This window comes from Rhamphochromis sp. 'chilingali', assembly GCF_963969265.1.
Source record: "Rhamphochromis sp. 'chilingali' genome assembly, chromosome: 13".
NCBI lineage: Eukaryota > Metazoa > Chordata > Actinopteri > Cichliformes > Cichlidae > Rhamphochromis > Rhamphochromis sp. 'chilingali'.
This window is the reverse complement of record NC_137940.1, coordinates 35,448,498-35,520,586: the sequence shown is the minus strand read 5'-3', so window position 1 is coordinate 35,520,586 and position 72,089 is coordinate 35,448,498. Positions and strand designations below refer to the sequence as shown.

General features: G+C 41.5%; 1 protein-coding gene across 7 annotated transcripts; it reads right to left on the bottom strand.

Annotated features, from left to right (window-relative positions):
* Positions 1-11,979: 11,979 nt before the first annotated feature.
* Positions 11,980-67,655, bottom strand: pcdh19 (protocadherin 19). Of its 7 annotated transcripts, none has more exons than XM_080900619.1 (5): positions 64,338-67,655; positions 61,458-61,806; positions 39,852-39,910; positions 37,906-38,078; positions 11,980-14,699 (listed from the first exon to the last, which is right to left on the bottom strand). In XM_080900619.1, the coding sequence occupies exons 1-5, from the start codon at positions 66,482-66,484 to the stop codon at positions 14,140-14,142; spliced, it is 3,288 nt and encodes a 1,095-aa protein (XP_080756745.1). In that variant the 5' UTR covers positions 66,485-67,655; the 3' UTR covers positions 11,980-14,139. The 7 variants fall into 7 exon arrangements, with proteins under 7 accessions (XP_080756745.1, XP_080756744.1, XP_080756749.1 ...); XM_080900618.1 differs by having other exon boundaries at positions 37,906-38,091; positions 39,853-39,910; XM_080900623.1 differs by having other exon boundaries at positions 61,674-61,806.
* Between the last annotated feature and the right edge of the window lie 4,434 nt (positions 67,656-72,089).

Sequence of the window (72,089 nt, the reverse complement as noted above, 5' to 3'; positions counted from 1 at the left end):
AGCAAAATAAGAGTTGTACAGTTTCTCTAAAAGTAATTTTGGAAAAACAGGATGTTTACACGTTAGCAGTGGCTGGACAGCGCTATTCAACATATGAATATTAGCTACCTGTGTACACGCAATATAAGCATTTCAGCAGTCAAGAAAATTCAAAAGGAATATCTGTTAGTATTACAGTGTACCTGGTTCTGTTTTTTTCCTACATATTTTATATTTAACCCCAATTAGCTTTCCAGCAGACTCCCAGGAGTTAGCTTCTTTAACGTTTTAATGCTCTCCTTTAAACAAAGAGAAGCAAATTGCCACTTTGGGATCCAAATCACAAAGAGTAATTGATATAAGTTTTCAAACTTATCTCAGTATTTGCAGCACAAGTGAATGCATACAATATGATTAAATTTAAACCAATTATAAAGTAATTTATGTGGTTCGTTTAATGGTAAAAGCTATATCCATTTGCTAATGCTAACTACCAAGTCTATCATTACTTAGCAATAAAAGCTGCTGGTCAACACAGCACTCTAAATCTTGAGACTGGCTAAAAGAAGTTTAATTTATTGCTCTCGGTGGTAATTGTCATGTTTTTATGTCAGATAATTAATTAATTTTTTAATGGAAACACTCCCTGTCAGTATGTGCATGGAGATAGGAAGTGGGTCTTGCAGATGCCAGTTTGTCAAGTGAGGTAAGGCTGATTTAATGCTCCTTCCATATGCTTAATCATGTAAAACACACAAACACGGTGGTGATTTGTTGGCTGCCAGTCTTCCCCACATTTAGGGTGAGCCAGTGGATAGATCTAGCCAACTGGATGTTCCAACTCTGCGTTCCCTTTAAAGCTATTAATCCAGGCCAGTCTTCATGCCTTTGCTTTGCAGTTGTTGATGGTAATAATAATGATAATATTCCAGTTTTTCAATTATTTTTTAGTTAATTTGGCAGTGTCCAAACATTTTAGTGTGTGTAATTACATAGATTAAATCAAATCAAATCAAATCAATATACACCATGTAATGTCCATGAATTGCAGTTTTGAATTTACAATTCTGGATCCCTAACAAGTGTAAATGTGTATGCGTTATGCACTCAAACTCCATTCTTGTTCACTTATGTAAAGTGCTGTGAAGAGCTGGGTTCAAGAGCCACATATATTCAAGGTATATTTAGAGACAGAGTATGGCCATGTGGGTGAACCTCTGTTTGTTGTATGTGTCCTAGCTGTCTCTCAGCGATGTATTTATGTCAAAATATATTTTAAAAAGAAACCCAAGCATAATGCACTGCTACTAACTACATTGTGAGCTTAATTAACATAATTCATGTGTGTGTGTGTGTGTGTGTGTGTGTGTGTGTATGTGTGTGTGTGTGTGTGTGTGTGTGTGTGTGTGTGTGTGTGTGTGTGTGTGTGTGTGTGTGTGTTTAGACTGGAGAAGGAGTATTTAAGCCATTTATTCCAAGATTTGAAAAGGTTAAATTTTCTGGGATGTGGGTCTAACAAATATCAAACACAGGAAATGTCAAAGTTGGTACCCCTGATCAAATGAAATGTCAGAGACAATACCTCAGCTCAAGCCTTTCCTCACTTGGCCCATCATTCTCACATCATTATATTTTTAGTCAGGTATAAGAGGACTTTCTAAATAGGCTTTCTTTCAATGATCACACCTATTAGCACCATATTGTTTGTACTCCTGAATAAAACGGGCTGGGGTCCTTTAGCCCACAGCTAAGTTAAGGTCATAAAGTAAAATTCTCTTGTACTTTTCTCCGTCCTTTGGCTGCCAGCTCGGCTTTCTCCCGTTTCCTCTGCCTGGCACAGAGCCTTGATTCATCCCAGTGTGGACATTCTCCCATGCAGCAACTCTGACTATCAAAACAACAGTCATTAGGCAAATTTGCTTTGGTGCAGGATTACGTTAATTATCATGGAATTATCACTTCATTAAAGCAGGCAGAGATAAATTATCTCTGATGAAACGAATGCAAAATGAGGAAATAATGATCAGGCCCACCAAAAAAAGAGAAAAAAATTAAGAGACTACTTGTCGAAAGAAATCAAGTCGTTGTGTTGCAGAGCGTTGATCCCTAAGAGGAATTGCAGCACAGCACAACATCACAGAGAAAGTGGGGTTTCACAGAGAGGAGCAAGGACCACCCACCCCTTTACCCACTGCAGACACATTTCTCTGTTCAGACCTCAACAGAGCCTGCACTTTTCCTTGCAAATTGCAAGTATCATTAATCATGCCAAATACCAGTTTTAATGAATGCCTGCATAAACCCAGTAACATTCTTTGTTTCCGAGGAAAGTCTTTACTTTATTTTGCTGGAACAGGACCAAGATGTGATTTTACATTTATATATTTTATGTGATTTTATAAAATATAATGACTTTGGTTTTTCTTACATAGCATTTTCAACCCTGGTCAACCACTTTCATATCATTTATTTGCTCACAAAGCAAATTTTAATGTTAGATTAAAAAATGTCTGTAATCTTCATTCTTTTTTTTAATACATTTTTTTTACCGATAGGTATTTTTTAAACCAGTCCCGAGTATTTTTCTTAAGAACCCTGTTTTTCCATTTTGCAAGACCAGAGTGGTAAACAAAAAGATAAATAAGATCTAAAGCATTGAATTGTCTTGTGTTAAATTGCGTTTGTAATATAGCCAATTACCTGCTTGTTTGAATTAAATTATTATTTCCACCATGCTCTTTGTAAATAGGAAAAAGCTGATTTTTTGTTATCCCAGTATTGATGTAAATCACTGCAGCACAAAGACACTGGTCTCTGATTTATAATCATGACAACAATCATATTTCTATGGCAGCGTTATGCAACAGCAGGAGCCCTGTCATTCCATTGCTTACCAATATCCACTGTGTAAGAAATAAAGTGTCCTATTAAAGCTGGTTGAGAGGAATAATGTGTGAGAATAATAAAAGAAAGCATTGCCTTAAATTATGTTTGACCTTTTATCTCTTGTTTAATTTATTTGTTCAGCCAGTCATTGTTATGCAGGTAAAACAATAGTGATTGCCATTTGTGATGCAGCAGATTTCATTATTCATTTGTTTCTGTGAGAGCATTTTGATTGATTGCTGCTCTACAAGGTGGTTTACTTGTTGTCAGGAGACAGAAAGAGCAAGACTTTCTTATAATCCTGCCACAGTTACTGTCTCTAAATGCACTGAAAAACATTCAATAGGCCATTTCCTTCAAAATGTCTGTGTTAGTGAATGTAGACCCTTGTATAAGAACAATGGCCTAACCTTTGGTTGTGTTTCAATAAACATTAGCTATATCCTAATTCCCACTTCCACTGCTCTCTTATATACTTTGCTGATCAAAAGTCTTGATGAACTGCACCACTTAAGCTGTGATATAGACTTCCCTTAATCCCTTAAGGAGTTCTTAGACTAGAAGTTCTTATAATGGTGGCACATTGTTCCATGAAAATGCTAGTTTGCGTTGGAAATTGGGGTCCAGGTTTATTAGAATCCATCCTGTTGAGTCTGAGAACAAGTTCCCAAGTGAGTTAGAGAGAGAGGCTAAAGGATCCAGATATTAAGGAGTGGAATTTCTAATACTCACACTTTGTCAAACTGAATCCCTGGAAGCCTTTACTGCCCTCACACTCCTGCAGTGTTATCACCCAGGCCTTCTATTGTTGAAGCATTTTGGGGGTAAAAACTCACACAGGCTACTTATTCTTCATGGGGTCACATTAAACAAAGACACATACTCCCTGGGGTTTTCTGTGACTTCTAAAAGCATTGCATTGAGCTGCATTGGTGAGATGAGGTTGAATAGCATTTTCCAAAATGGAAAGTGTGTAATGAACACTGAACTGTGAAAACTGAAGCTCATACACTTAAATGATGCTGCCATTAAGCATGGTGTTTGACAACAAATATATAACAAGTATAATACTGGACATGAACGAGTCTTACAAGAATATTAAACCCAAAGAGGGATCACAGGTGTTGATAAAGCTCCAGTTATTGTATGCGCTACCAGAGAATTGTACCAATACAATACAATCACAGCATGAGATATACACTCTGCTGTGCTGACTATCTTGGTGTCGAGTAGCAAATTACATAAACCACCCACAAGAAATCTGTGAAGATGTATTTGTGATGATACAGCCACAATGGCCAGATCAGAGCACACTTTTTCAAGTTTAATATTTCATTCCAGCCTATATTCTTCTTCTTCTTTAATGTTGAGGACAATTCTGCATCAGACAAATGTACAATAGGCAAAAAAAAAAAAGGTCCAGTTTCTTCCAGCAGCTGCCTGGAAGCTGCACGTGTCTGTCGTTGAAGCTGCGAGCTATCCATTTACTTTTGTTGAGAGATTTAAGTAAAACAGAGAACAATAAGTAGCATGCACTCTACACACCGTTCCAATTTCAGCTCTCGGAGTAATCTCTCATTCTTCTCTTCAAAATGGTGAGATCCATTCAGCCATTTTTTGACTACCTAATGGCATTTATTTGCAGAAGCCCTGTGCAAATGTTATGCATATATGTTGTATGCATAACATTTGCATAGTAATAGTAATTCATGTGCATGTTTTTTATTTGTTAATAATTTCCTTTAATCTTTTAGTTGTTGTGAGAAAGACCATTATCGGCATTATCAGCCAGAAGTCCAACATTCTATATTTGCAATAAAAAGAATGAGTCACTCGTGTATCAGACTTGATATATTTTCATCCTTTAGTGGAACTCAGAAAGAAAAAAAAAGTCACAATGTGTGTTAAAGCAGAATTATTCAGGTGGTATATAATGCAAAACAGTGGTTCTTAAATTTCAGCTACCAGGCATTTATCTTTAGTGCTGTTTAATATGTCGCTTTATTTATTTATTAGCCAGAAACTTGGCATTTCTCATCATGGTGTACTGCGTGTCCTTAAAAATGTGAGGAAACTGGACAAGTGGAGGAGAAAAGAGTAAGTAGCTGCTTTTAAATAAGCTATCAACAGCAGCAAATTACAAATAAACTGGACTGAAAATATGTGGCACGAGGTCTGACAGAGTGATGTATCCAGATTTTTGGTTCAAATCGTCATCAATATGTACAGAGAAGGTCAGGAGAGTAGTCCAACAGTGAGTGCTTACACCCATCTGTAAAGCACAATAGCGACATGGTTTGAGACTGCATTTCAGCCAATGGTACTGAGGTTTGAAAAGGTTTTTGTTACATTGGGGCGATCGTGGCTCAAGAGTTGGGAGTTCGCCTTGTAATCGGAAGGTTGCTGGTTCGAGCCCCGGCTTGGACAGTCTTGGTCGTTGTGTCCTTGGGCAAGACACTTCACCCGTTGCCTACTGGTGGTGGTCAGAGGGCCCGGTGGCGCCAGTGTCCGGCAGCCTCGCCTCTGTCAGTGCGCCCCAGGGTGGCTGTGGCTACAATGTAGCTTGCCATCACCTGTGTGTGTGGATGACTGGATATGTAAAGCGCTTTGGGGTCCTTAGGGACTAGAAAAGCGCTATACAAATACAGGCCATTTACCATTGTTAATAAGTACAGATTGATTCTGAGAAATTTCATTTCTATCCGTCCATTCAAAAATTGTTATAATTCTCAAAAGCATATAATTGGTACAAAAGGAATAGTAGCTCACAAAAGAGATAAACAAGGTTATAGTAGAGGAAACAACAGCAACAAACAATAAAGGTTCTGCATTATAAAATATAATATTTGTCTTTATCCTTGAAAGATTTTATTCCCCATTAAGCAGCTCCAGTGTTTTGTTATGAAAGAAATAAGAGTGCATTCCATGCAGTGTCCATTCATTTAGAGTGATTTTCATTTTACCGCCGAGGAGGCCTTGAAATATATGTTATGTTAATTTCTAGACCTTCCAAAATTAAACTTCTTTGACCAAAGTTATTCAACTTGGGGCACTGATGTATTTTGATAATGGCCAATTTTAAGAGCTTTATTTAATCCCCAAAGATGCACGGGTCTAGTACACAACATGTGCATATACAACATGTTTATCTCCTGGCTGATAAAAAGAAATCTCTCTAATGAGTAAATCACAATTAAAAACTCACAGTGTCAAAGACAGAAATGAACGAACAGCTCCGCTTCGAAAAAGCGGAGCTGTTCGTTCTTGCCTTGTGCTCAAGAAATAACTGTCAGCTAAATGGTCAAGAAATTCCCACTGGGCTGGTTTTCAGAAAATAATTCTTTCCTTGTACCGACACAAAAGAAAAGGCAGAAGGACAAACACAGAGAAATGACACTGAATGAATGTTCAAGATCTTTTCAGCTCTCTTTCTCATCACCTGACACTTTAGTTTGCATTTTGTAACCAACCGAAAGGTGTCAGAAGAGCTCCAACTCAAAGTGTTGGGTATACTGCAAAACCTAATGTGCGTTCTCATAGTCATTCCCCTTTAGCTTGGTGACTGATAAAGAATACAGAGTTTTTCAGGCATGCCCGACGCAAAGATTTATGTGCACACAATGGATGCACTGTTTCCCCCAGTGATAAAACCATGCATTGTTTGTCTAATATGCTGTGTTGCGCATTTGCTCAGGGAAAAAAAAGTATAAAATCAATATGCCATCAGCTATTTAGTAAATTATCAATAAAACAATTCGAACAGCATTGCAATATGAGTCACAACAAGATAAAAAGAAAGTGCTGAAAACACTCATTTTATATTTTGTGTAGTTTGTTGTCAAAAGATCACAAGAAACACAAACACAGCACGTAAAATAACAAAGACCTTTTCACTCCTGCAGAGGTTTTTGAAGATATTGCATATATTTGAAAACTATTCTCTTGTCTGCAAGCAAGCAGACAAGAGAATAGTTTTAACCAGGGGAGCTGACATTTGAAGTGACATGCTCCTTTGGTTTTAGCTTTTCACAGCACATTTTGGTCTCACGCTGGACTGCAATCCATCTTTCTGAATTACAGCACCGGAACAATTGATCCAGTCTTTTTAGTTCCCAGTATATTCCTGTAAAAAGCATCATTCCACAGAGACAGAAAACAGATTGAGATGGACTAAAGAAATGGATTCTCAGTTCTTCTTTTAAAATGCGTACGGTGTTTATACCGCTTATGAGCCAATATTCAAAAAACCTGACATTTTCTGTCACTCCAAGAGGACAGAGAGGTCAGAGAATGTACCTGTGCCAGGGTAAAATAAATCATTGCCAAGCAGAGAGTTTAGGTCAAACAATCACCCCTCTGATAATGCATGTCCATGGAGAGGCTGGCGAGATTCATTGCTGTGCTCCCTCTGACAATAATAGAGGCTTTCAAAGGCCACAGTCTTTAATTTCTAGTCCCTGCTATCAGGGATTTTACCCTCTAGAGAGGGGGAGGTCAACTGCCCCAGTTCCACAGCCCTAGAGCCGACATCCTGGGCATTAAGGGCTGAGAGAGGTGACTAAGGTCAGGCTGTGATTGCTGCTGGAGATGGCATGCTGTCGGGTCCAGGGGCTCATTGGACCCTTTTTTTTGGGACAAAGAAGCTTTATAGAGCAGCTCCTTGGTCAGTCTTATCAGGCCATCACTAATGGTTATGATATGATCTGTCTAGCATCACTTCCAATTAAAGCTTGCTGGGGGAATGTGGCAGACACTGCTTCCCATGTCAGTGAGGGCTCAGTAGCGCTCTCTGACTGTAGACTATTGTTTGAGCCGCTCATTTCAGTGGTGATCAGAGTTTTGTTGTGACTACCACAAAAGGAAATGGCCACTGGCCAACCCTGTTAGATGTGGTTGTGGTGGGGAGATGGAGAGGGAGGGAGTCTTCTTATTGATACCATGACCAGCCGGCTTCTCATTAATGGATACTTTATTGATCCCCATGGGGAAATTACTTGTTTTTCTCTGCATTTGACCCATTCACTCAGTGAAGCAGTGGGCAGCCCACTAAGCAGGCGCCCGGGGAGCAGTGTGTAGGGACGGTACCTTGCTCAGGGGTACCTCAGGGTAGCCGTTAAGTGGATTCGAACCGCCGACCTTCCGATCACTTTACCTACTGAGCTATCCCTGCCCATTACGACAAAGGCTAACCTCTCCTATACAATATGAAGCTATAGCAAGAGGTTGTTCTTTTTGTGCAGATAGCAGTACCTTCTGACTAGAAAAATACGTCTCTGAGACTACTTATAATTTCTAAAAACTTTCTGGCCTCACACTATAGCCTCTGAGCTGATATCCCATTCTTGGAGCTTGCCACTTTCAAATGACTGTGACTGCAGCAATCCTTAACGGTGGCAAAGGCTGAACTTTAGATCCACAGTGCAGTGCAAGCCAGAATCCATCAAGGACCTCTTATCTACATCCAGGCCTAGGTTGGAAGTTGTGCAGACTTGGTGTGATGACACATATGAGGCTAGATGAACTCGGCTCTGTGCTGATATGAATTTGCTCAGGTGTGGACCTGGGAAACAAACCATCATCTGTTTGGCAAATGGCCTAGAGAGGATATAAAAATACCCAATTGAGAAAATGCCTAAATACTAATAAAAAAAGTGGCACTTTCCTTATTATCCATTAATAGTTTTACATAAATTAAGGTGAAAAAGCTTTTTTTCTATCTTGTGACTAAAAAGTCTTAACCAGCTCACCTGCTTTTCAGTGGTAGAAACATTAGAGAAAAGATGTTAACCTTGTGATGTGAATTTTAGTTACATGCCTGATTTAGAAATCTCTTGGCACACTGCAGTGGACAAAAATGAGTGGATTTTCTAATATGCAGACACAATATTTGTGGATGAAGTTACTGAACTAACAAACAAATGGCACCAGTGTTTACATTTTAAGGCATTAAACATCACATTTGATTAATGTTTTCTTTCTATATATATTTTTTTCATCAATTTTCTGGTGTTTAAAGATTGCAACAGGTTTCAATATGAGATTTAGCACGTTACCTCAAAAATGTTGTCGGCTGTCACCTACTTCAATGGTGAACCTCCACCAGAGGTTAGTGAATGGAATAGATGGTCGTAATGAGGCAAGAGCAGCTGCGAGCCCTTTTGATAAAATGCGGTCACTAGAGCGTGAGCTATCAGTGAGCCTGAATGGGGGTTGGTCAGGGGTGTGTCTCACTCAAAAGAACCGGCGACAAACTATTTTGTATTGAAGGAATGTGAGGCTGCAGGCACTCCTTCTGCTCTTTTTCAACGGATGCCTGTGTTCAAAATAAATCATTTTAATTGATCTCAGATTCCCCCTCTCACCATTTTGCTAAATGATAATTGAAACATTAATAGGATGTTAATAGGATGTGTGTCCTAGTAACCTTTTATATAAATCTTACCCTAATGGAGAATATTCTCCATGACCACCATGAATCAAGAGTAATTAAATATGCATGGAAAAACACTAGTTTGGGAATTTCCTGCATTGCAAATAAGGTTTGACTGAGTGGGATAATGGATTGATGCAGGAGACAAACGTGCTACATGTATTTGTTAGAAAATAAAAAAGGATTACTGCAGTATTGTGGCACCGAGTCTGTTTTTCAGGTTAATGCTAATGAGACTGGGTTCTCTAATATGGATTTTAAAATGCATACTTTGCCCTTCAGTTGGAGGCAGGACTGTACCTTTGGTTCAGGCAAGTTTGTTATGGGGACCCAAGGGTCTAAACACTGCTGAAAGGGCATGAGTAATTCATATGAGTGAGGCAGGGCTAGAATAGTGGTTTTGCCCATGAGGAGAGACTTTAGCTGGAAGAAACAAGATCCTCCTTATAGACTAATGGATGTGTTAGCAAGTGTGCTTTCAGACCAGCTTTCATGTTGGCTCCACCAGGGGGTATAGAGGGAATGGCAAATTAATTATAGAAATGAAGCCAACCTCTTTTCTTATCATAGAGGGCAGCTGTGTGGCATGTGTGTTTCCTCTTGCTTGTTTGCTTCGTTCAGTCGCTACAGTGGCAAAAAGTGTCCTGCTCTGTATCTAATCTCTGCTTCCCTTTATCAATCCATACCGCCTTACTCGTGAGAAAGACCTGCTGTCTGCGAGGGAGGTGAAGAGTGGAGCCTTTATTGAGTGAAAATTTCATATAAAGTGTTTCAGACTTGCTGAGAAAGAATCCAGCTTTGTCTTGCTTTTCAACTTATTTCATAGCTTTTACAACCTTCCACTCAAAGTCGACTAATAAATCAATGTTTCAAGTGGGATCTAGTGTTTCAGTGACATCATACTGTTGGCTGTGAAAGCACATTACCCACCAGTGGAATGTGAGTCTCGATGACAGCCTTCGTGCTCCTGATCAGTGTCTACGTTGTAGTTTTTTTGAGAGACATTTACAGTGTTAAATCTCCTAAAAGTGGCATGTTTGACCCACTGTTGCGGATGAAGGCGCTCTGTCTGAAAGAGACACTAGCACACACACACACACACACACACACACACACTAGCCTCACTTTCTGAAAGATTCCCAAAGGTCTGCTTTGGAAATAATGGGAAAGAACAACAGTGAATGCATGGAATATTAATGAAGGCTTTAAGCCAGCCTCAGCAAAAACTCTTAATATCAAACAGATATCACATATCAAGCAGAAAGGACATGTGCTGATGTGTTATCGTGCTGTTTTCAAGAACAGCGTGCTGAAATTCACTTTGTAATACAAAATGTTAATGTATTGTGGAAAGACTGAATTGTCTCATAATAAAGAGCCTGTTGCATTCTCCACTCACCTCCTACACCGGCTTACAACATCAGCGTCAAGGATGAACTGAAATTACAACAATTCCTGGCTGAGAAAAATCTTCACATGTCTCCGTTTTTTGTTTCAGTCTGAATGTGAGAAAAGTGTTGCGCCACCACTCATTTGTTTGTATTTTGATTCCAAGGACACAGACTTCCTTTGAAATTTTTAAGTCATCTTGGGCAATAGTTTTCCAGGCTTTCCAAAAGAATTTTGTTTTTCTGTGGACACTGACCAGTTTGACATATGAATCATTCAAGCATAAAAAAGAAACCTAAATAGAAAAGACGACCAGTGGTATGTCCACACATTTCAGACTAACTAGCAAAGAACCTATTTTAAATAGATTCTTTAGGTCATTTGTTTCTATCAAAAACTACTGCAAAAACAGAATTTCTTCTCATTTCTTCAGCTGAATCTATGAAAAATGCCAAAAATATCACAGTTTTACAAAAAGCTATTAGCTGAAAACTTGGCACATGTTGGCATGTCCAGTGTGTCCTTAAACCAACTGGGGAAACAGGGCAAGTGGATGACAAAAGAAGAAGTAGCAGGGCTAAAAAGTATCTACAGCAGTATCTGAGAGAGTGACACAGGCCCTGAGAAATGCATCTGGCTCTTCAGTCGAGAAGGGCCAGATGGTCTCGGAAATGGTCTCAGTGGAAGCGCGGCTGTCAAGAAGCCGTTCTTAAGAAAGGGAAACAGGAGAACAGGGCGCGGTACACGTACAGTGGAAGCTCTGTCATGGTATTGGGGATCTTGTCAAAATTGATGGAATTCTGAACATAAAGAAGTACTGTCAAATTTGGATCCACCATGCAATACCACCTGGAAAGTTTCTGATTGACAGTGGCTTCATTTTTCAGCATGACAATGATACTGAACACACTGCTGCCAGTGCAGTGAATGTATACCTGGATAGAAAAACACACAATGGAACACTATCAGTCACGGCCTGGCCTCAGAGCCTAGACCTCAACATTATTGAAGCGGTATGGTGTAATCTTGACACAGAAGGAAACAAAAGAAAAAACTATTCCCAAAGACGACCTAAAGAAGTAATGAGAAAGCTCAGCAAAATAAAAAAGGGGAAGTGGCTCAATCCTTTTGCACAGTACTATACTTATTTAGGCAGCACTGTGATGGATAAAGTTCAGCTGAGAACTTCTTTCAGTACACAAAGACACAATGGTTGTTAAGAAGCAGTGGATTCAAATTTCAGTTCAACCCGAAATTTCACCGGTGTCGAGTAAAAACAAGAAAACAAAGCAGAGAACATTTAATAGTTTAATTATAAGCTGCTGTATACATTCAGTGATTATTCCGATTTTCATGTTGCCAGAAGCCATGGGTGAGACCAGCAAAACATTCAGCTACAGAGATCTAGTTTGTTGTATGCAATTTGTCCATTTTCATTCATATTTTTCCACATTGTACATAGTTTACTGCAAAGCAACATAAAACCACATTGCTGATGTGCAACACGGTTCTTCCAAGACCTTAGTTCCCTCTCGCATGATTCCACCCAGTCTGTTGTGTGGTGCTCATAGTAAGGGAGAGCCCTGCTTATGCCACTGTGGTCTCAACCTTAGCTTTGAGATCAGGAGAACACAGATGTTACAGGGTGACAGCAGTGCTGAGTAAAGCTAATCTGCACATCACAATGCCCTCATCTGAAGTTGGAAAAGTCTTTTTTTCCCCACGTGATTGGGCCATATAGGAAAGCCAACCTATTACACAGATAAAATAGGTGGAACCTCGTTGCAGCCTGGAGAACACTGGAAGCTGTTCTTCCTCCTTTGATACTGAGATGAAGCAACATCCTGCAATCATTAAGGTTGTGTTTGCATCTTTTTTGGTTTCTTTTGCTATCTCACTCTAAGCTCATTGAACTGACACACTAATGTTGGTGCTGAAATCGCTTTTTTTTTTTGTCGTTGTTGTTTTATGTAATTTTTTTTGTCTTTTTACATTTTCTGGTAGCCCACACAGAAACTGGATGGCACAAGAACTGACCAATAAGAAACTCTTTACAACAAGGTAGACTGCAAGTCAACAGTTGCCAGGGATCACACAGTAAACAAAAAAAAAATCCAAGTTTTGAACATAAACAACAAAAAAAAAAACCCCAAAACAAATCCGGTTCAATATAAAAGCAAAAGACAAATGAACGAAAAGCAAGTTAATTTCAAGTATAACTTACTGATAAAATAACTACACAGCATTAAATATTCTCATTATACATTTTAAATTATTTATAAAATATATTTTGGCATATATGTTTTTTTTTTATTTTTGTGTTTGTGTAACAAACGCTACTGTAGCTTCAGTTGAACACCAATGTTTATTCATTTTTTTTCTCTTGAAACAAAACATTAAAGGGATTGTCACATAACAACAGGTTATTAAAAATGATAATAGTAAACCCTATACAGAGTTTCACATAGCAAGACATGAGTGACGATCCCTTCTATCCTAGCCCCATAGTCAAAAGTCAAAAAAAGTACAAGACCAAAGCACAAAGTTCTAAGTTGTGCTCCACTGGCTACAATCAAGGTTGGGCACAGGAGATTTCAAAAGCAGAAAGTCTTTTTTTTGTTTCATACAACGCAATTTGATCACAAGTATCTGTCTGTCCCCACCTCCTGCAGTCAGAGCGGCTTGGCAGACAACGAGAGTTCAATCAGCTCCATCCGTGATAAAATATAAATACTGTAAGGACCTCACAGTCTGATGACACGAGGATGTCCTCAGGGACATGCAGAGAAAGTTTCTCTTATTTGTCAGGGACAGGAAGACATGAGACCGGGAGGCCTCACCTTCCTTCTCCTGAATGCACTGCAAACTTCTGAAGGAGTAAATTGATGATATTTTTGGATGAATCCTGTGTGTATTTGTTTTTGTTTATTACAGTGACAGAACTCTATACAAAGGAACAAAGAGCGATTTTGGCAGCTAAAACAGACTGCAAAACCAAAGAAGGCAAATATCAGTTCGTGATACAAAAGTAGTTCAAAAGGCATAACTGTACGTATGAACTGGCACCTCAGGTGTCCAAACATGTAAAGTCCTGCTTTGGGTCGAGGGCTGGAGAGCTCCACTGGCCGTGTCCATGCAGTCGGCAGTAACCTGCCTGTCCACTCATCGCAGGCTGATAGAAAGAAATCTGAACAAAAAGCAAACAAGGAAAAAGTACTGCGACTACAACGAAGCCACATCCACTACCTGGGCCTGAGCACACAACTAGCTGCAGCATACGTCAGTTTATCTTCAGCCCAGGCTGGTTTTTCAATTTTGTATACTGCAAATGGGTGTGTCTCTCTACTGCCACAGCCAGATTTTCTTCTGTGTATACACAGCTATTGCGGGGTATATATATGTGAGTTTACACTGGATGTGTGTATACATGTTGGTGTGTGTCACAGAGAAGCTTGCTAAAGCACAATGTCCTTCAGGCGCTTGCTGCTGGGGGATTCCTTGTCTCGGCCGTCGTGGAGAAGCGTGTTGATCTCCCTTACAGCCGGCTCACTGTCCTTCCCCTCCGGCTGCCGCAGCAGGCTGTGGTTGGCGATTCGCTCTGCGTCACGGCATTTAAGCGTGTTGTAGGCAGATGACGGCTTGCACATTGGGCTCTTCAGGTGCACAGGGGAAGTGATGGGACTGGCCGCCTCCCGCCCATTGCCAGCTTCACGAACAGCCCCTCCATTGGCCTTGGGGCTACACACCTGAGACTCCTGAGTCCGCTTTCCCTTTATGTCTCCTCGTTCCACATCTTCAGACCCATCCTTGCCAAAGGTGGCAAAAGTCCTCTTTGTTGTGCCATCCTCATAGTGTGGCACGTCCACCGTGGTGGCCTCGATAGACAAAGCGATGACGTTGCGAGCGTGCTCGGGTGACTTGGCGCGTGCTGGGACTGTAACGCGAGGCATCCAGCAGCGGTCAGAGTGGCCTAGGATCCGACACTCATCCTGGCAGTGAAAGCCCTCACTGGGATCTGTGGGGAAATAAAGAGACAACCTAATTGTTATATTTGTTCTTAAAGTTAATTGATTTTCGTCTTTATTCTGATAATCCCCTCACGATTTAAGTATGTCAGAATTGACTTGAAAAACACATGAAAACTCAGTTAAGCATTACTAAATGATTTTTTTGCAATCTACATGAGCGCAATATTGCACTCCCTTTAACACTACTCCATGATAACTAGGGCTGGATGTTAGGGGCACGTCTAATATGCCAATTAAATTATGAATTGTTAAATCAAAAGTCCATTTGCAGCTGTTGTATAATTGAGTTTTCTGTAGCAACATTAGATGAAAGGCAGGTTTAAACATTGCAATCAGATATCTCACAAAGACACCAGACGAGTTGCGGTGCCGCTGCACGGTTCATATCTCTCTCCCTCTTTGTTTCTGTCATCTGGCGCCGGGTTATAAATATGTAATGATGTTTAACGCTGAAGTGAAAAAAAGATTTGTCTGAGTCTGTATAACTGCGTCTTCTGCATTTTGTTGTGTTGAGGGAAAAACATTTAAGAACATTTCTGCATCATTATAACAACAAAAGGAGCCGAAGTCTCTCAAACTCAAATGCTTTAATTCTTGTTTGTTCTTTAACAGTCCAAAGAGCAGTACTCAGAAATCTCATGTACACATAATTTTGTTTGTCCTCTGTCAATTTCATTTAGAAAATGTTCACGGTGTCACATTTCTAGCTTTAGCAGCAGAACGTTGATATTTTTTGGAAAATTTCAAACAAAACTCATTTTTCCTAAACCTCGATATGAAACCGAACCCCCCACCTGCTTCTTAGGAAGAAACCTGCCACACACATGCACAGTGACATATTTCTTTTCTCCCCTACTGCTTGTTTTACTCTAAGCAAGAGCCATCCTACTTTTCAGAGGCCCAAGGTGACAAGAAGGGATCGTGAGAGGGATTGCGATCGACCCAAATGCATACACTTACATCTGGCAATCGCAGCTTGACAGATCACCTAATTAAAATCACTAATGATCTGTTTTTCTCTCTTCTTTTCTGTACTCATGAGAGGCACCTCTGCTAAGGCCCCGGGGATCGATATCTAAAGACTGGAGACAGGCTTTTCAGGAGCAGATATGCCAGAGTTGTCTCTCATAAAGTATAATCTGATGAGACTGACAGATATGGCCGGTTACCATGTCATGGAATAACTGAATGAGTATGTTAGGGATATCACGAGCTGTCTTAAAATTGTGAAGGAATCATCGCCTATGGGCACCGAAATCGCAAGCCATGAGTTACCAATGTCCATATGACAGAAGAGGATTTCTCTCATCATGTCTGTCTAATTGTGCACAGGCTGACATGCACTGACATGACATTCTCTCTCAAATGAATGTGGATGAAGAAATCCCGTTGTCTTTGAAGCATCTGAACTATACTTCACAGTAACAATTTAAGTACACACAATTTAATAATATGTAAAATGCATTTTTGAATTATTATCACCCAATACTATCCAAATTATACGTAACAGGCATAACGAGGCTGCTTTATTTAATTACCATACATTTAAGCTCATTTGATGAGGCCAAGAAGCAATAATGTGTGAAAACTGAATATTTCCCACTAGTTATAGTCCTGCATCTATGGAAATGACAATGAATGCTGATTGGTCCACGAAACTGCAATGGCAGCAATCAGGGAGACAAAAGGCATTGAGTTGGGGGTTTTGTTTAAACATTTCCAATCAGGATGTAATAATGCAATCACAACAGAAAGTAATTTTTTCCAGGTACCAAGAACATAATAGAGGATGATGAATAGAAAAATAAATAAACATAAAAAAGCACAATTTCAAAGCCTTTTTAACCCCGCGTAACTGCTTTACCTGTAACAGCACTTTAAAACGCATTTTTTTAAATATAAACTCGAAGAGGCAATGTAAAGATAATTGTTCACATGAGCATTTAGTGCTCTTATTGAAAACTTTTGTTTTACATTCATTCAAAAGTTGAGCTCTATATTTAGCAATCTGAAATCTCACCAAAATTCTTGTTTGGCATGTTTGACAAAGTAGATCTTTTGCTGCACTGATTAAAAATTTACAAGCATCTCGGTAATGAATTCAATTTCCTCTAAACACTTTGGCTTATTTCTATAGCCTAAAGCACTTTCTAAGGCGTGAAAAGCCTTGAGGCACAAAGAAACATACACAAGTTGTATGCTCTCTACTGCGCCGTGCGTGCAAATGCAGTGAATGCCATTTCTCTCCTTTCCTTTAGGGGTCTATGAGCGAACAACTGGGTTGTAAATGACATTGTTATGAAAGCCAAGTGCTATTAACACTCACACATCCTGCCTTTCCTTGCAGCTTCATAAAACGCAGATGTTGCTCTAAAAGGCCCCAAAAACTGGAGGAGACAAAATTTAAATGAAAAAAGTGACAGGCCATCGACCTTTAACAAAACGTAATCTCCTCCCATTAAAAGATAAGAGAAAAACAAGCTTGTGTAAGGCAGGAGATGAATTAAAGGCTTTTACAGCACTGCTTAGATTTAGAAGTCAACAAGTACAGAATAGAAGACAGTAAAGGCCCTCCTGCTGTGCATGTGTATTCAAAGTTATCAGGAAAATAAGCTTGCCAATCAGCTCCAGGAACAGATTTAGAGTACGGAACAGAGAAGGATGTCATTGGGAGCATTTCCGATCCACAAAGTTAATTACGAAGGGAGCTCCACCAGGAGGTACAGGCTGGGCTGCAGATTTTGTGTGTGTGTGTGTCTGATTTGTTCATTTAAAATATTGTGCAATATAATGGTAATAAAGTACAACTCTAATCATGTATCAAGATCACAACACTACTATTATATCAAACATGCTGCACTCTAATGTTGACTCCAAGGTAGTAGAAAGGACTTTATATATAGGATTGAAAATATGAAATTAAAAAAATAAAACATGTGCAAAAGCTAAAGTCTCCTGATAGGACTCCATGTTTTTTCTGTTTGTAGTTATAGCACCAATTTGCATCAACACAGGGTGAAAAACCCATGCTTCCTTCCATCTCATCTTGCATCTGTTACCTGCCGGCAGCCGATTCTGTCCTGTCTATTTGACTCAATCAGATGAAGGTGTCTGAACTTCAGCTTACAGCAGACAGATCTTCAGTTTCAGCGAGGGAATCCCACATCCTGACAAGCTCGTTGCTCAGTTTACCCTTGTGCACTGCGTATAATGATCCCTTCATGTTATGCAGCTGCAGGTGCTATTTGTTTGTTGCTAATGTAGCAAGAAAAGAAGAAAGACTAAAGACTAAAAAGACTAAAATCCACTGACACAAAAGGGAAGGGATGCGTTCACTGAGCGAGACGCCTCCCCGTATAATTCCCTGAGCTTTCGCCAGCTATTCTGCGTCCTGTTTGCCTGACTCGGAAAACGCAAACGCTTATCCCTCCAAAAGTAGCGCACACAGCCTGAAGGTAGAAAATGATGATGTAATCCTGTAAAATCAGCGTAAGCAGCGGCAAAACAGAGAATACCAGTTTGGCGGGGCAGAGACAGGGTTGAGTAGATATGAACCAGATTCAGGTGACAAAATCATAATTCTGTATGTCTTAGTTTGACTACCACAAGACAACTGGGAACTGCAGTATGACACGATGCAGTCAGTTTGGTTTTACAGGATGATAAACCCTAAAAAGAATTATGAACAGCAGTGCAGGAACAGCAGTACGGTATGATAAATCATCTTACTAAGAGTGCCACTTGTGGCTTAAACTACTTTTGTTTGTACTTCCTCTATATGTGACATTTTTGATGCAGAAGAAACAATGCATTTCAACTGATGGTCTTATGAAAACAGATGCTACTCAACAGACATCCAGACAGCATCACAGCTTCCTGTGATGGAACTGTTATGAAAGGAAATAATGTAGACTAATTTAAACCTCGCTATGCTTTACTTATGGCCTCCACAGACTTTACCAGTTCCCTTTGATTTCTTTTGCTTGTTTTTCTGTTGTTACCTTATTGTCTTTGATATTAATCCCCATTAAATATTCAGTAACAACGCTACCAAATAGTCTGAAAAGATCAAACAGCACACAACAACACTGCCATTATGCTACGTGCCCCTTTTCATTGGTTGGGAGTACAGGTGTAAAATCCAAAAATCGACTCATAAGTTATAAACACGATCGAAGGCCTAAGGAGTCAAAATTTCTTGTCGTGTGTGTGTGTTTTCATTTAAAGCTTTTCATTTGCAGCTAAAATGTCCACTTTTCTGGTCTCATCTTGGTATGCCACAGTATCTTTAACAATGAGAGGGCTGTTTTCTAATTGCTACTCCATATTAATTTTCCATCCTGGCAGTCACATGGCAAAGCATGATTAAATCTAAATTGTTACTACAGAGTCTTGATGGAGCCTGTAATGCAAAAGCTGATGAAAGCGTCACAAGGGAGAGAAAAAATACTGCACGAACAGAAAAGACGGTGCCTGTCTGTGGTTGGTTAGAGTTCAAAATATGCTCAAGAACTAACAGGTTTGGTCCTCTCCGATCCTAACACAACAAATAGAGCTTAACATCTAGTCTGTCCTAACTACAGCAAAGGACAGTTCTACGGCCAGCTGAGGCTGAGGCTTGGCCAAGCAGCCTCCTACACTACTCACAAGGGAGAGTCCAAGCACTGCTGTCATCCCAGCCAGCCAATTCAGTCTGTGGGCCATAAATCAGCCTTGAGGCTTGGCTCCTGCGGGAGCAGCAAGATGGAGTGTGATGGTCTTGTTTTTACAAACAGTAGAGGGGCACCCTTACTGCGCCACGTAAGCCATCATTCTCTGCACAGCATCGAGTCCTCTCCTTCTCCCTACAGCATCTGGTTCAGTCACATCAAGCTATCCCCCCCACCCCCCGAAACGTCTAATTCATCCCTCACAGCTCCCTGCACAAGGCCATCCTTTATGCGTCCCCTCCTTTTGTCTTGCTCTTTCATCTAATCAGTTCTACTGTCTCATATACGTTGATGTAATTAAATGAATCCTTCACCCAAAAACCTTCTCTAATTTCTGCCTATCTGTTCAGAATTCCTTCAGTTCTGCCGGTCAAATATTAATTGTCAAGAAAATTAGACACACAAATATTAATTGTCAAGAAAATTAGACACACTGTGTGGCCTTGTTAGTACTGTCTTATGACTGTTAAAGCCGGGGGTTCATAGGGCCGTCGTTCTATTTCTGAGCATTAGTAGCAGTCAATTTATCAAGAACACATTCACTGCCTAATACATCCCGCGCTGCACTGAGTGTCTGACAGCTTGTCACTACTACCAGGCCTACTTATGTCTTTCCGAAAACCTGATGTAAGATGGCAAGTTAACTTCATTTTGAGCCAGTCTTACGCTTTCTGTTCTTTGGAAATGCTTGTCAATAATTGTTCTAAATGCTAGCAACAGTACGTGCCAAATTCTGCAAATTTTTACTTCCACCGTATGCTCGCTTCCCTTGCTGCTGGCCCATCCAGCAACGCTAGAGCTTTCTATAATGGGTCTGGGTATAAAGAATGAATTTCCAAAGTGGTGTTGACAAACAATGCACTTGCCTCTAAATTGGTACAAACGGCATCTGTTTAACAGCTGTGTAACAGCAGCGGGATGAAAAAAGTGATCGCTATGCTGTTTTATAAATCACTATGTCATCGCAGAGCAGTGTTTTGTTCAAAAGCAGGACCACTAGCCAATGGACTGCTTGATGTAGTGGAAACGATGTGAACTGGTTGTCATTATGACATACGTGGGTGGGCTGGTTTCCATGCCCTGGCAACACATGCTGTCTTGCTGAGAGAATTGTCTCACCTTATTGTGGCCTACTCCTACCATAGCTGGCTCCTAGAGGTTGCAGTGTCTCAGGAACAGTTTTAAAGGCTCTAAAAGTATTACCCTCGGCTCGGGTCATGACATAAAGAACATTTGAAGGGGCATGATTTACAGTGTTCAGGTCTTGTTTGAACAGACATCAGGGTGTATACCTCACCCCTGACGTCGTTGCCCACCTCTCAATTTTAAATACACTTAGTCATTGAGGGCTAGCAGGAGGGACTATGCGCTTACCTGCTGCTCCTTGGCAGGTAGCTCCATGCCCTCCTGGGTTTTAATTGCACCTTAGAACACATATGCATCAACACTACAATGAGCGGGTGGAGGGAGGTTTGGAGTCTTCTCCCACCCCCATTCTCTGCGGCCTGCTGGAGCGGGAGGGCTAGTAGGAGGAGTTGGCCGTCCGACTGCGGTCTGGGGTGTGGGGCCTCCCTGCTGCTGCGGAGTCGGGGTGGTCTGCCTCTCCCCACCGCAGGGAAAAGGGTAACACCACCTGGGTCTGGGTGCAATTCCCCCCTCCAGGGGCAAGGGTACCTAGACCCGGTTTGTAGAGTACGCTTGGGGAGTGTGATTGTGTGTACAGCGTCTCTTTATGTCTGTCTCCACGTTGGTTGAGTGTGGAGTGAGTGCATATGAGAGCATGAGGGTGGGAATGGATGTTTGTGTCTGTGTGTGCCTGTATGTCTGTGTCTATATGTCAGGCTGGGTATCAGACGCCACCTCTCTGGGGACACCTCAGGCCCTCCAAGGTTTGGAGGCCTATCTCCACCCACCACCACTTCCCCTGCCGGTGGCGGACTCCCTCAGGTGTCGGTGTGTTGGTGGTTCTTTGTGTCTGGGGGTGGGCGTCCGGGTGCACACCGGCTCACTCCTTGGCGGCCGCTTGTCGGGGCCTGGGGCCTGGGGCTCGCTCGGGCCCCTTTGGAGGTGGGGTGCCCCCGGCCTCTCGGCCTAGGGCTCGGTCACTCAGGCGCAGCTGGGGGCCGGCGGAGCTCACGGGCGCGTCACTGCAACTCCCCCTGACTTCTGCTCCGCGGCTGCTGGGCGAGCCCTCATCTGGGACTCTCCTCAGCTCTTACTGGGACAGTGGCGCGGCTGCCCCTCTGTTGGTCTTCCATGGTCTCTTGTGTTCTGGGGGCCTCTGGATGTCTGGAGTTTTGATCTCCTCCATACCCGCTTCACACCCTGGAGGACGGGGCTGTGGCCCCCCCCACACTCCCTAGCAGATCATTACATGGAGAAACCTTTGGAATGCAAGCATGCTGATCCACACAGGTATGCACACATGGGTATTCACAGACGCGGACTAAAGCTTTCTTGGCTGCTGCCTCAAAGCACACTGTGCGCTGTCTATCTTGCGTGCTGCACAATATCGTTTATTACTTAGTAAATACTGATATCTATGACTAGCTAGTTTATTGTGATGGTGCTTTGTTTTCTCTATTATTATGTTGCTCTTTGTTGTTTGCTGTCTCCTCTGTTTGTTTTTTTTTGTTTGTTTTTTTTTTTCTCCATACAGGTGACCCAGGAGTTCTTTTTTTTTTCTCTCTCTTCCCCCCCCTTCTCACCGTCTCTTCTCCCCTTTGGTTTTCTTTCTTTCTCTCCCCCTCGCTCTCTCATTCATTCCCCCTGTCCTATTTATTAAAAAAAAAAAAAAAAAAAAAAAAATCACAAAGGATGAACTGAAGCTCTGCCATCACGTAATGTCGCATACTGCTGTTTCTGATGTCATTTAAGAAAAAAAAAAAAAAAAAAAAAAGAACAGACATCAGAATTTATGCCCTGGTTTTCATATAGTACATCAGCCAGTGACCATTTAACTCTCTCCACAGGCACTCTGGACTAGATTTAACCCAGACAGAAGCGCATAAAGAGCTAAGCCCAGTTGTACACAGCTGTACTGTGTTAAAGAGGCAGTAAAAAGGTTCTTAACACAGGCTCCATCACCAGAACAATACACTTACATGTTCACAGAATTCCATAAAAATAAGGCCAGGATCGTGTCTGGCAGAAAAGTACCCCACGCTTCAGCCACAGTGCCAATTCATACAACATGTGATGACACTAAGTGGACACTAAAATTCATATCATTATGATATCCATATCCCACAATTATTCTGTTCAGGTTTTGCTGTTGTAATCAAACCACCATCCTTAGGGCTAATTGGCATTATTGTTAAAGAACTATATAAAAAAATAAATAAATACAGCACTTGGACTTTAAAATTCCAGTTGCATTTCAGATACTGAAAAGTTACTGAAAGCAGATTGGATTTTAATTATATATTTCCCTAATTCTGTACAGTGAATAGACGATAAAAAAATCTGTACTGTACACGTGGTTCTTCTTCTGCGAGATAATGATGCCAACCGCAACACTGTCATAGGAAAAAAGAAATCAGCTTAATAACTTTACTGAACTAAATTGGATAATTTTGTGGACATATAACTTTCCTGAGGAAAAAAAACAGAAAAACTAATCAGGGATATAATTTGGTGATGAATTTCATCAGATAAATTTCATCTCTGGATTGGAAGTGTTTTAAATGGATGATTATTTTAAAATATATAATATGCAATTAAAGTCGAAATTAATCTTAAACTTGGGCTCATCTCATTCACATAATTTGATGTATTTCCAATTGAAAAAGCATTTGGTGGCAGGGGGGAGCTCATGCATGAAGGAATCTTTCAAAGGTGCCAGCAACAAAACTGCAGTTTTCCTAATTGGAAAAGCACTGTAAAGCATTTAAAAAGCTTTGCTTTATTATTACCATATTTTTCTATTATCAAGACAAATTGTAAGAATTGTTAGTGTGTACTATTCTCAGTTCTCTTGGATCCCGACTTTCAAAAAGCAGGTAGCATGTTTCAGAATTACAATATTTGCGTTTGGTTTTTTTAACCTACAAACAAGAAGCAACACAATCCCAATGAGTGATTTAAAGATCTCTTTGTAAAGCGACTGCATCGGCAAGTGTATGCATTTAAATAGAGTGTTTTACCATGACGTGATGCACTTTGCAAAAATCGCACGGTGAATTTTGGCCTTGTAAAGTCTGAGCAGCTAAATTGCCCTTCTTTTTTTTTTTTTTTTTTTTCCTTCTAAATGACATCAGAAACAGCAGTATGCGACATTACGTGATGGCAGAGCTTCAGTTCATCCTTTGTCATTTTTTTTTTTTTTTTTTTTTAATAAATAGGACAGGGGGAATGAATGAGAGAAAGAGGGGGAGAGAAAGAAAGAAAACCAAAGGGGAGAAGAGACGGTGAGAAGGGGGGGGAAGAGAGAGAGAAAAAAAAAAGAACTCCTGGGTCACCTGTATGGAGAAAAAAAAAAAAACAAACAACAAAAAAAACAAACAGAGGAGACAGCAAACAACAAAGAGCAACATAATAATAGAGAAAACAAAGCACCATCACAATAAACTAGCTAGTCATAGATATCAATATTTACTAAATAATAAACGATATTGTGCAGCACGCAAGATAGACAGCGCACAGTGTGCTTTGAGGCAGCAGCCAAGAAAGCTTTAGTCCGCGTCTGTGAATACCCATGTGTGCATACCTGTGTGGATCAGCATGCTTGCATTCCAAAGGTTTCTCCATGTAATGATCTGCTAGGGAGTGTGGGGGGGCCACAGCCCCGTCCTCCAGGGTGTGAAGCGGGTATGGAGGAGATCAAAACTCCAGACATCCAGAGGCCCCCAGAACACAAGAGACCATGGAAGACCAACAGAGGGGCAGCCGCGCCACTGTTCCAGTAAGAGCTGAGGAGAGTCCCAGATGAGGGCTCGCCCAGCAGCCGCGGAGCAGAAGTCAGGGGGAGTTGCAGTGACGCGCCCGTGAGCTCCGCCGGCCCCCAGCTGTGCCTGAGTGACCGAGCCCCAGGCCGAGAGGCCGGGGGCACCCCACCTCCAAAGGGGCCCGAGCGAGCCCCAGGCCCCAGGCCCCGACAAGCGGCCGCCAAGGAGTGAGCCGGTGTGTACCCGGACGCCCACCCCCAGACACAAAGAACCACCAACACACCGACACCTGAGGGAGTCCGCCACCGGCAGGGGAAGTGGTGGTGGGTGGAGATAGGCCTCCAAACCTTGGAGGGCCTGAGGTGTCCCCAGAGAGGTGGCGTCTGATACCCAACCTGACATGTAGACACAGACATACAGGCACACACAGACACAAACATCCATTCCCACCCTCATGCTCTCATATGCACTCACTCCACACTCAACCAACGTGGAGACAGACATAAAGAGACGCTGTACACACGATCACACTCCCCAAGCGTACTCTACAAACCGGGTCTAGGTACCCTTGCCCCTGGAGGGGGGAATTGCACCCAGACCCAGGTGGTGTTACCCTTTTCCCTGCGGTGGGGAGAGGCAGACCACCCCGACTCCGCAGCAGCAGGGAGGCCCCACACTCCAGACCGCAGTCGGACGGCCAACTCCTCCTACTAGCCCTCCCGCTCCAGCAGGCCGCAGAGAATGGGGGTGGGAGAAGACTCCAAACCTCCCTCCACCCGCTCATTGTAGTGTTGATGCATATGTGTTCTAAGGTGCAATTAAAACCCAGGAGGTCATGGAGCTACCTGGATTGGAAGTGTTTTAAATGGATGATTATTTTAAAATATATAATATGCAATTAAAGTCGAAATTAATCTTAAACTTGGGCTCATCTCATTCACATAATTTGATGTATTTCCAATTGAAAAAGCATTTGGTGGCAGGGGGGAGCTCATGCATGAAGGAATCTTTCAAAGGTGCCAGCAACAAAACTGCAGTTTTCCTAATTGGAAAAGCACTGTAAAGCATTTAAAAAGCTTTGCTTTATTATTACCATATTTTTCTATTATCAAGACAAATTGTAAGAATTGTTAGTGTGTACTATTCTCAGTTCTCTTGGATCCCGACTTTCAAAAAGCAGGTAGCATGTTTCAGAATTACAATATTTGCGTTTGGTTTTTTTTAACCTACAAACAAGAAGCAACACAATCCCAATGAGTGATTTAAAGATCTCTTTGTAAAGCGACTGCATCGGCAAGTGTATGCATTTAAATAGAGTGTTTTACCATGACGTGATGCACTTTGCAAAAATCGCACGGTGAATTTTGGCCTTGTAAAGTCTGAGCAGCTAAATTGCCCTTCTAATGACGAGCTTCAAATTAACCTGTACTCAGGCGCTGAATGCCCCCAACAACAATATAATACGCCCCTCAAACTCAGCACAGCAGGCTGCCGGCGTCCCTGTTGCAAACTGCCCACTCCACAATGCCAGCCAACCAGACCGCCTGCCTGCCTGCCTCTGTCTGCTTGGCTCGTTTCCCCTACAATGCATCTGCAGAGGACATCTTTAAATACACTGGAACAAATGCAGCATTTCTGTGTTTAAGCTTGACCGAGCTAGCGAGCTAATTTGCTCCTAAACCCTTGAGTCTGGGAGAAGCAAAGGGGCACACTCTTAAATTACATCAATGAATGGGGTTGGAGCATAGATGAAAGCTACTGTACGTGGTGAGTGGGGATGGAGAGAAAAAGAGCCGGAGAGTCGGCTTAAGGAGAGAAGCACTATGGACTATTGTTATATTTTGTCCAATCTGTAAGGTAAAAACAGATGTCACTGCGATCTATGGCTGACAATTAAATATTCTTCAAGGAAACCAAAATATAAGTCTAATAAAAAAGTAATGGTTCCACATAAGAGAAAAGATAAAGCGCTAAGGTCAAGGTAATAGCACACTGCAACACAGAAAACATTGCTTTGTGTGCTATGGGGCTTTTAGTGAATAGGAAGTCCAATTCATTGCTTTATTCACAAATATCAAGGATTCTAACTCTATTTTTATTTATTTATTATTCTTATTCTTGGTGCAAACATTTCTCACAGTGAGAAAAGATTACTTTTTCACCTCTTAAGTGTTATTTCTTTTAGCCATCTGAAATGCCCACTATCCTTCAACACTTGTATCCAAACAACTGGGGATGGCACACCGGGCAGAAAACCAATATCTTGGATTTCCTCTCCCTCTGTGAGCTTCTGCTTTGCCTCAAAAGACTGGCCTTCCATAATTAATATAAAGTGAACTTGACTGAATGTGAAGCCACATTATGCTAGCCAGGACTGTTTTATATTCCATTTTATCTTGTCATAGAAGTACCAGCATGACTCCTGCTCTCTCGTGTTCTTGTGTTTTCAAATTTTTCCTTCCTTTAAAAAAAAAAGGAAGAAAGAAAAGAAACACATTTTGCAAAATAGGACAGTATGTGTTATGGGCAGGTTATTAATACAGTAAGAGGAGGTGGGTCACCACGGAGAAAAGCGGGTCACGGCTTGGGAAAAAAAACAAATGAAAAAAATAATTACACAGTTTTCTCCACCTGAATAGTCAACATCACTTAGCAGCAAATAAAAGAAATCAGACAAACACAGCAAGGTCTCCACTGTGTTGAGATGCATTAGATTTCCACCTACTGGGTAGAAGAAACGCACGAAGGAGGCCTTCCAACACTTTCTAATGCTCTTCCATTTCTCTGTCACAAAGGCCAATCTGTTTGGCATCTGGGAGGCATTCTGATCCTCTCCCAGGTTCTCCATTATCCACCGCAGTGAGCTTTGCACCATGATACCACTTAATATAAGACAGTCAGAACCAATGTCTGTAGCATTAGCCACCCACCCAGTGCTACACTGTATAGAGGAGTGACACTGGTGAGGCTACAGCTTGTATCTAAGACACAGATCGAAATGGAGGTGGAAGACTGGCCTGAAGAAAAGAGAAAGAGCTAATAAGCACATCTTTTCTGATTTAAGGAACATGACTATAGCATACATAAGGATGATAGCAGGGGCCTGACACAGTGCTAGTAATTGGATTTCTCAGCCCCTGTGCCCACTCGTGATAACATGAAAAGTCCTTATGTGTGGCAAGAGAGCAAGGTGCAGCAGAGTGGAAGTGACAGGTGTCAAAGATCCAATTCCCCTGCTCCTCTCCATCTTTGAGTTCCTTTTCTCTAGAGACAGCTGAGGAACAACTTGCCCTGTGGTAAAGCCAAACACAAGCTTGACATTCAGTTGCAAATCCAAGGTAGTTAAACCTATGTAAAGTGGAACAGAGGGGGAGGAGGGGGAGGAAGGGTGGTATTAGTGGGGGGTCTCTAAGCACTGTGGGTATAAGAGGTCATGGCCTGATTGCTTGCTTTATTTATTTTCTGATGCTGATGTGAGCTGAATACAGACGAGCACTGGATTTCTAAGATGAGCTGGAGAACACACAAAGGAGCCTGAGACCCCCCGCTGCATCTCGGGGGGTCGTGCAGGATACGGCCGCGGTCCCCTCGCTGTCCTCTCCGTGCATTTGGAACTCATCCTTAACGAGGACTGCACGAGAAGAGGCACATCATTAAAAAAAGCCATTCTGGGACATTCCTGTCCGCCATTAAACGTAACAACCGACCTCTCTCATTATCTTTTATCCTCCCCTTTAAAGAGGTGGGGTACAGAGTGGTATAAAAACTCAAATTTGGCTGCCAAGATGCAGCGAATTCTCTCTCTCGTTCAATTATACATAAAAGGAACAACATAAAAAAACCTCCTGGAATTTATCACAAGCATTTTTCTTTATATTATAAACCCTATCTCTGAAACTAAGCAGATTAATGTTAACAGTTACTCCAGTATTTACATGTTTCGCGCTAACCTGATTTTACATAATATACTAATGTGAAATGATAATTAGGTTAATGCCCAGAAAGATATGTGGTAGCCTTAAGCAAATATCTTATTAGCGGCATAATACAAAAATAGAGGGCCTTTGTGAATATTCTTTTTTTAATGCTGATAAATTTACTTAATTTGATTATCCACCACCGCCAGATACACCACAACGGAGAAACACCGCTCTGAGTCAGTTCAGTTCTTGACCTTTCTCACCAGTGAACTAAGTCCAAGCAGAGTGAATCCAGGGTGTGCATGCCAGAGTAGCTCAGATTAAATTCAATGTGATGTTCAGGTTATGTGCTCTAAAATCTGATCCTCACTCAGCGCAGAAGACCCCTTTAAGATAAGCAGTAATATATGCTTTTTTAATCTGAACGACTAAAATTACTAAGGTGCGCATTAATTCACTAAGTCAGAAATAAACAGAGCACAGAGGATTATGAAGACGTGTCGAAAGACAAAATGCCTGCAAGGCATTGTGGAACCTGGTGGCCAAGAACGGGCTGGGGGATGCTATCTGCATCCACACATATCTCAGCAGCTTCCCCCTCTCCATTACTCTGATCTCCCTCTTTCATCAATAGTTTATATTCTGGGCTACTAGCAGCCGCACAGTACCTACCACTGTTGAGGCTGACTCAAAATGTTCAATTACAACACACTGAGCTCATCTCTGCAAGGTCATCTCGGGGACAGAGAGGGGAACACTGACACTAATTGGTAAATGAAAGATAGTAATGATAGTGCTGGTTTTCTATGACTTCCCTTTAACCTCTGCTTAACTACTTTTAGAGTACAAATCCAGTGCGCACAAGCTTCCGTGTTGTTTTACAGCATATGCAAAGTCTCGAGAAGAGAAATCCTGCATTTCTAAAAGTAAAATGTTACAGAATAAATCATTCTCGCTGAATATACATGAGGAGAGCAAACTATGGAAATATTATGGCACTCTGCCTGAGGTAGTAACCTTTTTGTTGCCACGACGGAGAAGGACGACATAACTTTACATATTACCGCTACATATTCCATCTGAGCTATAATGTTGTCAGGAGAAAGAAGGTGATGAGAACTAAGATAAAAATCAGGATGGAGAAGACAAAGGCATCGGGGGTAGACAGTGAAATGAAAGGAAAAATAAAACAAATGAAATCTCAAATGGATTAAGGAGGATGGGAGTGCTGTGTTTTTTCCCCACAGAAAGGAAGTAATAGGGGTTAAAAAAAGAAATGCACATCGCTGCAGCACAGGAGACCCCCCCTCTTCCTCCCTTACCCCAGCTGCAGTGATAAATGTCTCTTTGTATTCTGGACAGAAAACTGCAGGCTACAATGTACTTGTCAAAAGACAGCTGATTTTCCCCTTAAACAGAGCAGAATATATTCTTAATCTTTCCTTTCACACGGGGAGAAGATAAAAGAAAGGCCTCGTGCCAAGACACTTAAAGCCCAGGAAATCTCCCTCCATTCACTACACGTTTGTGTGGCGCGCAGTTATGAATGTGTTCCTGTGTGTACAATATACGTGTTTGCAGCAGCAGGTGTAGATATAGCATGTGCAACTGCATGCTGTTTGTACTTTTCCTAAATTTCTCAGCATCCTTAATCCCCGCAGTGAAGCCATAGTTCCACTATGAGGGCTCCTAAATGGAAGTCAGTGCTACAGGTAATGGAGCTGATTATAGCTATCTGGGCTGTGGGCCAGCTGCCAGACTCTGCCCTGCCTGGAGGGAGCACAGGCCGCCTGGTGTCTGATATCCTGGGATCCCTGTAATACAAGCCTTGCTTTGGCAGTCACTCTGTGACTATCCTGCCCACTTCCAGCCACACATCAAGGCTCCTTTGAGTTTGTCTATGTGTATAGTATGTCCTCATCAGGCTGTTTACTCAACAAAGTATCAGACTGGAGTCGTACAATTTCAGCAGCAAAGCTGTGGTAAGTCATGCTTTCAAAGGACTTTTGTGGGCTCATGATAGGACCTCATGTTGTCAACAGAGGATCAGGCTCTGCTGCAGAATTATAGTATCAGCTGTTTTCTAAACAAAGTGTAGAATGCTTCTGGTGGCGAACTTACTCAAACAAACTGCATTCCCGACACAACACACAACAATGGCTAATCAGCTGGGAATGCATCCCCCCCCAACATAAACCTTTCAGCTGACCAGCAGCCAGTAGGGTTAACACAGTAATCCCCCGCCCTTATTTCCACTAAATTTCACAATAAGGATATTTACCGCAGTGCTGGGCATCAAGTGTTAAAACATGGTATGCTAGTCCCATTAATTTATCGTTGCAGGTGGGACAGCACGGTGCAACAGGTCCTTACATTTAAGTAAATGAAAAAAACATCAGTGATCACAACAAAAGACTAAAAATGCTTAAAGTCCCTTAAGTATAAAACATACTCTGTAATACTATGAGTGGTATAAACGGAGGTCCACTTCTATTTTATGACATGACAGCGCCATGATTAAGACTTGGTTAATCAAAAATGTGACTTGTGACAAATGCCTTGGTATTTCTTTGTGATGCTCTTTGTGATCTTTGTCTTGAAAGGTGCTGTAGAAATAAACTTTTACTTTACTTTACTAGGGGAGGTTTAGTCATGAAATCCCTGGGGGGCACTTTGTCGTAATGTCTTTACGTGTACCACAACAATCTTTTGGAATTTTTTTAAAAAAAGGCCTCTTTGTTAAATATTGATATTAACAGCTCTACTCTCTACAGATTTTGCTGCTCTAAATAAAATCGCTTATTTTCCTGACAAATTTCCATAACATCTCGAGAGCTTTGTCCGCGGTCAGTTGTTGAAATGTCACCGTCGCCCTTGTGAAGAAGTGACAATAACTTTTACTTTGCAGGTAACAAAAACACGCAGCAACCATGGAAATTGGAAACTGAGTACATTTAAAGGAGATGTAAATGAGTGCATTTCAAGGAGAAATTACATTTTGCATTTGCTGCATTATACTGTGGCGGGGGTTGTGGGTGAAACGTGCAAATAGGGCTCTTTGTTTTGCTGAGTCGACTTTACATGAAAATAAGGTGAGATAGTGATCTCCCAACCCCTCGGGAGAAAATCACAAAAACGTGTCAAAATAAAGATACAACAATAAGCTAAAACATCAAAAAAGCTCCAAAGCCCTCTGTTTTTATGTAAAAATTAAATGCCTTTATTCTCAAGGCCTTAGAGGGTTTTTTTATTTTAGCTCATGTGCCCCTTACAAAGAGCACCACAAATGGATGTTTTTTAAATCCAGGAAGGATTCAATTCAATTCTGAAGATACTGAAAAAGATAAATGAAAAAAAGGGTGTTATCTTAATTTTTAATATCATTATTACATCGTAGAAACAACAAAAAGTGAAGTAATGAGCGGCGTGCTGATGTCACCCTCCAGAAAGATCGAAGGTGTAAAATGTTTTAATTCTAGTTATATAATTACAAAATGATTCATCGTACTTAATAACATCAAATCGATCAATTGGCAATTGATTTTTTACAATTTCATTTTAGCACAAATGAGGCTGCAGTTGTTTAGTCATACAGCCCCTGTTTTAACACCGTGTTTAAAATGGCTTGCGGTGCAGGAAAGGTTATGGCATGTGGTGATCTCAGAGAATTATAAGGACAATATCGCGGCTGTAAAAATGGCTGCTGCCTCGGTTCCTCAAACGAGGACCAGAATCAGTCAGAGCCACAAAAAAGCAGGTAGACTGGAGACACGCACACCACAGCTCGGCATCTTGCAATTCACTCTATTTCCCCCAAACTTCTAGTATTTCACTCTTGTGCCATCTCTTTATCTTTCTCCCTCCTCTCCCTCTCTCTCGTTCCCATTCTTTCCCTGATTAACCTTTAAAGACACACACTTGCAGCCTCACACACACTCAACACGCTGTGCACACACTCTCGAACAGGTTTAAAATTCAGGTACTCGCTCCTCTCTCTTTATTACACACTCGGCCCCCATCAACTTCTGCACATTACCTGTTCTTAATCTCCCTCCCTCTGTCTGGGATCATCCTGATCCCCCTGTTTTCCCATCTGCTGTCGATTGGGGCCCAGCTTTGCTAGGTGTTCAACAAACTTGGTTTCTGCGGAGATTATTAACACACCTAGCATGCCACAGCATCATGAATAAGCAATGGAGATCCGGAGCTCTATTTTCTCTCTGCCTCTGTGTTTCCTCCCTCTCTCTCCCCCCTCTCTCTCTTGCCCTGCCGCGTTGTGAACTGAATGCCAGGATTGTCTAGAAAATGAGCTGTCAGTGGAGGGCCTGCAATGAGATACATCAGGCTCATTGTGAGCCCTAGAAAATAATGAACTATTCCCATTTCTCTCTCTGATATGTTCAATACGCTATCCATGACAAGTGCAAAGAGATAAGCAGTCCCCTCTTGAGCTGATTAAATACACTGGGTATATTCAGGAGAGCTTTGGCAGAGTGTAGGTTCAGGGGATGCCATTATAGAATTATAACATTACTATATGTTTGCAGTTGATGGTGGAAATTAAGATCCTTTGCATGCCCTTTTTGTGTGTGTCTGCAGTAGCTGAGAAAGAGCAGCTAGAGGTAATGTTGCTCGCAGAAATTTAACAAAAAGCACCACGTTTTCTTAAATTCCTCTTTGGGTGTCTTTGCTGTTTGTATATAAATTGTTGGAGTGGTTTAGGCCTCAGGATTTCTTTTAAATTAGAGGACAAATAAGAGCAGTGTTTTCAGTACAGATTTAGACTCTTCTTCACAGTGTGACACAGAAAGAAAATCCTCAGACCTTTTTTTAACAACACGCAAAAATTAGGCAGCTGTTTTACATTATTAGGTGTAATTTCAATGTGACAGAGCCAAGACTTCACAGTCACCGAATTTTATTCGGCGACGTAAACAAGATTTAAAAAAAAATAGAAAGAAATTTAAGCCCAGACGGACACAGCATGAAATTACATCTTTTTTCTTTAATTCTCCGCAGCTCGGAGGCAAAAATCTACATCCAGGTTGTTCATTACAGAGTTCACTACACCTGCTTGCAAGCACTCTCTGGTGTGCTTGAGCATGCAGTGTGTTTGTACTCTATCTTCCTTAATGCTTGTAATGCTCTGAGCTCTTTGTCACTGTCAGCCATTTTACCTCCACTGGTTCCACATTAGATTAGACAAATCCAAATCAAAATGGATGGTCCCAGTATAGAGTTTATATGTTAATCTGATCGTAAAGTATCATAACGCAACACGTGTCATTGCCAGCCTGAATTACAACAAGGATTTTGATGCTTAATTCAATCAAATGTTGTTTGAGAATCAGTCAAACCCTCTAGCACGTTACCTCTGAGTGAGAGAAAGGGAAAAAAATCATTCCCACCTGTCACAGAGATTGTTTCTTCTTTTCCTCTTTTTATTTTCTCTCGCTAAGACTGCTTACTAGACTCTCAGCTCATCTCTCAATCTCTGTCTCCCTCACACACAGACTCTGGCTCGCTCTCCCCTTCTCGTGTTGTCAGCACAGCCCTGTTCCTGTTGCCTTCCTGATTCTGACACCTGTCAGCATTTTCGTTAGTAGATCAGAGAACTGCAAACTAGAAATGTTCCCGTGGTGAATTTAGGGCAAGTTTGCAGCAGGAACATGTGAGATGCCTTTACTCTTTCTTTAATTCAACAGGGAAAGGGAACTGCTTGACTGGCACAAAGTTGGGAGATGTGGGCTGGAGATGTTTGCAGTCAGTAGATGGAAACAGAAGAGAAAATAAAGATGGAGAGACATATGGAGGGAGAGAGAAAAAGCGAAAGAAAATCAATTAGGAACAGTGAAACCCTGTGGATCTGCTGATGGAAGAAGGGAATACGGAGAATTTTGCAGCCCACGGAGGGGGCTTCCATTCCTGGGTTCCAGCTTCAGGCACACCCCCACAGGGAGCTAACAGATAGATGAGAGATATTCTCTGGAGGTGGAGGCCAAGGAATATGTCAGAAATAAAAGAGGCCTGTTCCCTGCTCTGGCTAATTGAGCAGTCTTAGATCCCTTTGAGTTTAATAAGCCAAGAGAAAGTGATTTTATTTGAAGAACACTTACACGTTGACCTGGATACAATTCCAAAAGTGAGATCACAAAAATCTAAAGCCACAGATCGGACACTGTAAAATGACATCGTGCCCCCACCATTCCCCCCCGCAGAGATAACTCGAGCGATTTAGCGTTACATGAATCTTAATCCTTGAAATCCACGGCTCATCCATATCCATGTGAATTAAAATGTGAGCTATGACAATCAAAGGATGTCAAAAAAATTGATTAAGCCCCCTTTGTCACAGCTCCTTTAGAGTCGTCTCCTTTGCTTCTCCCTTGACACTAATAGTTCTACAGAGCTAAAGCTAGCATGTCGCACATTTCAACCAAATCCCCCCAACTTCACAGACATGCCTATAAAGATAACGAAGAATTCATTTTATATAGCTGCTCTTCTCAATTTATAGTTGCAGCGATATCATTCATTTCTATTCTGTTGGCAGATACGAGGGGGGCCATTACATGTTAAAGATATCTCTTCCTTTATAGATTTTAAGAGATTTAATGTCATTTGTTCTTCAGATACTTCCTTAATCTAATCCACTGGGTGAGGATAGTTAAGGTCAGGTTTTCAAAAAGAGTACATACACACGTCTTTTTAGATTCTTGGCAGCGATTCAGCAAATTCACTCAGATTTAAGTCGAAAGTCTCTTCACAAGCACTTTGCTCAAAGTTACCTTGGTATTTGCTCGTGCAGGAACAATGAATAATGTTGTTGAAAAGGCATTACTGACAAAAAAGGCATACAACAGATGGACAAAAGCCAAATATGAAACTCCTAAATTGCTTTAGGTGGGGAAAATGCCCGCGTTGATATGGTGCCGGGCTAGTTAGCAGCTGAATCTCATCACGCGAATGGATTCCCGCATGAAAGTCAACAAGATGACATGGATGCAGGGCCGTTGTGTAACCGTAACAGATTGTCTCCTGGGCAAACAACATCTTTACATGACACTGGGAATAGTAAACATTTGCACTGTAAAAGCCCGAGAGTTTAACCCTACCTCCCTTCCTTTTGTTCTCAGCGCTTATCAACACAAGAAAACAGAACAATAAAAAACACACAAAAAACAAGCTTCTTCTCTCCTCAGCTTGTGCGTGTTGTTGTCCTTTGGCAATTGTAGTCTCTCAACATGTTTTGTGCTTTTGCTGGCAGGAGAGGTGCACTATACAACACAGTTACTCCCAGAAGACATCTAAACAGCGGGGTGTTTAGTGAACATGCCTATTTGTTTTCTGAAAATTCCCTCCACTCACTCACCAGAACTGGCAGATAGTGTCCATTTTTGAGCTCAACTACTTCTATATTGTAGAAACCTTTCTGCCTTTGTACTCAAGACACTTTAAGCAGAAGGGGAGAAAAAAAGCGTGAAAACGAAAAAGCTGGCCTTCTCCTGAGAAACAACAACAACAAAAAAGAAGAGGATATTGTCAAATCCTGATACGCCAGGAGACAGGACCATGCATCATGGCGAACCAGCCCATAATGTCATCCTACCATGCCCTTTACCCGTGTAATTAGACCGTTGAGATTGCAATAGAAAGATGATTTCATTTGGAATGTCATTACATTTCCGCATGCGATCTTTGCCCAATTTATTTAATAGTTATAACCGCCCTCTCATTACTTTGTGGTGTGACCACTGCTGCAGAATGACTACCAAAAGCAATGGGAAAATAGATTCCACTGAGGTATTTTGTTGTCGCTAAAGAAAAATCAGAGGCCAAATGTGAGTCTGGAGCTAAAAGCGATTAAATTAATAATAAAATAAAGAAAAACCAAACCATCAAATTGTAATTCCAAACAGCAACCTCATTATCATCTATTTGTTCTGGTCAAAGGAAAGGACAGACACTGTGAAATAGCCTGTTGTTCTGTTTACCGGCTATGTGGTGCTGCATTACAAATTCAGGAGGCATGCATCCATTTGGCTGAAACAGATACAATCATTGGTGGTGTTAATGAAAAAAGATCTGCCTCAGAGAGCTCTCCCCACTCGTAATATTCTTCATGTACATTACTTCTAATTGTCTCCAATAATGAGATCCCACTACTAGAAGCATTTTTTAGAGACCCAGGAATTTTTTGCAGGTTCTGAAGTAATTACAGCTGACAACCACTAGTCAGCAGATTCGCTTTTCACTGTTCATTATCGTCTGATGCCACCAGGGTAACACCCAGCACAAGCTGATTCTCTGGTCGTCATACTTCCTGACCCTATGTATTTCTCGGCTAAGTCATTACAAGGTGTGAACTACCAGCCAGGAAGGCATATCCACATGCACGACTCCATTCTTGAACAACGTAAAATGTGGGCTGACTAATGTTATTATTACCCAGTCGAACAATATCAACAGTGAAACTCGTTAGTTAGATATGCCAGGAACCGACAGGAAAGAGCCTACAGATATCCATTGCCGCCTTTTCAACCACACCCACACACTTCACAGTCCACTGACAAAAATAGACAGAATAGATAAATAATTTATTAAAAAAATCACATAATCTTCATTTCTTTGCGCTTTTTTTTTTTTATAAAGTCGTATTCCTTTTCGTTATCTCTTGCTCATTAAAATTTTTTCACTATATGAAGCTACGAAAGAAGAAAGTAGAGTAGTGAGAAAGTACACAGCCTTAGTAGGACAGTGTTAGAAAAAAAAGGAACTAAAAATATGTCAACGTTAAATGAGGAAGGAAAACCTAAATTTGGCATCAGTTTCCAAATTGGGGCAAACGTAAAGTTCCGATGCAAAGGATATCCATAAGAGTGTCCTCAAACATCCACGCTTTCCTCCTCACTATGAATGAAATTCCTAATGGGGCTATCCTAAAATATCTGCAGCGTTTCACACACTGACTCTTGCGCTGCCATTGCACCTGTGCGTGTAGTGCTTCCTTTAGGACTTAAATACCCTCAGGTGCATATAGTAACATCCTGGACTCCCAGACAGCTATATCCTGCTTTTTTCCCCTCTATCTCCCTCTAACTGACCCACTCTCTACTTCAGTCTGACTGGCAGTAGTTAAGAATGAACATGACCCTTACACTGACTTCTGCCAACCAAGCGGATGTCTTTTTAAATGGGGAGTCAGAAATGAAACATCAACATTAATTCCCTGCTAAATGATCCAATTGAATAATGGATGAGGGCACATGGAGATATGTAGATTTCCACCTTCTACCTTTATGAGCCTAATTGCTGCCATTCAAGCACATCTGAAGTCAGCTCATCCTCAACAGCAGACATGGCTACTATCAGTCAATAACGTTGGCTAAGCCTGTATCAAAGGGTAGCCTTTGCCGTCACAGATCCCTCATATTAGCTGTACTAACATCAAAGACAAAAAAACCTGTGATGTTATTCATATACTTGCACATTTGGGACTTCCAATGGGTAAATGCATCTTAAAAGATGCTCCGGTAGCATAAAAACAGTCTCAGTGGCACACAAAAATACACATTGGTCTTATCTTGAAACTTGAAACACATCCCAAACGATGTAGCGATCCTCTAAACACACACAGTGCGCACACACATAAACACAAACAGACACAGATTTTCTTACCTTGGTCTGGCAGCTGGCAAACATTAGGAGGAACAGTCATGTTCAGCACGTCATTGACAGCCGTGTCAACATAGTGTCCCCTCTGGACATCATGTTCGCTGTCGGTCTGGTCGCTCTCCTCATGGCCGCTGTCCTTCAGACTGTTCCCCTCCAGGTCCTTGAATGTCGATGTGCTACATGGGGGCCAGGAGGGAGGAAAGGGAAATGTTGATTAACTGTCACCTCACCTAAAAACATGCTCTTTTTCATCCATCTCTAATGTGATGGTTTGTGACGACTTGTCTATCTTTCGCTTCGTGTCCCTTTTTGTGCTTTTTGTTGCTTTCTTTAACCTGGTGCATTTCCATCAATTTAAAGTGGATGAATACTAATTTACACTGGCTCTAAGTCTAAGTTAAGCACCACACCTTTTCAAAGAACAAAACCTCTTTCCAGCTTCTGTTTGCACTTCCATGTAATAAGAAGGGCGTTTAAATCTCCTGACAGCCTTCTTGGATTAAGTGGACATTTTTCAACTTCATAGATAGCAAACCAGCCACAGGATGTTTCAGCCAGGGACATTTTGGATGGATGCACTGACTTCAAGGACATCGCATTGAACAAACAGGAGGCACTCACTCACTACAATCAAACAAATACTGCAGTAATCAGGAATTCCTGGAAGGAAGATGGATGTAGAAAATGCTGGAAGCATACAAACTGAGCATCTGCCTTGTTTGGGGCTCACAGTCAATAAAGAGGGTGGGGTGTGGGGGCACAATCAACAGCTGCACAGTAACAGCGTGATTTCCCTTCACTTGATTTCCATCCCACTGGAACAAATTCTGCTTTACAAACAACACTAAATAGGGGTGAATATATGAACACGTGTTCATGCACGAGAGAGAGACAGAGGGGAAAAAACATGAATGAGTTTATGTAAAGACAGACGAGGGTGTTAGAGGTTAGAGGGGAGGAAGAAGACAGACTGAGGAGAAAATGTGCACAAAAAGTGTAAAGGAAGCAAAGGACAGTGCAAGGTAGCTGCATTCCATAGTGCGAGCCTCACATTCTCCAGTGTGGGAGAGAGGACTGCAGTGGAGGTAATGCTGGCTCTCTGATGTTATCACTGTAATTGCACCTGTCTCAGACCAGAGGCTCCCTGGCTCCTGAGGGGATTTCTTTGTAGTATGCTGCAGAGGCCCACACTTGAATGCTCTTTGTTTACATTAATGCAGGGATTCTTTTGGGGAGAAATTGCCATAATGGGTTTTCAAAAGGCTGGGATGGCCTCAAACAAAAGGAAGCCTGGAATGTTCTATAGCTGCAGGTAAGAAGGGAGAACTATAGTTTACAAAGTGAGACTGCTTACAAAACCCTCTTTGGCTTGAGGGAATTATGAAACCCATCCCAGTCTCCAGTCCTGAATTCCTCAAACCCTATCCAAGATCTTGGTTTGGGTGAGCTGAATAACAATGCACAATGAAAACATTTATCCTTCTTTCCCTGACAAACGGGAAAAAAGGAGGCAATTATGGTCCATTCGTGACTGTTTTCTTTAAAAAAAAATATTTTAAACATAATATGACGATTAGGTAGTTGTTTCTTTTTTCCGTTTACCTGATAAAATTCAAGTTTATGTGTAATTAATGAAGCAAAGTGCATAAGTGTATCACACTTATCTGCAAATATGAAAATCATTACTTGCAGATTCTGCTGCCCTGTGTAATTTAATAATCCGAAAGTATGACTTTGTGCCTCATCCCAACAAGTGTCTACTAAACGCATTATTTTAGAGTAATACTATTTATCCTAAAATCTTATCCTCCCCTTGCAATTATACAGAATGAAGAACATGCAGGAACACATGAAAACTACTGCAACAGTAGCTGTGCACTCATTAGATAAAACAATTACAGATAACAATGGTAATGAGGTGCTGGTAACAATTCCTAATCAAGACATACCTTTTAATGAGGTGGGCTCTGCTGTTCACGTAACTGGAGTCAATGGAATAATTCTCCGTCTGTAAGAGAGTGATGGCGGAGCAGGTGGGGTGGGGGTTGTGGTGGAGGGATGATGGGGGCAACAGAGAGAGGTACTTTTAATAATGGAAGCAACCAAAATAATGTTACCAGTAATTGGCTTTCAGTAGAGATGTTATTTTACACAAAGGCCCTGGTGAGCAGCCTCGGCTTTCAAAGGGCTGAATCCTATTCTCTTTCAAAGCACACACACAGAGGGGCTGACTGGGAGTTGAGAGCTGAGGAGAGTGCTGCAGTGAGCGCAGCCTCTCTTCTCCTGTTCACCCTCCCTGCTCTCGATCCCTTGCTCCCTCCCTCCACTGCCGGTCAGCCCACTGTCTTTAAAATGGAGTCATAAGGGAGGACAGACTATCATGCAGACAGAGGGAGAAGAAAAGTTTCCCTCTGAACTCTTCACTTTTACCATGTTTGAGAAGACATTAATGTGGATATATTAAATAAATAACTGCGAGAGAAGTAGATGAAATTAAGAATGTACCAGGGGAATCTTAACTTTGCAATTGCAGATGAAAAGGCTTTCAGAATATGCATGCGATAGATCTCTGACCCACATTAGAGAATGCAGTTCAAAGAGATCTTACATTCATTTTTTTTCTTCCCAACATTTATTTAGCAAGGATAGTGTCTGACGAGAAGAGCACACGGGCAGAGAAACTAGTGTAAACTAAGCAAGTAGACCCTCCCTGCATCTGCCAAGCGTCTACTTACACAAGGTAAGATGCCAGAAGGCCATAGGATATCAAATCCTCTCAAAGGACACGCTCAGTCCTGCAAAAAGCCGGGACGTGACCCTTTTGACAAGGTTTGATAAGATGCAGGTATTTTCTCCTAAAAGAAAGCGAGGCCCTTCACTTAAAATTCCATTGTGCAGATACTGTATCCTGATAACAGCTGAGTCCATGGCTGGCTTCCGAGGAAAGTCTACAGTGTACCTATATCAAAGCCCCGTTGAAAAAAGTCACCCTGATGGTAAGAAAGGTTAATGCTGCACATTTGACAGAAGCCTGCTGTTGAGGTAGCAGTGGCCCTGCAGCTGTCATACGTGGTGACCAGACAGATTTGGATTAAAACTCAGTGTGCAACTGTGCGAACACTCTCCTTATTAGATGTTAATGGGGTTGAACATTTTGAACTTTTTCAACGTCTGAGTGGAAGTGAAACCCCAATGCAGATGAGTCTGTGCGGTGAGGTTGGGAGGGGCAGAGGAAATGTCAAACATCAGTCCCAGTTTTCTTGGATTTTTTTTTTCTCCCAATAAATAAATAAATAAAAGCGATGCTGGAAGATCACAGCGTTTACCCCTGGCGAACGGCTCCTGTGACCTATTTGCAGTTAATGTTAATTTGTTCAGATTGATGCCATTCTCACCTGGCTTTAATAACAAAGTGTGCCGTCGTTATTTGTCAGAGTCTGACACACGTCGTGTCCCTACAGTGGATAAAAACGTTTCTATAGCACAAGCCTGTTTATCTTTAAATAGTCTGACGTGCACTACGTCTGTCTTAAATAAGCACAAGAGCTCCTGCTTGCCTTCTCACCTCCTTTATGCCTCATTATTTTTTTTTTTGCAGGAAAAATGCATGATAATAAGCAACAGTGCAACGTGGGCTTCTGATTGGTGTTTGTTAAATTATGATGCAATATATTTATGCACTGAAGGTTAACATCATTCCTTTTCCCTTTTACCATTTACCCCTAATTAAACTTTAACTCATTAAAATGGGGAAGATAATTCATTAAAAAAAGGAATTTAATTAACATTTTATTATTATCCCATAATTTGAAGCACGCAGTGTTTGTTCCTTTGTATTACCCCTGACTCCTTTTGTTCCTGATCAGCTTGAGTCTTTTTTATATCAAAGGTAACCTGTAAACCAAATAAATCAATAATTAAAGATTTTAAAGTATGCTATTTTTCACGGATATCTGCGTAGTGCTCTATCAGATTGTCTCTGCGCATTGCTGTAACGATTCCAGTGCAGATACTTGATCTGCTACTGCGTTACATTATTACCTACGCTGCATTTTGATCGCAGTGTACACGCATTAAACTGCTTCATCTGCTATAGCGGCTGTGCATCCAGGAAAACAGAAATGAAAATGCAAGGCGTGAGTAACAAGGAGAAAACTTAATTTAAACGACAAGATAGAAAATTTTCTTGTAAATGTCACCCTGGCTGCCGCCTGTAATTGGTGTGGTTAACATGTTCTATGTGAGCATGCCTTAGAGAGGAGTGTATGCCGCTGCTCTCACGCTGTCCCTGTACTGAAAATGAACTGTATTTTTGATAATGCAAATATCAGATAATGATTTTACATCAAGCTCTTTCAAGAGTGTACAACGCAAAGAGATTCCTCATAATATTCTAGTCGATAGTGTTGCATCACCATCTCTTCCACATCAGCTCTTCATCCACTTTACAGCTCCCCATTAACCAAGAATGTGGTTTATTTTCTCCACTTATCAAATTGTTAGTGGAATTAGGCGAACGCCTATCATGTGAAGGCTTATTCTTGTCCACTGATGAGTCAGTCGGTAGTGCCTATTCTGAGGAATAATAGCTTGAACTTCCTGTAAAGAAATGTAATGTCTTCCCCCACATTTCTAACCACCCTCAAATTGGAGGACATGTCAATATATCTTGCTGGGAGGTCAGGTTTCAGGCAAGAGGATGAGGACTGCTTAACTACAGCGAGGATGCCACAAATGGCTACTTAATCAGGTTGGACAATGTGTTGTTGTGATTTGAGCGGCCCCAGTTTGGCGGCCAGAGCCACTCTATCCCCATAATTATTGTTCCGTTTCATCTGGAGGGCTGGAGGCAGGAATGTAGTCCCTGGTGTCGCCGGGTGACTGATAGGTAGTGTCAGCATGAGTGGGGAGCGGAGTGAAAAGAGAGTAGAGAGGAGCGAGAGACGGTGAAGATGGGAGGAAATGGGTGAGACTTGACCTCTGGGAGACTTGCTGTCCAGTTGCTGCAGCCCAATAGCTTTCCCCTTTTCACCCCTTGCTTCTTTCTCTCCAGCAAAACCCGAAGCACAGGGACGGTGGACTTGCTTCTCTGCAGCTGAGAGGAAAAGCAATCTCCTCGCCTAGTTGCTGCCGTAAGATTTGATTTGCCTTCCTCCCAGCGTGACAATTGGTTCTGCAGTCTGGATGCAAGTGTATTCATTGTGTGGGGGCATGGGAAGCACCAGAGAGAAGAGGAGGAGTGGGGGAGTGAAGACACCAGTTGTTACACCAGTAAACACCCGACAAGTTCAGCAGATGTCACACAGATAGGAGAGAAAAAGAGAGAAAAAAAATGTCACACAGCTGCCCTACTGTATGTATTATTGAGGCTGATATGGCACAGAGTAACATTTAAACAAGGAAAAAACATCATGCACTAATGACATGCTATTTAAAAAAGATGCTGCTAACAGCTATTTGCTTTATACTTAAATTGGTTTTCCATTACAATCTAAAGAAAACAAGTGGAATGAAACATGATATATATCATATATATATACATATCATATATATATGTGTGTGTGTTAAAAATTAAAAATGCAAAAGATTAAGTTTCACTTTAATACCAGAGCAATCAACCTTTTTCTGAAATACAGCAAGAATGACACATGTCCTTGAAGACATTTGGGTGACGGGGGCTTTAAAAAGGCTACGCATCTAAAAGTAAGACAACATGGTTACAGATATGAGCGATTCGCATCTGTCATGGATGCAACTCTAAAATGTCATCAATTTAGCTGACAAAAAACATCCAGCCGTACTCCATGTGGACACAAAATGCTCTTACTGCCACACTGAAATGCACAGTTTAAAGATAAAGAAAAACAGACCAGAGAGAATCTATTACAACTGTCAGATTAAATTTTGCATTTGAGCAGACCTCCACTTTGTGTTTGAGCAGTCTGTGGTTGTGCCTCAGTCTTTGTTTATCAAGGACTCCCTTTGGCCTCACAAGGAAATGTTAAACATAATGTTCCCTGTTATTGATATCCCATTGCTAAAGCAAGGGATGAGAGGGAAGCAATCCGGGCAGGTTAAAGGAAAAACCAGCTGCAATTAGGGAAGAAAGAATGGGTTCATTATCCCTCTAGGTTCAACTAAAAGAGTTGAAAAAAGTAAGAAAGCAAGGAAATTAAAGAAAAGAATAAAAGTTTATGAAAGTGACTGTTAACACATATATAAATTTGGGGTTTTTTAAGTTTATTTATAAAACCCAATATATTTCATATTGACACCGACAGTTTCATATTCCTTTTTTATTTCTTAATACTCTTTTCTAAATGTACACTGCGAATATGAGCTTTCATCCTCTCGCACATACACACCCTCTATCTGCACTTCCCTACAAAAGCACTGCTCCAGCAATCCCTGACTTGCAGGTCTGTGCTGGCGCCCGCTGTCCTCGTCTTTAGGTCTGCACCCAGGAACGTCTCTAAGCAGCTCAGACTCAGTCTGCTTCTTATATTGTTTACCGTGTAAGAAAAAAAAGGAAAGTTTTTCGGCTCCTGAGATGCAATAACCCTCACTAGCTTCCAAACCTTTGCCCTCTAACCCAGTGACCACCATCACCACTTTCTTCCTGATTATAAAATTTCCCATAGACCCTCTGCCATCTGCTAGATTATAGATTTCCCTCTTCCTTTAGAGAGGCCCCGGCCCCTGAGGGAGGATCAGCGGTAAAAAGGGTGAAAGAGTGCCTGAGGCACAGCCGTGGTCCTGGATGAGATTACGTTTTCTATTTCTGCCTGCTTAAAGGGGTCTGCTGTGATGAATACAGAGAGTTGTTACTATTTAATATTAACTGACTCTCCTGTAAACTCAAATTATACACAATCAATTGTGATAGAGGGGAGCACGTGTGACAAATAACCTGCCACATTGTCTGCATCATTTCACTTCATCAGCCATCAATTCACCCCAAACCCAGAAGCCCATTTGAAAATCAATCATGTCACGAAACTGAGTGATTCTGTGGAGAAAGGTTTTTAAGACTTCCTCTCGCCCAGCTGTAGTTCGTGCATGTCTACACTCTCTGTAACTGGAAAAAAAAGGGTGAAATAAATGCTGTTGCGAGGTCACTTGTATCCATCAACACATTTGTTAAGTGTTCATTATTGTCACAGCAAACTAAATAACAGCTTTTCTGAAAAACAATGACACAGATACGTAACTACGACAGCCCTTCCTGCCTGTGTTTCCTCGTCTTCCCGTGTGAAATTGAGCAAATATTTGCCCATTCAAAACAACACAATCCCCGTCAACCCGTCCGCGTAAAGGACGGGGAAAACGGCCAGAGTCCAATTCTATTGCTTCCTCCACCTGTGTATATAACATCTAAAGAAAACTGCAGACCGCGTGGCCGTCTTCTATTCTGAAACAGAGACAATAGCCCAGACCAGTCTCCATGTCACTCAGGACTACAGGCTCCACACAAGTCCAGTTAGTAGAGATGTGATTAATTATACATACATTGATAGAAACAGCATTCATTATTCATGAGCTGCTCAACGTCAAAGATATTTCCCTCCCTTTCAGCATGATGAAAAGATTTTAAATAATAGCCCCCATTTGCAGATGTCTGCATTCCAGCGGAGTCGGCTGACGCTAAAGAGGCTTAAGTCAGAGCTGTTGTCTTACAGGGAATCACTGCTTGGGCCCAACATGTTTCAAACTGTTGGTGGCTGTTTGGTTTCCTGGGGGGGTGCTTTTGTTTTGCTTTTGTCTGCTGCTTTTAAGGCTTTCCGATGGAATTATAGCTTCCAATTAGAGCGAATAGGTGTCTACTGCCTCAACCAGCCACATAAAAGTGGATAAGGTTTCATTCAACACCTGTTCAGCGTTCAGGGCTGTTCAAGCTACGTGCATGTCACAAAGAAAACCTGTGCTTCTCCATGACATTAGGATCCATGGTTTTACATAGTAAATAAGGGGGAGGAAAGAAAAAGCCTCGACTATCAATGCTGTTTCCTCAAAGAAATCGGCTTACTTTTCTTAAAGCCTGTGGAGCCCAATCAAACTCAAATGGCAGGAACTTCCCCTTTAGGCAAGTCTTGAGGGATTTTCTTTAATTTGGATGTCAGACTGAAAAGTTTTCTCACTCCTCTCATCCCAAAATCCGTTAATGTGTGTATGGCGCCGCATGAGAAAGGTAGGTGGTGATTTTCTGAATAGACTCCGCGAACATCAATGAGAACATCTAATCCAGGTAGACTTTATGGTTTCCGGCCCTCTAGGAATAAGCATTACAAACACATGTTTTAAGCAGTCATTTAGTTTCTCTGAGAGAATTACTAGATAGCAATTTCACTGCTCAGTTGTGGCCTACATTAGCCAGTGTTGAGTTAGTTTGGGTGGAGGGGAGGCGGCTGAATTAGAGCACAAGATATCCCCAAAGGTTCTCCCCACCTCCCCTGGGCTGGGCCTTAAAAATAAACACTCAGAAACACTGCAGATTATGTAAACACATTCTGCTTAAATGCTTACGTGAGAGCAGTGACTGAATAAACAGCATAACTTTCAGTCACTTTCAAAATCAGTAAACTTGGAATTCATTTTTGAATAACTTGATGCACATGACGACAGAAGTCTATCAATGTGCGTGGCGAGCGGATCAACTTGAACTCTTGTACAATCTCACTTAGCGGCATAAAGGCGGCTGCCAGTCACATCGGTGCTGCTGTAGCCTCTCTTGTTCGTGTTCTCGCTCTCTCTTCTTTTTGTCTTGCTCACTGTGACAAGGCATCTTTGCAGACATTTTAGTTGGATGGAGATTTGCAGCAGCTCATTACAGACTGGGAGGCTCTGTGAGCGGATGCAGTCACTCGGAGATGGATTGAGTGGGTCTGTTTATTGACATGCCTTAATCTGACACTGGGAATGAGTCACCGCCTCCAGACACACTACCACATCACAGCCACTCCAGCAAATAGGGAGGCAGCACCTAGGATACAAGTGGAACTTCATCAGTGCTCATTAATCCAACAACCCCAGGCCACTCGCTCAAACAAACCATGTTTACACTGCATGTTGGCTGGATGGAGGGGTGATGGAGCTTTTCAAAGGGCATGTGTGCAGGTGCTGAGAACTGCACACACAAATGCGCATACTGTTGCTACACGTACACATATGCACAAACACACGTACAAACAGGTACTCTAGCCTCAAGCTCATGAAAAACGTTCCCGCCCTCATAACCCACAAGCCCCCAAACACATTATCTGTGTAGACCAGCTGCTAAAACTCACTTGATGCACTTTGTCTCGCACATCAGAGCTGGCGCTCAGATCAGGGGTTACTGATTGGGCTTGATGCCAAAGTATGTAGAGCAAAAAGGGGCTTTTATTTAACGGATCTTTTAGCTTTTGTCAGAGATGGGCCACTCCTATCAGCGATTCGGCCACGGAGGCCTAGTTAGCATTTTGATCCTATTTGCTGGTGCTCCAGTGTGACTCACATCTGGTGATAATATTTGGGATGAATCCTTCTAGACAGCTATCGGTGCTGGGATTGACAGCAGAGTATTAGCCGCACGCACATCTCCGCTGCATCTGTAAATCCAGCTTGTTAACAGGACTGTGACAGACTGCCATCAGGACGGAGACGGAACAAAAACAACAACTAATGCTTTGTGACGACACCAGTGCTTGTTTTCCATTTCACCACTAATGTTCAGTACAATGTCTAAATGTGAATTCTTTGTCTTTTATATTTGAATATAAATTTATGAAAAAAGTTTAAAAAGGAGTAAACAAGGAGCGCGTGTGAAACGCATAAGCTAGTAACTAAAATAAACCTTTTTTTGAAGAAACACACAGGCGCACAGGGAAAGCAGGCAAAGGGGAATAAATACTATGTGAGTCAGAAAGAGAATTGCACGACACGGATTTACATTAAAACACTTTGTTTTTCATGCAGAAACACACACACTCACACGCACACAGAGTCGCAGTGGGGCAGAAAGTCTGAGCGGGGCCTGATGTCTGCTCCACCGGGGACTGGGAGCGCAGCAGCTTGAGAGTAGGGCCAGTGGATAGGAGTCCAGATGTAGCAGCCTTGACCCACTCATTTGTAAGGGAGGGGTAGAGTTAGGATGGGGGGTATTTCAGCAGCTGAAACACACAGGGATTAGCCACAGTGACTTCATTTAATTTAATTTGTATTAGGGCCGTCTTTGGGGGCAAACATCGTTTTTAACTGCGAGGGGACATACGGGGTCATGGAAAACAGCAACAGACGGTGGATCTCTGCCTCCTACCCCCGCAGTGCATCAACAGGGGAACGGGACGCACTGTATTCTCAGACGTACACACACACACACACACACACACACACACACACACACACACACACACACACACACACACACACACACACATGCACAAATAAATACACCTGAGCAAATGACTTGTTTCCCTCAAATTATGACTATATTATCAAGTCAAATCTCTCAAACTGACATGCATCTTAAACCTTGCATCAACCTTTCCATAGCTCAATTTCTTGAAATGAAGGCCTTTAATCCTTTTGTTCTGCCACCATGAACAACATGTAGTAATTTTCGTTGCTTATCAAAGCTCCGCTCTGTGCAGTTCTGTGCTTGTGTTTGTGTGTGTTGCAAACACTAAGCTGTTATCTACCAAGAACATATCTTAGGGGTGGATGTTTATCTGTGCTGATGCAGATTGGAGGAGTTCTCTTTGTCTCAGTGCAGTGGTACATAATATTATTTGTCTTTTGTTTTTTCATCGTTTATTTCTCCAAGGCTGATATAGTTTGATGTCCTATAGTGGAGAAATCCTTTTAGTTACCCCCAGGCATCTAATGTGCTTTTACTTGTAATCTGGGAAAGGCTGAGGGGGAAAATCTGTGCACAATCAAATAATTTAACTCCCTTTTGTATTCAGTGCAACATGACTTACAATGCAAAGTAGAAGAGGAAAACAAATCCAGTAAGTGAGTGAGTACCCAAGATTCCTCCTTACAATTTACACTAGCTCTGTGGAAAAATATGGCACCGATCAGCTATCAAGTCTGCTGTAGCCAAAGCCTGCGGTCATGCAAAAGCTTCCTCTCAGTCTTGCGCAGGTGATGTAGTCAGAGAAAAAGCTAATGTACCATGCACTGGGAGAAGAAATTTTATTACAAACACCGTCAAAAGAAAGAAAGAAAGTATATCGCCTTGTCTGTGTGAGACAGAAAGGACTGTACTGCTGGAGCCTGTTCAAGACTATCAGGCACTCGTTTTTCCTCTCTCCCCCAGCCCCTATCAAAAGATGTTACTGTGTAAAATGTCAAAGAAAAAAGAAGCAAGAGAAGTAATCTCCTTCTCCTTTTTGATCGCAAGTGGAATAATTGGAACCCTCTTAGGCTCATTACAAGAGTTGCCCGCCAGCCAAAAGACGGCTCCAACTGCCCCTCTTCATTCATGTTAGAGCTTTGAAAAATATTGCTTCCTCTAGTAACAACTCTTTATGAGATGCAATGACTAGAGGTCCTGGTACCTACATTAACGAATAATCCCACAATGCCTTTGAAAATATATCTTTCAACTTCTACTGTCAAACATCAATTCTGAGCAATGGGAGGGAAACAGCAACAATCTGGCTCTGTAATAATGTCATTATGCATATTGCACAGCACTTCTCACCATTACCCTTTTTTTTTGGCAGTGCTGTTCTTCTCAATTACATAAGTTATTCCATATGTATCCCTATAACTGATAGGCTGGTCTTCATTGTTATTACAACTATGCTTGTAATTATCGTGACTCTAATTACTATTACTGTATTACCCAAATTAACCTTATTCTGGGTTTAGATCACCCGCGCTGACGCTAGCCAAGACATGCCTATGAAGAATGGCACCAATGCCCCTTCAGATAAATCCAGTATAATTAGCTGTGTGCCTTACAGGGCCTGTGTGATGGTAATAATTAGAGCTACTGTAGCAAAGGTCATGCAAAACAATTTAGAGAGGATGCTGGCTGCTTGTGTAATGGGAGGAGGAAGGCGGAGCTCCTATTCTGTCTTTCAGAGATCGAAAACGTATAGCTGTTACTTTACCTCTGCATTTGCTCCGTTTTTAACCAATGCTCTCAAAATAATAAAAATTGAAACCCCATTTTAATGGCAAGTAGACTTCCAGCTAACACAGTTTAAATGGATCCATGATTAGATTCGAGGAAAGTGCTACAGGGTGTATCTGTTAACTGGTATCAGCGGAAATCGATTCGCTGCCTTAGAGGTGTGATAGCCGCCCCATCGCACTGTTGTTGCATCTGTTCATTAGTTTGAGTTTAATGTGTTTATGCTTACCCTTAGTTATCACTATTAATTGTGGAAGAGAGGGAGACGGCGAGAGATGTTCTGATCTACCCAAGTGCACAGGTTAATGAGCTGAGTCAAAAATGTTGACACAGAGGTAAACAAGTACTCACACCGAAGGTTCTTCTATTTCTATGCTCCCCCCATGTGGCTTGGCTCTCTCTGCAATTCCCAGATTGCTCCTAAGCTGAGAGCTCAGGGTTCTCAGTCTTGATCCATCAGGAATTCACTCTGCTCCCTCACCTCGCCACCATCACACCCCGATGAGATAAGTAACAGCCTCGTACTCAAAAATAGCATCTCAAACAACACATATGCTTATGTGTGCTAGATTGGTCTCCATCCCCTGCTGCAAAACACACACCTCCTCGTACTCCCACAAGTCTCAACAACACTTCTTTAGCAAAGAGGGATGCAAAACAGCCCTAAAGTGGTAGTATAAGACTTTTGCTGCAGCTACTGTCTGTCACCTGAACTATCACTGTTTTGCATGTTGAAGTTGATTTATTACAGCAAAGTGCCTCACATTACTGTCGACAAAACTGGGATGTTTTTAAATTTTGGCATGCTTTACCTAGCTTTTTAAGAGCTCGTGATTTGCATTAATTTGCACACAGCACTTAGCTAATAGTTCAGAATTTTGAAAATTACCCTAATTTGCTTTCTAGATAAATTAGATGATTTGAAAACTACACTCGCTCGATAAGCATGAAGCTCAAGTAGAAGACAGGTAGCTAAGCTTGCCATTAAGACTGCAAACAATAGGATCTGTCCAAAGGGAAGCCACACACGCTTCGAAAACATACAAATCAACATCTTAGTGTTTGCTTCTACAGGAAGTTGTGAGCTCATATTTTTCCTTCACACATTGCCTTACTTCCTAGCTTTCCTCTATGTATGCCAATCAGATATATAGTGATATCAAAACAAATAATTTAATTAATAATAAATGCAGAAAAAAAACTAATCCATCAATAAATATTATTACAGGAGCAAATATTAAACACTATACACCAGGTGGGAGAATTAAAGCTTTCTGCAATCAAGTACCATTTTAAATTAATAGTGAAACTACAGGAAAACTCACACAATCCTTTTATTTGTCACCTCGATCATTTTATCCTGATATACGTTCGGATGATTTCTGAGGCAGTCTTGAATCCACATTTTTCAGCAACAGCGACTGAAGCCATTGTGTCATATAGTTAATAAATGTGTGTGTAAAAGTACTTGACTGCAATACAAACTGCACTCATCAACTGTTGTTGGATGTCGAATTAATTATTATTATTATTTTTAGTTTTTTATATATTTTTTTAAATTAGAGTCCACACACTAATGGAATTCATGCAGTGGAAGAAGAGGCATACACCAGGATCCATATGTCTTTGTGACAGCAGGGATTTAAAAACTGTAAATTGTGATTATCATTGATCTCATTCATCAGATGCCTAATCTCTATGACTCACATCCACACTGGCCCCACTGGGTGACGATGAACTGTCCACCCCCACATCTGAAGTCCAAAAAAAAAAGTGTTGAGGAAAGCAGCGATAAGCGGGGCCTTATCCTTTTAAAGACACTCCCGTAATCCATCAGCGGTGGGAGGAGGGGGGGGGGGGGAGGCTTCAGCTTTAAGGGACTTAGTCTGGATTATAGCTAGTCCTCCAAATTAAACCAAAAGTCAGCTTTCTGCAGTTGCTCATGCAAGCTGGCAACTGGCTTGTTACCAGCTCTACAAACATGGCAAATGATGAAGGTCTATAATTAGAACATTTTCTCACTTAGCCACCAGATAAACTAACAAAAGTAGCACAGCAACAAAGCCTGACCCATTCCCCACTAAAGTGACTATTCTATCTTTCTGTCTCTGACCTCCTGTGATTTGACTCGTACCTGACTCTGGTTGCCGGCCAGCTTAACTACAGACAAGCTTCTCAACCAGGGCAGGGCTGTTACGTCCCCATTGATGCCACTTCCCACAGCAAAACAAGGCCAAATCTGAGGCTTAGAGGCTAAAATAATCATTACTGGGTTGCAAACAAATGAAAAGTCAGAACACTACTCCCATGTCTGCCTCCCTCTGACATTCTTTTGGATTGATTTTTGTCAGATATACAAATTCATGCTGCAGTAATTTATAGGAATATTTTAACATGTTGGGAAATATGCTCATATGTTTTTTTTACTGGGACTCAAGATCATCGATACCATTCTCATGCTAGTGCTTCCCAGATGAAGTTAAAGCAAGCAACTGATATGCTACCTGGAAACAGGGAGCCTAGTTCTATGCAAATGTAATAAAATGTGTATGCCACCAATGACAAACCTCAGAAAGCAATGTGTTATATCTTGTTAGGTCCATTTACTGAAGGAAAAAATGCAAGCAGTGGTAAAATGACAGTCGTAATCTGCCTTTGGCTAAATCTTAACATGGAGCAAATATATATTAGAGTAGTTTTTCTTTATTTTCAAAGATCCAACAGTCAATTTTGTCAAAAGATTTTGCAAACTGATTCTTTTAAGGAGACTATTTCACCAAACTGGGAGGACAAATGTTTCCCTCTGTTTACAGAGCGAACATGTTGTGTTCATCTCTGTGCATGCACGTACATGCATTGTGTTGATACATCAGAGTCTGCTTTGATGTAATAGTCCCCAAACTTGATAAGAGCACTTGAATTTACCTCCACGGTGACCTTCCTGCTTTATTCCCCCAAGGAGGAGTCAGTCTGTCATTAAAGCACAGAAATTATAAACAATCTTTAATTTAACAAGTGCAGACATGCTGGCTTCTCCGTTCACTAGCTTCCCATAAAACTGAACTAGGAACAGCTAATCTTGAACTAAGGAGGTTACTGGGGAACGCGCTGCTCTCGGAGCAGTCTGACAGAGGCCAAGTGCTTTTCATTCATCTACTTGGCTGCCTGTGCTGTGGTATGTCAAATCATGGACGTGAGGGGAAAGTCAAAACTGTTGTCCTATTGTGCTCCACGGCCAGACGGCTGAACCCTGAACATTGTTTTATAATGCCAAAAGAGAGACCCGAGATGGGGGTAAAATTGTTACCAATTCCCATGGAAGACAATAATAAATATCAGTGGTACTGTTTTCATCTTCCACACTCAGCCCAGAGTAGATATCTAATTTATTCCCAAGCATTTTTGCCTTTATAACTTGACCTAATCTCACTCAAGCAAAGAAATGGATTCCCATCTTCTCTAGAAAATGGATATGGGTGTAAATAATATGCCTGGACACTTTCTGAAAAGCCTTAATCCCAAGAAAACAAACCTGATTGAAGCAGGCCCACCTGATTTGCGTTCAGGAAAACTAGATAATCAAAATGCAAAACAGCCTTTGATAGAAAAATTTGCCAAGTTCTAACATCAAATCCCCTACAAACAACATCAGCATATTCGCCTCCTGAACTTTTATTTGTATTCAGTGTTTGGGTTTTTAATGTAATCACAGTGCATTCGGGGCTCCATCAATGAGCTATTCTGATTTGCGTCAGGCTGAATCACACTAACTGCTTAGAGGTCTGCAGACATCATGAATGAGAAAAGGACCCACACACTGAACACATTAGGGGTCCTACCATCGCCTTAGACAGAGGTACAATGGGTAAGGGAGGCGAGATAAAGGAAGGGGATAACAGGGGTGAATGAATTGCTGACGTTGATCAGGCAGAGAAGAAGGGCAGAGTGGGAGAAAAGAAAAGAGGAGGCCCAAGACACTGGCCACACAGGGCATGAGGGAATGGGGGGCTTTGAGAGGCCTACACTCGGTCATAGCCCATTAGCCCGGTTGGGTGAAAATGCTACAGCTCATTACATGCTCTGCCTCTGTTGTGTGGATGAACAATGCACAATTACGCTACCCTGCTGCTTCTCTAGCCATACTGCTGCATGCCTCTGAGGCGGCTGATATTGCTGCTATAGCGGCTCGCTTGCCAACAGCCCCCGTGCTCATCAAACATCCCATACATGGACTCCCTAACGCAAATTCAGGTTTATGTGTAGAAACAAAAGTGCTGTTTGAATGTGCTAAAATAAAAAGGGGAGAAGCAGGAAGGTCTACTCACCATCGGTGTGCACAAAACAATGGCACAATGCAGCATTTGTGTGAGTAATATAATGACTAATGTCTAATCCACCTTCCTTAAATTGTATTAAATGCCAGACAAGCGACAAATGGATAATTCTTTTCTTTTCTTTTCACAAAGTGTAAGACTTATCGCGAATCCAGGTGCAGTCTGAAAATATAGATCCAAGTGTAAGAAAACTAGAGTCCCTGAAACTGCTGTGACAATATCTGCAATGCAGTGAATAAGTGAGCCCAGGATTCATCTATCCACCAGCAAATTGGTTCACTTCAAGTCTTGCTCCTTTCCACTCTACAATTATGCATGCAGAAGTTGACATTTAATCTGATGGGGGAAATGCTACATAAGATCCTCCTGCTCCCTCTTTGTTTTAGGCAAAAAACAGGACACTTGGAAAGGTCATTCTTCCCTGGTGTCAGAGCTAGCTGCTTGGAAAAGTTTCTGTTCACAGCGACTATTGTTATGTTTCACAGAATCCCTCCCCCATTTCCCTGTCATTCAAAAGGCACAACATCAGCACTCAAGAGAAAGCCCTGGGAACTCTTTTAACAATGTGGTAACAAGTCTGACAACCCACAGTTCAACTAAAACAGGACAAGGGGAAAATTAGAAGCCCGATATCTATGAATTTTAATTAATACCTTTTCTCTGTGCATTTGGATAAAATTAGTTTTTGGCACACGTAACGGTCATTACAGGAGAATTGTAATTACTTTTTTCTCACTTCGTTTACTTTCCCAAAAACATTGTGCTTTTGTTGTTCAATAACACATCTGGAAAGAAAACAATTATTTTCCCAAATATGGATGGCAAGCCCTTTGCTATTCTTATCTGCAAGAGGGAACAAATATATTGAAGCAGTGTCTATGTTTTCTTCCAGTGCATGCCAGTAGACATTGTAAATATGCTTCTGTTTTAATATTCTTAAGCCACAGGGATGGCAATCGGCACATTCCTCTTGACACACACTGAATGCAACAAAGAAAATAATATTGTGAGCAAATAGATTTCACTTCTGGCCATAACAAGTCTTAGGGTTTGTATTTTTTTAAATATGTAAGCTGACCTTTCCTATCCTATATTAATGTAAATACAGACATTTCCACAAAAGGCAGCAAAATCTGAATTAACGAGAGAAAGTTTTTTTTTTTAATAATATTTTTTTATTATTCTTGTGCTCCCGAAGCTGTGTGAAAAGTTACCTCAGACTTGTATTACTTGATTTCCATGTTTATTTCTGAAAAACCTCACCCCCGCTTTGTTTCACACTCGAGAACAGCCAGACTTGGCACATAAACTTTGCTAAAAAAAAATTTTTTTAAAGTGTGACCTGCTGGAATGACCACTTTAAACGTCTCAGTAAATCACTGGTGATGGTACATTTGCACACCTCTGTTGTCCTCCTCGTGTTGCAGGATTTCCACTTGAGAAAACAAAATGTGGCATATTTGTGTCAGAGAGCATAATTTGAAAAATACAAAAAAACAACAACACCAGAGGAAACTCATTTAAATGGGTAATTACGTCCACGAAGCATCGCTTGCAGGACTTAACAAGGTGCGTAATGAGGGTCCCCTTCCCCAGCGATAAACGTCATCGCCTTGTCCATTTTCTTCATTTTGCCATTTCTCATTTAGGGGTGGACCCATCAATGTACGAACCCAGTGCTGTCATACCTCTTTTAGCTGACTGAAATTAGCATATGACTACAACCATTACCTAAATATTTTTGTTTCACAAAAACCCCTTTGGTTAAAGGATTTAGGGGGAAAAAAGCTAAATTAAAGTGTATCTTCCTCAAATTAAGTAAAATTATCTCAAAAGATTGAGGAATGATTATGTCGACATGGTTTTAATTTTTTTTAGCTGATTAAGTAAAATCATCTCAAAAGATTGAGGAACAATTACGTAGATATGCTTTTACTTTTCTAGCTCAGAGTAACTGTGTGCGTGCAATCTTCTGACACGTGCCTCTTGCGGTACGCGGTTATTTGACTCGAGATTTTTAACTGCTGAACGAATCTGACACGCCTCAAAGGATTGATTTTAAAAGACCGTCGAGATTTAAAGGAAAGATATCGAGTGGTGCAAAACTCAAAACACCGTCGTTCGTCTGTGCCACGGAGCACATTCACGAGTCCACAAATGTAATCATAATATTTGTGTTTTCAAGGGGGAAGAGCATCTTGTACATGCAATAAAGAAGCGACATGATTGCTATCTGTATCGCGGTTAATACGATTTGGGCAATAAAATCTCTTCCTCATCCCAATGCAGTATTTTAGACAGAAAAATAACATGTTTCAGGCTGCAGCAGTACAGGTTGAAGAAAATCATTGACATCCTATAAATAGATATCACCCCCTTTTCCCTCCCACTCTGTCTGGACTCGATTTTTCAGGCCTTGCCATTTTTCTGCAGCATAACTCCCTCTGTACAATCTTTGCAAGTCACATGTGGTTAAGGATACATGCAGTGACATGTGTACATCAGATGCTGTCACTTGTGTGTTTTGACTCTTAAACTCTTTTGGCTGGATGCTCTGATCCTGACGATAGGGCGGCAACCCGGTGGGGCTGGATGCTCTGATCCTGACGATAGGGCGGCAACCCGGCGGGGCTGGATGCTCTGATCCTGACGATAGGGCGGCAACCCGGCGGGGCTGGATGCTTCTGTCTGGCTGCCTGGGGTTGTTATGTCATTTCATTGTAGCTTTGCGACATCGAGAATGACACGCGGTGATGGGGTGTTGCGGGTTAGGGTCAAGGCTATAAAAACCTAACCAAGCGTAAAACTAGCACTAGTTGTACATGAACTGAAAACCATCTTGCTGAGTAACGCTGCTCTGTCAGCTACAGCTTGACCAGTTTGGCGAATTAATTACAATCAGATATAAGAGGCCACTAAGCACATCACATCACACTTTTAATTTTCTTTGACAGATGCTGCTTTATTTCACTTTATAAACACTGACACTTGAAAAGCACAAGATTTCTGAAGTCTCTACCTTACAAATAACCTCTCTAAATAATTAACAGGTTCAACTGCCACTCAATCAGTGAGCTTCTGAGGCTTTTGTAGATGAAACGATTCTTTTTCAAACGGTCTGAAAATAGGAGACGTTAAAGAATGTAACATACCCCACCCAAGTCTTCCAACGCATCAAAAAATAAATAAATAAATGAAATAAAATGCAAGATCAAGGTGTTATGTATCCCTCCCCTTATTGCACGACATCTGTATAACTGTCATTTTCTCTTTCCTAACACGATTAGTCTTTGACAAACTATTCAGAGTTGCAGAGGTATATCTGTGACCAGAACTAGACACCAGTAAATTTGTGACACCAGAACTGTCCTGTGAGATCAAACACTAAACATGACACTAAAATAAAAACATTTTAGCAACATTTCCACGCGCCGGCAGTACACGACACTAAAAGTGTACTTTAAATGCAAAATTCACAGCATTGTTTGATTATTGAAAATATGAAATATGCTTCTCACTCCTCCTTCTCTGAGATTTCTGAGTCAGTCATAATGATGTAAATGATAATGTCACAGCCCATATTTCAAATAAATGTGACACTCCATAAGAAATATTGTGTGTGCCTGTGTATTCACGAGTACATGTGTGGGGGGAGATTGGCAGTTTCAACAGATGTGTAGTATGCACTGACAGCATGACATCTATTTTGCATGCTCAATATGACACGTCTGAATGCTCCCATGCATATTGTCCCGATGTGAAGTGATAGCAAGGGATGTGCATCCTCGCTGGAACCACTCCCTGTTGTCTTTCCTACATCAATATCAAAATGTCTTCGTTACTAACGGGAAAAACAGCAAGACAGATACGCAGATCTCTTTCTTTTTTTTTCTTATTTAGCATACTTTGATTGACTGCGAGTGCAAACACAAAAGGTACTTTTTTTTCTTGTTATATAACTAAAACTTGGACAGTGTATTTGAAGGGGTGTGGTGGGCATATGGATTGCTGGGTTGTTGGATGACTGCTTCTGTTATCAATCAATTTATCCTGTAAAACATACTTTTGACCGAATGCATTTTACACTGTGTAACACAATGTCAAATCGCTTTTTTCTTCAATTTTACACATCACCTTGTTCTGATAAATCCTCCCTACAAAAAAAAAGATCTCTTACCTGAATAAGGCTAATCGATGAAGTAAGACAACTCATTTTCCTGCTATACTCATTATCTGGAATCACAGGTGTGAGGAGCCTTAGTACACATTACAAATTCAAAAACACATTCTAGCCAAAGGCTATTTCTTTACTGTATAATTGTCTCCCCCACCAAGTGATTCACTATAATTAAGCCATGGAAGACAGCTCTATTCTCTTGTGAGCATTCATATTAGTGCTACTACAGGCAGGTCTAACAAACATCTCACAGCTGATGCTTTTCCAAACAATGGACAGTAATGTATATGGATGATATACTGGTCCACATTCTCACGAGGGAGAATGCAATATACACAATGCAACTACAGGTATGAGGCCTTTGGGGAGACCTGTCACTGTTATCTTGGCAAAGTCTGCTGTAGGTGTGTGTGTGTGTGTGTGTGTGTGTGTGTGTGTGTGTGTGTGTGTGTGTGTGTGTGTGCCAGCATGCTTTGTCTAACGCAGGAAAAGCTCGACTCCAGCTGCTCTGACATAAGCAGGATTCTCGCTGCCCCACATGAACTAACAATAGAGGAGAACTTTCTATTGATCAAAAGCATAAATTACAAACAGATACAAGCCCATATCCTGTTTCCCTCCATTAACAAACCAAATCTGACAAGGTTCTGATGGCTGATAATTTTAAACTACACGTTTGGAAAATAAACAAATGCAGCGACATCACTGTGCCGTGGTGTAAAAACAAAGGATAAATGAATCATGGATAATTACGAGGTTGCCCTCAGGATGAAAACAATTTTTGGGGACAAAGCAGCCTTAGTAATCACAACAGTGCAGCCACTCGTGTGTCCTAGCCAGTCAATGGGATATGGGTTGAGGGCTTGTGGAGTCAAGTGGTTTCAAGCCCAAGCTTTCTCATTGTAACAAAGCAATTAACAGTCATCCCACTGCTGTTTGTTTGTGCTATAAATGGCATTGTAATTATACCAAAACATTCTTTTTTTAATTTAAGAGTAACATTTGTACATCCTGTATAGCCTCTGTCTCTTGCAAGTGTCACAATGAGGAGCCAAGAAAACAGTGACAATGTCATTGTGCTGGGTTATCTGCTGGGGGACAAGGCATGCTCTTGATACTGTTTTCTTTACTTAGTGAATCTCACACACACACACTCTCTTTTCTCGGTCCAGAAAATGTGCAAATGTCGGGTCAAAGAGATGTTTGTCAGCATCTAGTGGAAGAAGGAGAGAGAGGGAAGCTGCATGCTAAACAGCCCCAGCCTCTATTAGGCCAACCAACTGCCTCCAAGAAAATGAGAAAACGTGGTCGAGGCTCAGACACCTGGCACTAAGACTCAATATTCACCCTGGCTCACTCCTTATCTCTTTATCTGGCCTCACACAGCTCTATCAAGACAACTCTAAGCTTTGCATATGGAATCATCAAAATCAATCTTTCTCCTTACTTGCTCCCTCTCCCCTTTTTCATTAGGTGAAACAAATAAAGGGTGTCCTGATCCTGCGGCAAACGGGCTTTTATTGGATGCTTCAGCCAAAGAGACAGGATGCTGTTCAAGTTTTTGTTTTTTTACCAGGTTAGTGGATATCTTGTAGATTTTTTTTTTTGAGAGAGAGAGAGAGAGAGGGTTGTGTTGACCTGCATAGCACTGCCTACCAGCTGCCACAATCACAGAAAACTGGTCACTTCATGTACCTGCTGAATCCCACACCTCTGCCTCCACTGACACAACTACATTTTTCATTTTTTCCACCTGTGTTATTCACACACAGTCACTTGGAACCAGCTCAGACAGGCTCAGTAAATCAGCATGCCTGTAAGTAGGTCTCATTGACCTCTCACAATCCATTGGTGCCTGGATCTTTCAGGATCATCCAGTCAATATATCAATATCCATCTTGTGTTCCTTGTTTTAAGACCCCCTACCCCCACCTTCTCCTCACTGGAATGTCAAATGGAGACTGTAACCATCCTTTACAAGGGTGTGTGTGTATATGTGGAGCTTGCCACTAATATGAGTGGGTGTGGTAAATACTCTGATACAAGTACACACACATACAAATCTAAATGTCCCCCTCTCCCATGGGATTGAGGAGAAGTGGGTCATGAAGAAAAAAAGAAAGGTTGACGACAGAATCCAATAGATGAGTTCATACATACAAAAAGATCTATAAACTAAGGATCAGCTGGTCGGCATACACCTGTCAGCTTGAATAGCCTTTCAAGTCAGACCTTCACTGCTCTGCTGGAGCCATGCATGGTGTGTCAGGGTAATTCAATGGCTGGCTGTGCAGAGCAGCCATGCAGTAATGCTGTAGCCAAATGGACGACATACTGATTTAAGCAATGATTATTCTTTCTGTTAGCACCTGAAATGCTGTGAGGTAGAGGTGATTAGCCAGGTCAATACATCTGGCAGGTGGACAAACTCCTGGTTTTTTTTGCAATTGCTCAGCACATAGAAATAAAAAAACAAGTGGAGTAAGAGATGCCAAATAATCCACTTTGTTAGGCCTCCAACTTCTGCTTGGCAAAGCACTCTCATCAAAGGACAGCTTCAGTGCCTCAGCACCTTAAAATGCCTTGAAGGATTCCTCTCAGATCGACTGACATATTGCCATTTCAGTGGCTCAGCTTTTCCATCAATAATAGACCAACATTTCACTGGCACTGTGTTCTTTGGTACAGTGGAATGCTACATATCCCTGGACCCTTTTTTTTTTTAGATATTTTTGCCCACATATACCTGTTATTTATTATCAAGCAAACTAAATGCTAAAATTACAAAAGTAACAATTTCTTTGTTTCTCCTAAACCATTGCATTTAATCACAGGAATCAGTTTCAAATTTAAAATGTATTCTAAAGCCAAAGCAGCCCAGCCAAGGATCAAGGACAGAGCACAGTGGATTTTATCTCACCTCTGGCAGTGGCATGCCGTTGATGATGAGGTCTGGCTGCTGCTGGTGACCCTGCCCTGTGAACGGGTGCTGATAGCCATGGTTGGGAGCTGCATTGCGTGAGTTCTGGTTCTCCACGTTGAGGAAGGTGCTCTCAGAGCGCCTGCAGCCCAGCGGCAGGGTCTGCTGGTGGTAGTCGAAGTAGTTGAGCGAGGAGGTGAGAGATGAGCAACTCACCACATTCATCTTGTCTGTCTCTTCAACGTCTCGGGGCACCAGGCGGATGTCGTTCTTGCTCAGCTTCTTCTTTTTGCTGGACTTCTTCTGGTTGCCGTATGAGTACTCCGCGACCCTGCGCAAGTAGAAGAAACTGAACAGACTCAATAAAGCAGTGTTCTGCCTTCCCCCTCCCCTGCCCATATGGTCAAAAAGTTTCCCCACCATGCCAGCTAGGACACTGTTCAACCATGGGATAATTGCCCTTTTCCAAAGGTGGAGCAGCGCATGTAAGTGACCTTCCACTCGAAGCTTGCAGTGGAGCTGTTATCCCTTGTTTGTTTGCATTTGCATGCTCAACAATTGACATGTCACAAACAGGCAGACAATATGCAAACATGCCAAAACCACAGAAGCACAGCAAAAAGAGCACACTGATACCGAGCAGCATCGGCAGTATATGCAATCACATTCAAAGCACACATCCCACACTAATTCCATTTTTTCTTTCATTATCAAGGGAGCCCACTAGCAACACGGAGTGCAGGAGAACTGCAGATTCAAATTCATTTAGCTGCTCTCAGTGGCTGCTGCAAACTTGAACTGAGTATTTTGACTTTAACGAGAGCAAATGAGCAACACAGCCATGTTTTATCAAAGGATTCTCAGACTGGGGGAAATGTCCATTCTTCACACAGCCCTGCAGTTTTCCACAGGAGAACAGATGCTAAATACTCTGCAGTGATCAGTGCAACCCTCACTAGACATATTCAAGAAAATATGTGATCCTTTTTACCACCTGCATTACCTCAAAGACTGGAAAGGGTCATTTTTAACCTTATGGCATGGGGGATATGGTTTGTTTCCCACAATAATTTGATAACAAAACTATAGCTGCCAAGGAAATTGAATTACCTGAATGTATCCGATCCTTTCTGATGTCAAACATGTCTCTGCTTTACTAGGCCTCACTGACCTCTGTTCTTCTCTGAAAGGCAGCGCTTATCCTCTATCATTCCTAAAATCACACTGACTAAGAAGGTGCACCACTGTAGTTTGTCTTTTTCCTTTTTTCCTTTTTGTCTTTCAGATTGCATCTTGAAACAACCCCCATTCTGCTCCTCCTTGATTCAGAGGAAAGAAAATGGGCAGCTGCAAGGGTAGAAAATGCTTCATCGCTGTTTCATTTATCATTTTAACATGTTTTCTTTCTACTTTGTGCCCACAATGAAATCTGGGAGGGAAAATCTTCAGAGTCAGAAAGACTGACAGAGGACAAGCAATAAATTGGAGACAACTGCTCCTCATATTCGAGGTGGCGACTGAGAAGCAGAGCACATCAGTGCTGATTAAAGCACCCAGCAGGGATAGTGTCGCACACTCGGAGAGCAAAGTACTGGGAGCAGTTCTGAATTTTGAATTTGTTGTTGTCTATCATTGGGGTTTTTTTCTCTGAAGAAAATGCACAACTGACATTAAAAAAAATGTGAGAAATGTTTCTGTCGAGATGTCAATAAATAGATTTCCCTGTATTTCCAAACAGGCTCAAATAAAAACACGTTTATAACATTTTTCCAGGAGATATTAGTGTCTCTTGTTAACAATTAAAAAAAGGGGTCGACTGTGATGGAGACATAGTTTGTGATTATGTTTTCCTCTTAGAACTCTCTAGTCCAAGTCCAATCTTTGCAATTAAGAGTGTTGAAACACGCCTGTGATAATTTCAAGGGAACATTTTTTATACATATATGTACATCATTTGTACATATGGTGAATGGTACAATGGTGAAAAAAACAACAACAATTATTCTTAAGTCAGTTCTCACGTTTTCATGACCACCACTGCTTAAAAAAAATTAAGTAACTTTAAATCAACAAAATAATGTTTGGAGCAAAATATGATTATAGCTTCAGGTTAAATTCTCAAATCCAATCTATATGTAAATTTAGTGGTAATGTGACACGGGGAAATCAAAGCCAGAACTGATGTTCAGACTGATGAACACAACAGAATATCCGCTATGCAAGTTCAGGAACACAATAATCTGCTCCTTTCCATGAAGCAGTCTTCATAGTTAATGAGTGGGATATGACTTACATACTCTCATAGAATCTAAACTCTTTTTCTTTTTATGTTATATTTATATTTACATTATTATACTTTTTGTAGAGAAAGGCAGAGGGGAGCCTGAATGATCCTTGAGGACTATCCATAATCACACTAGATTAAAGCTGATAACAGCCAATCAGCCACGGTGGAGGTTAAATAATAAATGTCTGGTTCTGCTATTGAGCCAGTGGGGCGTTAATTGTCCGGCAACACATCCGCAAATTGAACATGACAGTTGAACCGTCATATTTATGAGTCAATTGGTTACAATGAAAGAATTAAATCCATCAATCATGTTCTGCTAACACGGAACAGTGGGCCTTAGCGAATGTTTCTGATTTAATGCAGTAGAGATTATTTAGATATAACTCAATTTCAGCTGTGGAAAGAAATCTGCTGTCCTCAGATTAGAAGCCTTTACATGCTGCATAACAAAAGCAATGCACTGACAACTGACAGGTTCAAGCGTGACTGCGAACACACAAAATGTCTCTCTCTCTCTCTCTCTCTCTCCCTCTTGCATACACAAATCTATACATCCATACACACAAGCACGCACGGGCTTTAGTCAGTACCTGCAGTTGTACGTCCGGATCTCCTTGTTATCCCTCTTGCACTTGACCGCCACAAAAATCATGGTGATAAACAGGATAGCTGCGATAGAGCCCAAGGCGATGATGAAGATGAAAGACAAGTTGACAGGTCCTATAGACTCCTGCGCGCTGAGGTCTGGAGAGAGGTACACCACTATATAGGCCGAAGAGGACAGGGAGGGCTTGCCGTGATCCCTCGCCACAACTGTGATTTCGTAGGTGGATTTGGCGTTTTCCCCAAACATTTTGGTGGAGCGTATCTCTCCGTTCACCTGGTCGATTTCAAAGAAAGTCCTGTCTCCCTCTGAGATAGTGTAGGTCAGCCGCCCGTTCTCCCCCTCATCATAGTCGTCAGCTTTAATTTGGGTCACCATGTAACCCTTCGCAGCGTTTCTTGGGATAGAAACTTCCGCTGTGCCATTAACCAGCGGAGGGTTTGTCATAACAGGTGTGTTGTCGTTGACATCCAACACGACGATGCGCACTGTTGCGTTACTTGATAAAGACGGATTGCCGTTGTCTCTGGCCAGCACTTTGAAATCAAAAGTCCTAGTGTATTCATGATCAAACGACCTCATTGAATAAATGCGGCCTGATGGGTTTATGCTGACATATGTGTTTACATCCATGTGCTTAATCTCACCAGGGACTATTGAGTATGAAACGGTGCCATTCATCCCCAGATCAGGGTCTTCAGCTGATACTGTTAGCAGGCATGAGCCAGGGAGGTTGTTTTCCATCACCATCTCTTGATAGTGTGGCTTAAGAAAGTGGGGAGGGTTGTCGTTTTCATCTGTGACTTTTACTACCAACGACTTTGTGGCGCGTAAAGGGGGGATGCCACTGTCCTCTGCTTGGATGGTCAGGTTGTATGTGTCCTTTTGCTCTCTGTCCAGCCTGCCATCAACAAGTATAGTGGAAAAGCTCTCATATTCTTGTAGTCTGAACGGAACATTACCCTGCAGCCTGCACTGCACTTTGCCGTTTGCCCCAGAATCCTTATCTGACACCCTCACCAGCGCAATGACATATCCACGCTGCGCGTTTTCACTAACTTCCACCATCTCTGTGTTCAGTGAGAGTAAACTGATGACAGGTGGGTTATCGTTAGTATCCATCACATTCACGGTGACTTTGCAGTGAGCTGGGATAGAGTTTGGACCTAGATCTTTGGCTTGGACGTCGATTTCATATATTTGCGTCGTTTCATAATCCAAATCACCAATGACAGTGATAACCCCGGTTCTGGGGTCAATTTTGAAAGCATCCCTCGTTTTCTCGGTGACGTAACTGTTGAACGAGTACAAGACCTCTCCATTAGTGCCTTCGTCGGGATCCGTTGCATTCAAGTCTATGACTAATGAATTACGGGGGGAATTCTCCATCACATTAACTGTATACACTGGCTCGTCAAAAACGGGGTTGTTATCATTAGAATCAATTACTTTAATATTTAACTGGACCGCACCTATCTTTGGTGGGTCTCCTCCATCTTCTGCGCTGATTTCATATGTATAGTGGGACTGAGTTTCCCTGTCTAACGATTTTTGCACAACAAGCTCAGCAATTTTCGACCCATCCCCTCTGGTCTTTATTTCTAGTCCGAAAAGCTCATTTGGAGTGATAGAATATGATTGCACTCCAAAGATCCCCGAGTCCGGATCGCTTGCCCCCTCTAGGGGAAACCTGGTACCAGGGGAAGCATTCTCAGAAATTTCTATGTCAATGTGGCTCGTAGGGAATCTGGGTGCGTTATCGTTCAAATCCTCAATTTCAACTTTGATGACACAGATCTCCATAGAGTTTGACATCACTTCTAGGGATATAATGCACTTTGGGTTTTGTCGACAAAATACGTCCCGATCTATTTTCTGTTGGGCTGTAAGAATTCCTGCTGGACTCAGTTCAACATATCCAGGATGTGAATTGGATATGACCCTCAAGTACGGGGGCTGCGGTGCAATCTGAAATCCTTGCTTTAGTGCGTCGTTTGTCACGTTTCCTATCACTGACCCGGCCCTCATTTCCTCGTTTATTCCATACTTTAAATTGATAACAGCTTCAGTCCCGACCCAAAAAAGGAGGAACACAGCAGTTAATTGTATTAATTCCATCTCCTTCGTTTGCATTGTACCTGTTGACTTTTCCTGTGCCTAACAAAGACCTTGATAATTACGCACAGAGGTACACGTCAGAGACAACTGGAAAAATTATGCAAATTAACCATCTCATTAAAATGTCCAAAAAGTATCTGAGTGATGAAAATCTCGTATGTATGAAAATTATATCTAGGTGTGAAAGCTAAAATTCTAACAAGTGCCTTAGCCTATTTCACTCTCCACAGGCAGGGAACATCCTCTGGTCTACTGCAGCGGACGAAACACTGGGGACGACAGATCTGTGAAAACATGCTGAATCTTCTCACAGTACTGATTTAGTCGAATAAATCCGTGCTGTTCTTATCAAGCGGCAAAGTGGTCTTACACAGAACTCGTGCGATGAATCGTCCATTTTCAAGTGGGCTGGAACTAGAAATAAATGTTCGGACTGCATAGACACAAAATTCCTTTGAGTAAGTCCACAATTTAAAAAAAAAACTTCTTTGTTGATAAAGTAAAGGAGCTTAAAAGTCCGTGTTAGATTTTCAGCCTTTATCCCAGTCAATATTTAAGTCGCATTTTGAATAAACATCTTGTTTTGTGCAATTTAATACAGGCAGTGGTCAAATTTCCTTATCGATAGACAGCTATAGGCTTTTAAACTGCACAATTGATGAAAAAAATAAAATAAAATAAAGAATCAGCAGTCGCAAAATTATTCAACAGCCTAAGTCCGGATAGCTTTGCTTAAAAAAAGAGGGTGCAATTGCAGGAATGTCTCATCACATCACTCAAGTCCCGATTACCTTTTTATTTCCAGCAGATTTAGTCTTTCGTCCCCTCCGTAAGTCTTCAAGCTTTTACTTACTAATTGATTTCCTTCTGTGTCAGTTGGAAAAGGCTTCACATATCCCGATTATTAGTCCATGCAACACAGAAAAAAAGAAAAAAAAAATCCGATGAAAATGTAGCCAAAAGCCTGTGGGAGGAAACCTTGTCAGAGCACTACTGTATGTTCAAAACGCATTTCATGTTTAGCTGCAGCAAACTGAAGCACAGTCGCCTATATCCAGCCTGGTTGAGGCAGAAAAAAAGAAATCACTACTCGTTGCCAGAAGGCTGTCTAGTTGACTCCAACAAGCGCTCCTCTCGCTTCACTGGTGCACACTGGCGAACTCTCAGCTCCGAGGCGAGCGCTCGGTCTGAGGACCCGCAATCCCCTCAGCCAATCAGGGGTTACACAGGAGGGCTGGAGCTGCTGGTGGGTGGGGCAAAGTACAGCAATGAAACGCGGCCAACTACCTGTTCTCCTGCAGATGGACGACTTGACGGGCAATTACGTCGTACACGCCGAAACACGAAGCTGAGTATTAGATGATCGTTAGAATGCGGTTCCAAATGTAGGGTCTGGGGACCCATGGGGGTCTTTGAAAAGACTCCCACGAATGCCACAGACAAGAGTAACAGACTAATTTCTTCCAGCAGAAGCGGAGAAGCGAACCCACGGATAAGTTTTCACAGATTTGCCCCTGCGTTCCTTTCTACTGTTGTGCTCCATTAAATGTAACAAGTCATATTTTACTATACAGATCTTCAACAGGAGAATACTCGCTCTTGTTTTTTGACTTTTGTTAGAGACAAGAGGTGATACGTCAAGGTGTGGTCACCTCCGTGCCAGAGCAGACATCGAAACTACTCGACAGTGTTTACTGTTGGCTTATGCTGCATATTTTAGAGTCAGCCACGGCCTGCTGATCTATAGCCCACAACCGTTGCAAGTGCACGCATCGTGTTGCATCATTTAGACCCTAGACGTGGCTGTCATGCATCTAATGTTCTGAACTTCAGCAACACGGTGAGGCAATTTCCAATAATGAACAAATATTATAGGCCTAGATGATGGCTTCCATGTAACAACAAGCTGGGGGGGAATCAATAGTAACTCAGATTTATATAAAATAAAAAGAAATTCTCAAGCTTTTACCCCACGAACGGTCACAGCCAGTTGTCTGTTTCATACCTCCTTGATGCTAGCGTTGTTGTATTTTTTTTTTATCGCTATTAGTTCATTATTTTGTTAAATACTTTGTAATGAACACGAGAACCATAGAAAGCCTACAACAGAGTGTTTTTAATTATAGAGATAATGATTTTTATTACGCCATTTAATGGCTGTAAATATTAAACCTTTTGTTAATAAGGCCAGTAATGAGTTGGGTTCACCGTGACCTTCATCCTACCTACAGCTAATGGTCATAATGGAACAACACATTCAAGGCGCCCGTTGTGCTATCTCCACAATGGGTAATTGACATTATGGCTCCATCTAATGTGACCAGTTTACCACCATTAAATCTCAGCCAACACAAGCAGGAAACTATGGCAAGAAAAAAAGGATTGAATATGAAGTTTAGTCGTTCTGCACATATTGCAGACTGTCATCGCCCTCCTTGAAATCTCACTCTTTTCATTCAGATGGAAGCGACACTCGCTTACAGCCGGCCCTTTGCACGCAGACACGCACGCACACCTCCTCCCATGCAGCCAGGCTGCTTGCCTGACTCTAACCGGCGCTCAGCCGCCATCACATCCTGTCTAGGGCTGGCAGATTTCAAAGTCACAAGGGTGACACCTAGCGTCCGCAGCCTCCGCTCGATTCTGTTATTCCAGCTTGTCCATTTTACCCCCAGACTGTTTCACCCCCACGAAAAACAAATAGCGTGCCACAAGAATAACAATGAAGCACATCGGCAAATCAATTCCCTGTCTTTATTGGAACAGAAGTCTAGAGTTTGACCACAATTAATATTCTGACCAGGAGGAGAATTAGTTCTGAGCCATATCCAATCATTGTTATCGATATAGGGTTGTTGAACTGTATGTGGAAAGGAGAATGCGGTCGTTGTTTTGCAATGTAAAGATGTAATTTACTAAATTCATTTATGTTTCTATTCACAACAAAAGCTTCAGCTGTGTCCGTTTAATAAAAAATCAAGCTACAGCAGCTTCACTGAGCCTGATTTTGTGTACTCTCTTGACCAAAAACCCTTCAGAATACATGGATATGAAAGAGTACATTACTGTATCTCCCGCACCAGAACAGAACAAATTTTTGTCCTTAGAAGTTTAGAATTACTATCAGCTCCATACTCTTTAAATGTTGAGATTAAGAAAAAAAAAAAAAAAGAACCACTTAATGTTTAAGCGATTCAGATGCCCTAATGTCTTAATGGACGTCTAAACTTCTCTTGCACAAAGAAATCACATTTTGACAAAAAAAATCAAGTGTGACCAACTTGTTTGCTTTGCTGCAACATCTTTAAGACGTGTTGCAATTGTACAAAGACGGTGCCAGTAGAATCTTTAAGCTCATACATTGTTAATGTTGAGTTAAACAACCTTAGGCAATGGCAAGGGACTTCTTTTCTCCTCCGGGCTTTCTGATCACTGTATGTGCAAAACAGTGGAGAGGACGCTTTGTATTTCTGTCAGTCTGAGGTTATGATGCAGAGGCTTGTATTGTTTGCTTGATTGTAAGTAAAAAAGAAAAGTTCTTCACAAAAACTGTCAATTAAAGTAATGAGCAACTTAAAACTGCTGCTTTGATTGTGCTCATATATGGTGGAAAGTGGGTGAGCAACAGTTTGCAATAAGTGAAGATGGACTTATTGTTTCTTGTGTGTTTTTTAGGTGTTAAGAGATTGACTTACTAATTGCAAAAGGGCTTGAGTTCTGCCATCAACCCAGTACAGTAAGGTTAAAGAGAAAACCTTAAGTATGAAAATTTTCTGATTGAAGAGCTGCAGTATGTGGCGAGGGCTAAGAGGTTAAAAATGTTGGAGATGTTTCTCACCCTTCAGTTGAGTGCTGTGTGAATAAACGCAACAGCACTGCCTGGAGCAGCAGGGTAGATCATAAACTACAGCAGTAATTTAGCCACAATGTATTTCTTTCTCTCAGAAAGCGATGGCATGTTTCATTTATGAGCTACAATCTACCTCAATATACTTCCTGCTGTTGACGTACCTTTGTGTCTTTTATTGATTTTACAGCTACATTAAAAATCCTTAAATTTTCTGTTGTGGGTGAGTGATGATGCATTGTCTGCTTTAACATTAGTGTTTGGTTTTTCTTTAACCACAACAATTACTTGTTCTGTAAAAAGAAAAAGAAAAAGAGGAGAACTTATTGCGAGAAAGTAAAGTAATGTGTTTACTTGTCCACCGATTCATTAAACTGTCAGTCAGGCTCAGGAGCACACATAATATTCCAGCCTCAGTTCTCTTTTACACCACGTTACAGTCTTTTTAACTCTGAAACAACATATGATACATTTACCATAAAAATATATATTATACATCAAAATAGGAAAGTGATAATCAGTACATTTCAACACCTAACAGAAAAGATAGAAAACTATGCCCTTATTTGAGTCGTGACACATCTGTGTCACAGTTTAAACTCACGCAGCATTTATTCTTGATAGAAACTATTCACCACGAGCTGCACTGAGTGTTTCATTTTATACTGGCTATTAATAGGTTTGTGATTCGGAAGAAAATTCAGTCTTTTTAACCAAAATATCATTTTCTTTTTTTTTAAATGTAACATACATTTATTTCCTCACATGTATGTAGCGCCGTGTTGTGTGTGAATTAAAGCTGGGTGGAGATTAATTCTTTAACCTGAAGTCTGAAGGCAGAGCAGTCTTAAATCCAAGGGAATTTCACAACCTCACATCACTTTTGAGTTTATTTGAAGCATTTATGGTGGGAAGCTTGAACCAGTCCACACAGAGAATGACTGATTTTATTTGATAACCTTTTTTTCTCCTCTGCTGCCAAGGAATGGCACAGATCTATAGTCTGTCCCTGCTGCTTGCTGGGAAAGGAATATCTAAGCTTCTCTGACAGATGCTGGCATTATCACCTCGATGTCCTGCCCAGCATTGGATCTTGGCCCATGCACAGCAATGGACTTACAGGAGCGACCATAGGACAGCAGAGACAGTGGTACATCGATTCAGACTGGGCAAGATGGCCGTGCTTATTTTGGCTGGAGCTGAGGATGATGTTATTATTATGGTCCTCACCCATACGGCTTCTCAAAAAAATTGATTCCTCCTGAGCACCCCTTGCCAGAGGCATAAAAAGGAAGGGGAACTGACAAGCTTAATCTATGGACCTCTCGTCAATGACGATACGCCCTCCACTCCATTCCACACTGTGCCTGTCCATGATACATCAATTAGTATCAACTCTCACCATCCATCTGAGTGTTCACACAGTCCCTTGGGCACACCAACATGGCTGTGTGCACAATGCAACGGCAAAATTGACGGGTTTTCTGCTTTTCAGCAACTTTGTTTTGTCTGAAATGCTGGTGGCTGATGTGAGACTTTTAATTGAATCGCATTTTGAATCCGGAGTTTACCAAAGCATTGGTATGGGACCCAAAAGTGGCAGATTACAGTGGCTGCAGCTTTGTTTTATGTCATTCATCCTGTTACCACTCGATACCATTTCCCTCCCTCCCAGTCACTTCTCTGCAAATCAGTGAGTGGATATAAAATGCAAGTATTTCTATGGCATCATACTTTCCTCTCTTATTTGCTGGAGTGTTGTCATATAGCTGA

What these genes read in the sequence shown, in the direction of transcription:
- pcdh19 (XM_080900618.1), bottom strand. Translation starts at nt 66,484, where the DNA reads ATGCAAACGAAGGAGATGGAATTAATACAATTAACTGCTGTGTTCCTC. An exon ending in ATCCGGACGTACAACTGCAG is followed by an intron (nt 61,807 to 64,337) that starts GTACTGACTAAA and finishes GAGTCTGTTCAG; the next exon opens with TTTCTTCTACTTGCGCAGGG. An exon ending in ACGGCATGCCACTGCCAGAG is followed by an intron (nt 39,911 to 61,457) that starts GTGAGATAAAAT and finishes ACTCTCTTACAG; the next exon opens with ACGGAGAATTATTCCATTGA.